General features: G+C 29.3%; 1 protein-coding gene across 1 annotated transcript; it reads left to right on the plus strand.

The window, feature by feature from the left end:
• Positions 1-3,015: 3,015 nt before the first annotated feature.
• On the plus strand, positions 3,016-3,847 carry LOC135961553 (uncharacterized). Its single transcript, XM_065513058.1, has 2 exons — positions 3,016-3,088; positions 3,150-3,847. The coding sequence occupies exons 1-2, from the start codon at positions 3,016-3,018 to the stop codon at positions 3,845-3,847; spliced, it is 771 nt and encodes a 256-aa protein (XP_065369130.1).
• The last annotated feature ends 68,242 nt before the right edge of the window (positions 3,848-72,089 follow it).

Raw genomic sequence — 72,089 nt, forward strand, 5'->3', positions numbered from 1 at the left:
TTTTGAATTTTTGGTGCATATTTTACTATTTTTATATGTATTTAGTTTTTTACATATGGGCAAATCCTGCGTGACGAAAATTTCATTCGTACACGTTTTCATATTTAAATATGAAATTTTTTTTTAATGATAGAGAATTCTAATATAGTAACTTATTTGCATGAACAAACATTTGCCGTTTTCATAAAAAGCTGAGAATATTTTGTGACGCACGTTACGTGACGCTCGTTACAAATTATCCAGATGCTTGAAAATTATCTCCTTTTCTGTGAGAAGTTGTGAAAAATTCCATTCAAAGTGAAATTACTCAAAATTAATTTGTATTTAAATTGAATGGTCAAAAATAAAGCTGTCAATCAAAGCTGTCTTGTTAACACTTAAGCAATGATAAAAACACATTAAAAAATTTATTTTTTTTTGTATAAAATTAAGATATTTGAGCTAGTGTTGGATTTGGTAATCATTTTTGTATGAATGACCATAGAAATATATTTTGTTTATATATAAAATATAAAAAACATATCTAGTCTAATATTACAATTAAAAATTTCAAGTTTGATTAATTTAAAATTTTTTTGTTGGTAGACGTTTCTGGGACTAGCCGATATTTAAAAAAAACTTTTTTACAAAATTTTTCCTATCAACATATTTTTCAGAAAAAAAAATGTTTGCTTAATCTTTATCTTAAAATATACACAAATCTTGTAGTGTCTAAATATCGCCCCCTAATAAAACAATAGTGTATAATTGAGTTTAAAATTGTTGTGTTAGTAGACATCTAGAACAAAAGTAATATTGCAATTGATCTTTTGACCCTCTTTGTGCAAGTAGAATTTCACCAAATTTTGACCACATATAGAATCAGTTATGTAGATTCTTATTATGCAATAAAATAATGGTGTATATGCTTATACACTATTGTTTTATTGAGGGGACGATATGTAAAAATCGTTATAGAAATTTCTAGGAAAATACGAATATGAATTTCAGTAGCGACCTCCAATAATATGTCAAATGTTATTTATTTTTTTTTTCAATTTGAAGCTATATTGGAAAAAACTAATCATTCGATAGTTTTTTTTTTTTAAATATTAGATTTAAATTTTAACAATAACTCTATATAACATTGGATAATGTGTACATTAACAAAAGATCTATAAATGTTTGGAATCTACAGCAAAGCACAAATTTAATTTTTTTTTTATTTATTTCTTGAAAACTGCAATTTTATAGATTTCGTTATTTTTCGGCTTTTGCAACATATTTACATAAAGCACATTTTTAGACAATATTTCCGGTTTCCCAGGTAATGACTGATTTATAAGCCGTTGTGGTAATTGCTTTCAGTGGCACCACCGCGGTGCACCGTGTTAAAATAATGATTTAAAATGTTATTTTGTAAGTAGTGAAGTCAGTCGGAATTTTAGCATTTTAACTCATTAATTCGTAATGAAAATTTTAGTTGAGATGCAAATTTATTTCAAAATATTGCACTCATTTTCTAAGTTGTGATAAATGAATGTAAACTGTTCAGTTACTCATTCAAACATACAAAAACAGATGCACAGTTTGGTGAAAAATATTCTATTCTATTGTTGTTAAATCAACCACAGTTGGTGGGATGAGGCAAATAATTTTTATTAAGTTGTAATTGACAATTTGGGCGTTTATGCCAACAGCCAATAATAATTTATATTTTGTTTTTTAATTACAACACCAACATTTATACTTCACTATGGTAGTGTGAACAATTAAAAATAATAACAATAATCATACAAATAATTAAAAAAAACAACCACAGAAATAAAACCATGAATTTTCAAATACAAAGTACATGACAGACACGATGATGATGATGGTGTTTGTGATGTTAAAACCAAAAGATTAACAAACAAATATTAAAAATTATCACAGGTAATAAAAGCTTATGATGGTGTGTGAGAGGTTTGTGTGTATGTATGTAAAATGTGACAGACAGAAACAACGTACGTCGTAGTTAGACACATGTATCAAATCCACTTTAATTTCCGTTTTCCGCTTGATGTGTCAACACAAAAACACACAATCCTATGTGAGTACAAGGACTAGTACAAATAAGTTAACGACAACAAGGATGAATGGAATATTTTTTGTTTATTTCGAGACGTGTTTTCACTTGTGGAATTTATATAAATAAATTGTGGCATTTGACGGCAGTGTCTTGTGCGGATCATCACAGTTCTTATGTTGTTTGCAGTATTAATTCAAATACATGCCCGTATGTTAACGAGCTGTCAAATTATGAAACACTAAATATTAAAATGCATGTATTGAAGTAGTCGCAAATAATCAATAATGTCGCATATTATGACATGTATTTATTAAATACGAAATAAACGAACAATATTTGATGACTCAGTGTCAGCAGGCTTTCTAATGACCACACACTAAACCGTTTTCATGATTTCTATATAAAATAAATCGTTTAGCAAATCAATCCACAAAATACTTAATAGAAAAACGATAATGTGTTGAGTATTTATGGTAATATGCAAATATTTTGACCTCTCTGAGTTGATTTTAAACATTTTGAAGTTCATTAAAGTCATAAAATACCACAGAAATGTGTGTGAGAGTTTATGTTCAACGCCCTGAGGTTGTCAATAATTTAAAAACGCAAACACAAGAGATAGAACGAGAGAACGAGCGACCAGACGAATGAAGGTGGAACACAAGAAACTGAAAATACTTTCATCGATTTGAAAAACCTGACCTGACTGACTGACTGACATAGACATCACTTTATAAATGATGAGATTCGTTTTTTGTGTTGTTGGTGTTGGTTTGAATTAATTAAAATTTATAGACATTTTTTGTTAATAAAAGCAGATGACGATCCAATATAAATTTCAGTTTGAATACTTGACATCTCACGTACGAGAGCTGGCATTTCTTTTTGGCCATTACGCAAAATACTTTGGCCCTACTTCTACTTCTGATTTAGGAGGATCTCCTCACCATTAGGAATAAATGAAAATGGAATTAAAGTCCATACTACGTTTAACTGTTATTCTAACAGTATTTGCTGCTGCAACGCTAAATGTCAATGGTAAGTGCTGGTAAAGCAAACTTTAATCGGTGTTAACTATATGAATATTTCTCATTATAAGCTGCTAGACGTGTGGTACTACGCCCATTATCCGCCAAGGAAGTTATAAAAATTCTTAAGACAGCTGGCCGTGAAGATGCCATACCAGAGGGTCGCGTGGTTACTCAAGGACTGGCTGCAATGACCGGTTTCGCTTTGGGCTTGACCAAAGGCATTGGCGGTACTATACTCTTTGACTTGGCTTCATCAAATGCTACCTCGCAGTTCATCAACAACTTCAATTACACTGCTATGATGGGCGATTTCCAGGGTATTAATATGACCGCTTTAACGCATATGTTTCCATGGGGTTCAGCTAATAATTCAAGTGGTATCAGGTACAAAACAACAGAGATCTGCTTTAACACTCGCATCGAAGATCCCGTCGTTGAGGAGGTGGCAAGGCAGGCACCTGCCACATCACCTGCTGACACTACTCCTACCGTATCCGATTCTCCAGCTACTGACGACGCCGCAACAGATGGGACAGGTACCGATACTGCTGACGCAAATGATACTGGGACCGGTGTTGCCGACGACACTGCAACCAACACTAACACTAACACTGGAACTGGTACGTCTATTGACACAGGCACTGAGACCAATACCAAAACGAACACGGTCACCCAAACTAGTACTGGTGACGGTCAGACATGTATAGTTTTGCAAAAGCCCATAGTGCGTAAACGACGTTCGTCGCATCGCAAACGCCGACGTTGATAGTGGCACAACATTTTTATAGTTTGTATTTTATAAATTCTATATGTAAAAATTTAAGTTATTTATTTATTTTATTTATTATTCTACCGTTTAATAAAAATTTGCAATAATCTTATTATAAAAACAGGCTAACTTTTGTTTGAGTCTTAGCAATTCTGCAATCTCATAGTTAAACCTTTTTAAAAATATAATTTTAGATCATAAATCAACCATTTAAGTGCTGATTTCAAAAACAAATCTTTCGCGCCCTTGTATTTTGATGTACAACACTATAGTGTGGTGGGTAACACCATTTTGTAGTCTAACACCCACCTTAAAGTATACCAATCGACTCAGAATCACTTTATAAGTTGTATATACAAATAAACACATCATGTATGATAGTCCATGGTATATGACTATGGACCAGAGTATGAAAACAAACAAAACATTTCGCAAACGTTTGCAAAATGTACAAAACAAATCAAAATTTTTATATTGTACTAGCTGACCCGGTGCGGTTGTAAATGTCTAATTTCATATTTCTGGGTCCATTATTATAGAAAATGCAAAATGTGTTCCTAATTTTAAATTTTTATGTTTATTATTATAAAATATTCAAAAAGTACCATTGCAATAAGGAAATAGTACCATTGATTATCACTTTTAAATTCGCATTCACTAAACCATAACCCGTCAAGCTTGAATTTTAGATTTGTATATCATTTCCTATATTATCAACTAATTTTGTTTCTATAATACTTAAGTTTTAATAAATTATCACAAAACCGAAACCGATCGGTTTTTAATTTTTTAAAACCGAAACCGCGGTTTTGAAATTCTTCGATTTTTTGGAAAGTCTAGGTCCATTATTATAGGAAATTCAATAAAAGTACCATTAGAATATATAAAAAGTACCAAAAATCCCCCACTTGTGGTTTCCCACTCACTCGGGTCCATATAAGCTTAATTTCATGGCTTTAGGTTCATTGGTGTAGAAATTACAAAAAGTACCATTCGAATAAAGAAAAAGTACCAAAAAGTCTCCCCTAGAATTCTAACTCACTTAGGACCATGTATGCTTAATTTCATGTTTTTTAAGTCCATTGCTATAGAAAATTAAAAAAAAGTACAATTCGAATAAACAAAAGGTACCATGAGGTATCCGCTTGAATTTTCAATCACTTAGGACCATATACGCTTAATTTCATATTTCTAGGTCCATTATGTTATAGAAAATTCAAAAAGTACCATTAGAATATAGAAAAAGTACCAAAAAGCACCCACTTGTAGTTACTCACCCACTCGGGTCCGTATAACCTTTATTTAATGTTTCTAGGTTCATTGGTGAAGAAATTACAAAAAGTACCATTTGAATAAAGAATAAGTACCAAAAATTCTCCCCCTAGACTTCTCACTCACTTAGGACCATATACATATGTTTAATTTCGTGTTTCTAAGTCCATTGTTATAGAAAATTCAAAAAAGTACCATTATAATATAGAAAAAGTACTAAAAAGTATACACTTGCGGATTCCCACTCACTCTGGTCCATATAACCTTTATTTTATATTTCAAGGTTCATTGATGAAGAAATTACAAAAAGTACCATTCGAATAAAGAAAAAGTACCAAAAAGTCTCCCCTAGAATTCTAACTCACTTAGGACCATGTATGCTTAATTTCATGTTTTTAAGTCCATTGCTATAGAAAATTAAAAAAAGTACCATTAGAATAAACAAAAGGTACCATGAGGTATCCGCTTGAATTTTCAATCACTTAGGACCATATACGCTTAGTTTCATATTTAGGTCCATTATATTATAGAAAATTCAAAAAGTACCATTAGAATATAGAAAAAGTACCAAAAACAACCCACTTGTAGTTTCCCACTCACTCGGTTCCATATAAGCTTTACTTCATGTTTCTAGGTTCATTGGTGAAGAAATTACAAAAAGTACCAATCGAATAAAGAAAAAGTACAACAAAGTCTCCCCATAGAATTCTCACTTACTTAGGACCATATATGCTTAATTTCATGTTTCTATGTTCATTGTTATAGAAAATTCAAAAAAGTACTATTAGAATAAACAAAAAGTACCAAAAAGTCTCCCCCTAGAATTCTCACTCACTTAGGACCATATATGCTTAACTTCATATTTCTATGTCCATTATTACAGAAAATTCAAAAAGTACCATTCGAATATAGAAAAAGTACCAAAAAGCAGTCACTTGTAGATTCCCACTCACTCCGGTCTTAATTTCATGTTTTTAGGTTCATTGGTGAAGAAATTACAAAAAGTACCATTCGAATAAAGAAAAAGTACCAAAAAGTCTCCCCCTAGAATTCTCACTCACTTAGGACCATATATGCTTAATTTCATGTCTCTAAGTCCATTGTTATAGAAAATTCAAAAAAGTACCATTAGAATATAGAAAAAGCACCAAAAAGCCCACACTTGTGGTTTCCCACTCACTCGGTTCCATATAAGCTTTATTTAATGTTTCTAGGTTCATTGGTGAAGAAATTACAAAAAGTACCAATCGAATAAAGAAAAAGTACCAAAAAGTCTCCCCCTAGAATTATCACTTACTTAGGACCATATATGCTTAATTTCATGTTTCTAAGTCCATAGTTATAGAAAATTCAAAAAGTACCATTAGAATAAAGAAAAAGTACCAAAAAGTCTCCCCCTAGAATTCTCACTCACTTATGACCATATATGCTTAATTTCATGTTTCTAAGTCCATAGTTATAGAAAATTCAAAAAAGTACCATTAGAATATAGAAAAAGTACCAAAAAACCCACACTTGTGGTTTTCCAGTCACTCGGTTTATATATAAGCTTTATTTCATGTTTCTAGGTTCATTGGTGAAGAAATTACAAAAAGTACCATTCCAATAAAGAAAAAGTACCAAAAAGTCCCCCGCTAGAATCTCACTCACTTAGGACCATATATGTTTAATTTCATGTTTCTAAGTCCATTATTATAGAAATTTCAAAAAAGTACCATTAGATGAACAAAAAAGTACCTATAGTTCAGTTCACACATTTTGGTACCTAAATATTATCCCCTATTCCTAACACTAACTTCACTCAAATAAATATCAGCTAACTTTAATGTCGATAACTGAAATAATTTAAAATTTTAAAAAAGTACCATTAGGAGAAAAGTACCAATTTCCCTTTTCTTACTTGAACACCCCTCAAGTTTGAAATTTAAAAATATTCCATTTTGCCAAAATTGTTTATGCTATAGGCATGTATCAAAATATTAAAATCTGTGTTAATGTGCCCAAGAATAAATATGTTTTAAAAAAAGTACCAAACTGTTTACCCGGATTTGGCCCAATATACACCTTGGTACTCGAGTTGCAAATAACACGCTGTTAGTTAATTTTTGTATGAATCCAGGAACCAACGTTAAAAAAATTATCAAAATTGGCTTAATAATTTCAAATATAATGTATTTTCCTGATTTTATCCCCTTTTTGGTACCTTTTTTATCCCCATTGAGGTGGTACAATTTCATTCAAATAAATTTCTGTAACGTGGTGGGAGCTGATAATAAAATATTCGTATGTCTATGTCAAATTATAGAAAAACATATTTTATGAAAAAGTACCAAAAATTAACACAATTTTTATCCCTTAAAGGTTCGAATTTCCAAAAAGTACCAAACTTATATTTTTTATTTTTTGTTAATTAAAGAATACGATTTAAAATTTGTTTCTATGTTTATTGGTTTAAAAGATACATAGGGTGCAAAAAAAGTACCAAAATACAGTTTTTACCCGTTTTCTCCCCTAAAAGTTTCGAATTTCCAAAAAGTACGAAACACCTGTCAGCTTATTTTTTAAATGGAGTAACATGCTATTTTAAGTTTTTTTGTATCATTATTAGTTTTGAAGATATAAGGTTACCGAATTTACCCGTTTTTACCCTTTTTTACCCCCTAAACGTTCGAATTTCCAAAAATCCCTTCTTATCGGATCGTTTTGGAGAGGGAGGAACCCACAGTTAAAATTTCGTGATTCTAGCTTCAGCCGTTTGGGCTGTGCGATGATGAATCAGTCAGTCAGTCAGTCAGTCAGTAACGTTACTCTTTTATATATATAGATTGTACATGAGCAAAAACAAAACAAAAACTTTTCAAGTGACAAAGAGAGAAAACGATTTAGCTTTTCACTCATCTGCATTATTTAATTTACCGTTACAATCGTACATTTGAGTACAAAACAGATAGAGAAACGTATTTTTTATTTGTTTTGTTTTTTTTTGTAATGTGTTCTCTATTATAATGAGTAAATCAATTACCAAACGTTTTTTATCAGAATGTTTCAATATTGTTCTTACTCTTTTCTTTTCTAGCTGTGTACGTTTATAATATTATTAATATAAACTTTATATTAATGTACAGTTTGCGCTCATGAGCAAAAACAATGCAAAACAAAATGGGACAATCATTCTCATTGTTTTTGTTTGGATTTTGTTTTATTCACTGCAAAGAACAAAACAAAACGATATCAAACGTTTCGATTTGTTTATTTCCGTACAAGCTCCTTTAGAAAATTACTTTAAAGAGCATCAAACTCTTAAAAATAATAATATCCACAAATATAGAAAGAAATCACACTATCTAATTTCATGGCGATCGGTCCATAATTGGTCATAGCTCCTAAATAACGTCCACTTCCGAGAATTTCTTTAACGAGCATACAACTCTTAAAAATTATGGTATGCAAATAAAATTCTGCAAAAAAAGCCCAATTCCGAAAATTATCTCTTTTTTTACTTGTTTTATATATTAAATTTGAGGTCGTATACTGATCTGCACTATCGATCCAAACCCGATACTCAAAATAATTGGTTTACAAAATAAAACTAAAGGATTTACAATATATTTATTTTACTTTATTTTATTACACTTTAAAATAATAATTATTTGAGCTTAGTTAAGTTTATAAATAATAATAATTTTCACATGGATTTATTACAAATAGTCCCTTAAAATAAATGAATAGAAAAAAAAATAAATATATTTTTCCAATTTTTCTTTATAAACTCGCTCATCCAAGTAAGTGCGTTTGTGTGTGTTTATGTGAGTGTATGCATGTGTGAGTGAATGGAGATGGGTTTGATTTCATGATTATATTTAGATTTAACTTTACGATTAATTTCACAGTAAAATTATACTTAATGATTGAATTCCATACGCTTGGTTGCACTCATTTCACTTCGAATTCTAAATGAAACACGTTCTCGTATCAAGACATAAGTACTGAGGAAAAACACAAAACTTTACCTCAAATACACTATTTTTCTACACACAACAACATTTTTTATTATGTAGACATGTGTGTATTCATGTGTTTATGTGAACTTCTGTGTTTTTGACTTAGATTGGAACAAATGAGGAGCCGCAGAACAAAAGGTACTTTTTCACATCTTATCAAAAATTGGTTTTTCGGTATTTTTATAAAATTTGGGTTGAAATCTTCTAGTCAGCAAAATTTTTATAATTTTTTTACTAAGTAAATGGGTTCTAAAAAAAATTTATACTTAATAAAACGTACAACACTAGTATAAAACGAAAAAAAAATTATTTAATTTCAATGTGTAATTTGTGTATAAAGTGGTTGACAAAACAATGGAACAAAATTAAAAAAAATATTCACTATTTCGCTACTGACAAAACAATGGAAACTTTTAAACTTCAGCAAGAAAGAAGTGTAAAACGAAAATAATATTTAAAAGAACGATGTAAAAAGCATGTTGTTTACTGTTATTTTATTTTTAAATTCTGGTAATTTTTCACAAAACATGGCTAAAGTTAAGATTTGTGAAGACTTAAAAAATAAAATAACGATTTTAAAGCTGGTTTAAAACAAAAAAGTATCTGTGACAAATATTCAATAAATAAATCAGCAGTTTCAAAAATTATAAAGAAATTTCTTGGGATCGGTTCTGTAAAAACTGAACATTTAGGTGGAAGTCCTCGTAAGACTACTCCTAGACAAGATAATTTAATAGCGAGAGAGTTCAAGAAATTCCCAAAAATAACTCTTCGAGAGGTTGTCGCAGGGCAAATGAGGCTGATCTTGGTTACTATCGTCCTGTGAAAAAACCATTTCTAAAAAGAACCGTTCTGCTCGTCTACAATTTTCCAGGGATCATTTAAACTGGTCGATACAAAATGGAATACTGTCCTCTTTTCCGACGAATCCAAATGCAATTTAAGAGGCAGTAATGGGAGAACATTTGTAAGACGACGAAAGAGAAAAATATTAGATCCAAAGTACATAAGACTGTAAAGTTTTGCGGTGGCAATATTATGGTATGGGGAAGTTTTTCAGGGTTAAGGTATTGGTCCAATTCATATTATAAAAGATATCATGACAGGTATAGGATACAGACCCATATTAAACGATGTTATGTATCCATACGCTGAGGAAAATATGCTCCTAGTTTGGAGATTCCAACACGACAACGACCCGAAACACACCTCTAGGGTTGTAACCGAGTGGTTACAATCCAACGAAGTACGTGTTTTGAAATGGCCTGCCCAATCGCCAGTTCTCAATCCCATAGAAAATCTATTGGAAATAGTAGATCGTAAAATAAGGACCCAAAATTACACCAGGAAGGAAGATTTATCGGAGGCGGTTATAAGGGAATTGCAAAATATTTCAAAGGAGACCATTGACTCTTTAATTGGTTCAATGCATCGTCGATGTGTAGCAGTTATAAAAAATAAGGGATACCCAACAAAATATGGAGATATTGCAAAGTTTAGACCATATTTGTTAAAATAATACCTAAGTTTCCATTGTTGGGTCAATGCCGTAATAAAGAAATCTTTTAATTTTGTTTTCTTATTTTTAGAATTTAATTAATTATGTCCTTTGTTTTTTTTTTTGTTAAATTAAGTTACTAAAAGTATAGAAATAAAATACTACAACAATGTTAAAATTTTTTAAAAATTTATTTCAGATTTTAGGCCACTAATGAAATATTTGGAAAAGTTTCCATTGTTTTGTCAACCACTGTATATTAGATCAGGATTCAAAAAAACATTCATTTAAAATATTATCGTTAAAAAAACGCATAAAAATATACTTTTTAATTTTGTTTTTAACAAAACGTACTTTTTTTCTTTATTTTTTAACAAAAGGTTATTTTTCCGATATTAAAATGGTTTTATATCAAACATCCTTAACAATTAATGTGGTGACTTATGGCAGTTAGATGTATCTATTGATAAGTAAGAAGCTTGTTACCATTTCCAGGTTCATGCAGTTTTTTAAGTGGTCGAAATAAATAAAACTCATTTTCCCAAAAATTTTAAATGTGTGAAAAAGTAAAATAGGTATGTTCAAATTAAAAGAAGTAGTGGTACCCAATATTTATAAAACTTAGTTCAATTTGATAGTCTAGAAATTTTAAATCCAATCGATATTCTAATGGTACGTACAACGGAAAGCAAAAATTAAAACACAATGAAAATGTTCATGATATGTTTCTATTATGATTTTGATTTTATTTTACATTGATCAAAATACAAAGTGGTTAAGATTAAAAAAAGTATATGGAATTAAAAAGCAGTTATATTGGCGATGATTTTATAACATAATTTTTGTTATTAAAATATTTTTAATTTTGTAAAAGTGAAAAGATGAAAAAAATTTTGAAATACATCATATTTTTAGTTACAAATTTCTTAACTGAGTTCACTCCTATTTTTATGAACACAACTGCACATATGAGTTTTTGAGTGTTTTGTTAATCTGTCATATTCCTAAGAATTTGCCCATATATTTTAATATAAATACATAATTCTTTAAGTGGCGCAAGCCAATATAGAAAAGATCAAACACAATACAAATTATAACACCAAATATGCAGTTACGAGTAAAAAAAATATGCTGAAAAGAGCAAAATATGCTCTAAAAAAATTCTTAAAAAACAATATGATCTTGTTGCCCTCAATCTGTGATTACTCATATTTTATACCAAAAATTAATACTAAAAATCTCAAATATGTATTTTAAATCGTTAATAAATTTGTAAATATGTACTGCGATTTTAGACAAAATAGGCTCAATATTTTATACCACAAATAAAAACTCAAATATCTTGTATACAAATTCGGGTAAACAATTTGGTACTTTTTTAAAATATTATTACACAGAGAAAACAAAAACAAATTTCAAAAATTTTTGAAATATTGTGTTTGCTTTCCATATAAATATCACTTTGGTGACGTGATTTACAAAATTAGGGCCTTAATAAGTCTTACTGGTTACGAAGTTTACATTTGACATACAAAAATTGGTTTAACTTTGCAGAAATAATTGATCTAAGTTATTTTTTTTAATAAGGTGCGTAAATATATATAAAAAAATACTTTAAAATTATGGTCCATGAATTGGTTATTTAAGGGCAACATGGTTCTGAAACATTTATTGATTGCACCAATATATACATATGTACATGTATATTTAGTAGGGTATTCAATCGATTAATTCCGGTCGATTTACTGTTCGAATAATTCAATTATTATTTGTTATTCAATTTTCAAATAACAAATAAACCGATTAATTTGTATCGATTAACCGAAATTTGTTCTTTTTAACTTTATATAGAAATATAGTTTTAAACACACATAATTTATTTCTCAACTCGTAAACATTCCCTTCTAGCAATAGTTTTTTGAAGCATAGTACGAAAACTGACACTAAGGAATTTGCAAATGACCCTTTTTGCTAGAATGTTCTATGATGAACTTTGTCCTAATGAGTCAGAGAACGATATGGTAATAGGCGAAACTGAAGACATTAATGAAACGAGTCTTTTATCACAGCTTAAAGAAACTATTAAAGTATTCCAAAAATGCAAAAAGGACTCATATGGTATGATGGAGAATTTCATAAAACTAAAAAATTAACTGAGAAACTGAATATTCTTTATCATGACTTACTATTGATTTCTCCATCATCTACAATCAGTGAGCGAGTTTTTTCAATTCAAATTTTATTAAAACTAAAAATAAATCGTTTAAACAGAAATCATTTAAATTATATTCTTTCTTTAAACGATTATTTCAGAAAATGTCCCTAAAATCATAAAAAAAACTCACATGATTATTTATTGTTTTGTTGAAATGTTATGTTTTGTTTTGTTTGTTTTTTATGTTTTTGTTCTTTTTATTAACAAAATGCTTATTTATATAAGTACACAAAATTCTTCTTTTTTTTTCTTTTCAATTTAAAATTAAAATGGAAATTATTCGGTTAATGGAATAATTTAAAATTAACCAATTATTAACCGATTAAATCTAAACCTCGATTAATTATTTGCTTGATTAACTAATTAAATCAGAAACCCGATTAATTGAATACCCTAATATTTAGTGTATATTGTATGCATACAGTGATGTCAAAAATAATAAGGACACTAATATGGCATAACAATATGTGACGATAAATTAAGTAAAATGAGAGAATTGCCGATTAATAACTGTACTTAGTTTTAGGTAATTTTTATTGCGTTTTTATTAAATCGTTGTTTTTATTTTGTTTATTTTAATAAATTAAACTTAAAATACAGATTCACCCTGTGAAAAAATAAGGACACTTCATGTTATCTGCAAACTAGTAATAAAAAAAAGTGAGTTGGCAAACCCTTGTGAGAAAGTGTTTATTTTCGGAAGCTCCGTATAATCAAATTTCATAAATTAATTTTGTCGGTTTATAATTTATCTTAATTTTTAAATACTTTATAAAACACTAAACAAACAAAACAATATTTGTATAAAGTGAAATATGGCTCCAACGAGTAGAAGAAGTATAAAAATTAATAAATTAATTTGTGCACAATGCAAAACAGAAATAGATGAGCAAAAAGAAGAAAACATCGCTTGTGACAAATGCAACAAAGTTTTTCATTCTCAATGTACTAAACTGGATAAGCGCCAATTTAATTGGTTATTGGAGAATGAGAGTGAGGAATTTAAATGTCATCTTTGCGAAGGAGGAGACAATGCAACAATTAAAGAAGAGTTGTCACTTATTAAAAATAAACTAAATCAGCTGGATCAGCTGACACATATTCATGAATCGATAACTTTTCTATCGAAACAATATGATGACATTTTAAAAGGAATGAATGGATGAAAGGATGAAAAGAAAGAAATCTAAAGATAAATTTATGGCCGTTAAACCAATTTTGAAAGAAGATGATGGTGAAAAAAAAGTCTTTGTAAATGATCTCCTTAGCAGGGAAAGATTATCATTGCTCAAATATGCAAAAAATTTAAAAACAGTTGGGTTTGCATCCGTTTTTCCAAATCATGGGCGTATTTTTGCCAGAAGAAGTGCTATATCTCAACCCCGTTTGATAAGAAATGAGGATGATGTTGATGAAATTTTACTTGAAGCCAGTACAAATAAACCGAGGATGCGAAGATCTATGAATAAAACAACTGCAACAGACTTGGTTAGCACTGATGATGAAGGGAAAGTTGATTTCATGTCACCTGTTAACAAATAATACCTATATAGCAAACAAACAAAAAAAAAACATTTTTATTTATTTATTTACTGTAACCATTTAAATAGTGTTACAAAATTTTTAACAATATTATAGTCACAGTAACTATTTACATGATTCTGGTAACCATAATATGGTTAATTTACGATTCACATGATTGTATCAACCATATATATGGTTACAGTAAACAAATATATGTATGTTTGTGGCAACCATATTTATGATGAATAATTTTATCATAATATGTTGTTCTCAGATTATGATAAGCTTTAAGCCGAGAGCAACATAATATGATAAGTCCTTCATCATATGAATGGTTGTCACAAACATATATTTGTTTACAGCAACCATATATATGGTTGACACAATCATGTGAATCTTAAATTAACCATATTATGGTTACCACAATCATGTAAATGGTTACTGTGACTATAATATAGTTAAAAAACTTGTAACAATATTGAAATGGTTACAGTAACCAAGCCCAATTATATTTTATCTCTGCGTGTATGTATAAAATTCCTCATTACAACAGCGTTCATTGTTGCGGAGGTGATGGGTATGGAGGTACTTCAATATATATTGCTAATAAATTCCAATTTACCGTGGATTGTTGTGAGAGTTTTAACTATGTTGATTTAATTCAAATACGGCTGAATAATATTAAAATAAATGGGAAGCAATTAGAGTTCATGACGTATTATAGGTCCCAAAAATGTAAAGTTGAAGACTTTTTGAACATATTAGAAAATAAATTAATAAAATTTGCTAATAATCCGTCAATTGTGGTAGGGGACTCAAATATTGATCTAATTGAAGTTGTACCATCAGAAGATATTATAAATTTATTTCATTGTTTTAGTTTACAAAATTGCCATTCACTAGTTACAAGGCCACAAAGCGGAACTTGCATTGATCATGTTTTTAGTAATCTAGCTAATCAAATTCATATTGACTCTGTTGAATGTAGTCTAACTGATCATAATCTTGATTGTTGTAAATTAATGTTGGAAATTGAAGAACAGAATTATATTGAGAATTTAAAAATTGTTTGTGATTATGCTAAAGTAAAGAAGTACATAGAACAAAATCTTTTAAGCACTAACAACTGCCAAAACGCATCAGATGCGACTGCTTGCTTACTGAATGTGGTGAATGATGCTATTTTAATTAACACAAGTGAATCTATAAATAAAAAATCTATAAAACGAGATATTTCCCCATGGATTAATAAAAACTTATGGTCTCTGTTTGAAATAAAAAAGAAGTTGTTGAAAAAGAGGAGAAATAATTTGAATGATATAGTTATTAATGAAAGTCTTAAGAGAATAAGCAAGGTTATTAGATAAGCAATAATTATTACGAGGATAATATTTTGTGTTGTGGTGGCGATTTGAAGAAATGTTGGAGATTTTTAAATGAAGTAACTGGTCGCAATCAGAATAAAAAACAGAATAAATATTGCGGATGCAAATGGAATAAGTGTTGTAGATAATGAAATAAAATCTACACTCTTAAATAATTACTTTATTGATGCTGTAGAGTCGTTAAGAGAAAGTATTGTAAAATATCCCAACGATAGTTGTAATTCATTGACATCATTAACCTGGCATAATAAACGTTTTTCGCTAAAAGCTGTCACATCAAGTGAAGTAGAAAACATTATATTGAATTTAAAGAAATCAAATAGTTCTGGTAATGATAACATTTCTTCAAAACTGCTAATATACTGTTGTAAAGTATTATCCCCACAATTAGCTAGAATTTTCAATGTCATGATTAGTACATCTGTTTATCCAGAAGTTCTTAAATTACATAATAAAGTCATTCCTATTCCGAAAGATTCACATGCAAATACGGTGGATAAATACCATCCTATTGCGTTACTTTGTAGTATTGATAAAGTATTTGAAAAAATAATTCACTCTCAGTTGAGGGATTTCCTTGATAAAGAATCGTTATTATACAAAAATCAATTTGGATTTGTACAGGGTAGTGGTACCGACGAGGCAGTGATAAGAGTTGTCAACACTATATGTGAAGGTCTAGATAAAGGCTATAGTGGAGTTGCTGGTATATTTTATGATTTCAGTAAAGCGTTCGACCTAGTAGATCACAACATTTTAATCGAAAAACTTCATTATTACGGTATTGTTGGTAATGAACTTAAATTAATTGAAAGTTTTTTAACAAACAGAAAACAATATGTTGATGTCTTAGGACAGAAAAGTTCTATTGCTTCTGTGAATTGCGGAGTGCCACAGGGTAGTGTCTTAGGACCTTTTTATGTTATATCTTAATGATATCAATAATATTGGCCTTTTTGGTAAAATTGTTATGTTTGCAGATGATGTTTCGATTTTTCATCCTTATAAATTTGACTTGGTACTCAAAACACAAATGGAACGAGATTCATCATTATTATTTGAATTTGCAAGACTAAATCGGCTTGTACTTAATGCTGATAAAACTAAATTGTTACGTTTTCGACCTCACTCACAAGTTTTGAATAATAATTTTTGTATCTACGTTAACGGTAAGATTGTAAATGAAGAACATGAAATGAAATATTTAGGTGTTATTTTGAAAAGCAGTTTGTCATGGGATACTCATATAGGATATTTGAAGTCTAAAATAGCTTCAGCTTCTGGAATGCTTTTTAAATTAAAGAGAAAATTAAGTACAAGAACAAAAATGTTAATTTATCAATCTATTATACATAGCCGCCTTGAGTACCTTGCAATAATCTATGCATATAAAAATAGCAATGAACTGAAATCATTACAGTCGGTTCAAAATAAAGCTCTTAAATGTGTATTTAATTTAACTCTTAGACATAGTACTATATCACTGTTTAGTGAATATTGTAAAAATATTTTACCTATACATGGTTTGTACGTAAAACAACTATTGTATTACGTATACAAATCTATCAACAACATTGGTCATCGTTCAGTTAAACTTACTACTAATCAAAATCAATTTAACACAAGAAATTCTGCAAATCTTAGAATAACACGGTGTAGATTGGAGAAAACCAAGCAAAGAATAGAATATTCGGGTTGTTTAAAATACAATGATTTGCCAGAAAGTTTAAAAACTTGTAATCGGTTATCTATTTTTAAAAATAATGTGAAAAAATATCTTCTTGAAAGAATAGAAATGCTTCTTGAATAATTTTTGTTTTATTTTATAAAAGACTCAGAAAGTGACAACATTGGTCATCGTTCAGTTAAACTTACTACTAATCAAAATCAATTTAACACAAGAAATTCTGCAAATCTTAGAATAACACGGTGTAGATTGGAGAAAACCAAGCAAAGAATAGAATATTCGGGTTGTTTAAAATACAATGATTTGCCAGAAAGTTTAAAAACTTGTAATCGGTTATCTATTTTTAAAAATAATGTGAAAAAATATCTTCTTGAAAGAATAGAAATGCTTCTTGAATAATTTTTGTTTTATTTTATAAAAGACTCAGAAAGTGATTCTAAGTCGATCGGTATACTTTAAGGTGGGTTTAGACTAATATTTTTGAGCGTTACAAACATCTGCACAAACGCATTATAAAAATAAATTCAAAATAGATTTGTACTAATTTCAGTTCAAATATACAGTGGGGAGCTCAAATGAGTACATGTTTCTAATTAGTGCACTTCTTATGGAATAAAAATAAAACTAATAAAGCAAATCCAAAAATGTTTTCTGTCATTTATTTTATTTTTAATATGTAACAAAATGAATTACAATTCAAAACAAAAAACATACAGTTCTAAATAAAAAAACAGACAAAACTAAAATAACTCGCATGTACTCAATTTTGCACCCCACAATAACTTTAGGGAAGAATTGCATTTTTTAAAAAAAATTTCAAAATCCTTTATTACGTAAATAAAATTTTACACGCATTGGCATATTTTCTATAAATTTTTCATTAACTTTTTTTGGAATACTCTCTCTCTCTCGTGCTCAATCCGCTGTTAAAGCTCGTACAAATTGGTAGGAGTTAATCGGTATTGTTTCAACCGCCAATTCACGATTCACTAAAAATTCTCAATAGGATTGAACTCAGGACATTGAGCTAATAACTGCATTAATAAGACATTTTTCTAGGAACACCATTCTTTACGATTTTTGACGTGTGTATTGGGTCACCATCCTATTGAAAAATTACTTCTTCTGCAGCATAAGCATTATAATCTACAAAGTCAAAAGATGAATGTGAAAAATACAAAGATATTTACGTATTCAGGTCGGTATATTGAACTGGACACTATTTCGGTAGAAATTTTGCTCACTAAACCATTTTTCAAAGTTTTTCATGAGTGCTTTAATTCGCCGTCCTGCTGTAAAATAACTTATTCGACATGATTGGCGCTCTTATCCACAAAATCGGAATGGCAAGTCTATAAATTCGGTATGATTAGTCTTCAATATACTCAGATAGTCTTCTTAACTCATTATTTCGCCGATTTTTTCAAAATTGGTGACACAGTAAGGAAACAGTAAAACACGGTAATGATATGGGGTTGTTTTATATGGTGCCACCTTGGACCCATGCAAAGAATCAATGAAATAATGGGAAAAGAAAACCATCTGCGTATTTTGCAGACTCACCATACCTATTTTGTAGTCTCATCATCACGTTTTTGTATATAAAAGAGGAAATCCTGCAGAAGAAATAATTTTTCAATAGGATGGTGACCCAATGCACACGTCAAAAATCGTAAAGAATGGTGTTCCTAGAAAAATGTCTTATTAATGCTGTTATTAGCTCAATGTCCTGAGTTCAATCCTATTGAGATTTTTTAGTGAATCGTGAATTGGAGGTTGAAACAATACCGATTAACTCCTACCAATTTGTACGAGCTTTAACAGCGGATTGAGCACGAGAGAGAGAGAGTATTCCAAAAAAAGTTAATGAAAAATTTATAGAAAATATGCCAATGCGTGTAAAATTTTATTTACTTAATAAAGGATTTTGCAAATTTTTTTAAAAAATGCAATTCTTCCCTAAAGTTATTGTGGGGTGCAAAATTGAGTACATGCGAGTTATTTTAGTTTTGTCTGTTTTTTTATTTATAACTGAATGTTTTTTGTTTTGAATTGTAATTCATTTCGTTACATATTGACATAAAATAAATGACAGAAAAAATGTTTGGATTTGCTTTATTAGTTTTATTTTTATTCCATAAGAAGTGCACAAAATAGAAACATGTACTCATTTGAGCTCCCCACTGTACATAGTTATAGAGTAGCTAATACTTTGTTGATGCGCCATTGTTGCTTAAAACTGCCTTGGCATCGTCTGGGCATAGAATCGAAAAGTTTTTGACAGGCTGATACCGGCATATCATTCCACGCAGCCTGAATTAATTCCCAGAGCTCATCGCAATTTGACTTTATTCCACAAATTCTCAATCGGATTTAGATCTGGAGACAGTGTGGGCCAGTCTAATAAAATGATTTTGTTGTTCTCAAACCACTTCTTAGTACACTTTGCGGTGTGTTTGGGGTCATTATCCTGTTGCAATACCCATCGAAGTGGCATATTTTCTTCGACATATGGACAAAAGAATATTTCGCCATTTCTCTCGAGACCAGCCAGAGTGGGATTCAGCTAAATTTAACCTTTGTTGCACGTTCTTTTTAGACAACATTGGTACGTTTCTAGCAATGTGTGCTTTAAGGTTCTCTTTGATAAGTGTTTTCCGAATTGTTGATGAGTCGATGTTAATGTTCAAATCATTTTGTATGCGATTTGAGAATTGTTGCCCTAAAGTTGAATTTTACATACAAAATAAGCATTTTTGAATGGGCCTGGTCCCCTCGGTATTAAAAATTTTCAAATTTTTTTCAATCTAAAATGTTTGGTGTAAAGTTAGCTTTTCAAAAAGTAAAAATTAGAAATTTTTTAGATAACTTAAAAAGAAAAAAGTTCACACAGTTACTAAAGTATACGTACGATCGACTTTTTGGACCTTTTTTAAAAAATCTATATATTTAAAAATACAAGGCCTAACTCATTCATTCACTCACTGATTCACTGACTCATCAGTCATTAGTGAGTGAGTGAGTGAGTGAGTGAAGGAATAAGTCAGGCCTTGTATTTTTAAATATATAGATTTTTAAAAAAAGGCCCAAAAAGTAAATCGTACGTATAATTTAGTAACTGTGTGTACTTTTTTCCCAAAAACCTTTTAAATTTTTTTTAAATTCAAATGCGTTTAACTTTGGACTCAGTTATAATTTTTAAACAATTCCTTCTTTACTTGATATATAAATTAGTTATTAGTCCTATAAAAGAAAAATGGAGAAAATCGGGAAATATTAGGTCCCGCGGCCTTAAAAAAACTGGTGCCACCCTACAACAATTTTAAAAATTTAATATTCAAATGTGGAATATCTCCTAAGCTATAAGAGATAATTGATAGTTTTATGTGGTACTCGAAAAGATTCTGTATATGTAATTTTTTTTTGAAATCGGAACACAAACGAAGAAATTTGATCGTTTTTAAAATTGAACATACCCGAGGTTTCCTACTTTGGGCACACCAAGCCACGCCACTGGTGGGCCCATGAGTTCCAAATTCAAAACTTAAACTCAACACAACACTTCCTCTTTGCGCATGTCAGATTTCATTCACATCAGACTAGCCGTTTAGAAGTTACAGATTTATTTCCAGATTTACAGATTTATTTTTTTTCTATACCACTGTACATCATCTTCATCATACCTAATCAATATACTGATTATGGATTATGGATGTTTCGAAATATGTATTTATACATACTATGTACGATACTTTTGCTTCTCTGACTTTGCCCTAGAAACCATAGGTCTAAAATGGATGTTGACCTTTGCATAGAATTCTTCGTAGAATCATTCCCCTTAAGACTTGTTTTGCATCCATATAATGTATGTATATAAAATGAATATATCAGTGAATGTATATAAAGATTTTAACGATTTTTTATACAACTATATACGATTTATTTTAAATATTCATTATGGGCCTTAAATTACCATATATACAGTGGTTGACAAAACAATGGAAACTTTTCCAAATATTTCATTAGTGGCCTAAAATCTGAAATAATTTTTTAAAAAATGTTAACATTTTTGTAGTATTTTATTTCTATACTTTTAGTAACTTAATTTAACAAAAAATTTTAATTAAATTCTAAAAATTAGAAAACAAAATTAAAAGATTTCTTTATTACGGCAATGACAAATCAATGGAAACTTAGGTATTATTTTAACAAATATCTAAACTTTGCAATATCTCAATATTTTGTTGGGTATCCCTTATTTTTTATAACTGCTACACATCGACGATGCATTGAACCAATTAAAGAGTCAATGGTCTCCTTTGAAATAACCGGGTCCTTATTTTACGATCTACAATTTCCCATAGATTTTCTATGGGATTGAAATCTGGCGATTGGGCAGGCCACTTCAAAACCCTCGGTTACAACCCTAGAGGTGTGTTTCGGGTCGTTGTCGTGTTGGAATCTCCAAACTAGGGGTATATTTTCCTCAGCGTATGGATACATAACATCGTTTAATATGGTTCTGTATCCTATACCTGTCATGGTATCTTTTATAATATGAATTGGGCCCATACCTTCCCCTGAAAAACATCCCCATACCATAATATTGCCACCGCCAAACAAATGTTCTCCCACTACTGCCTCTTAAATTGTATTTGGATTCGTCGGAAAAGAGGACAGTATTCCATTTTGTATCGACCAGTTTAAATGATCCCTGGCAAGTTGTAGACGAGCAGAACGGTTCTTTTTAGAAATGAGTGGTTTTTTCACAGGACGATAGTAACCAAGACCAGCCTCATTTGTCCTGCGACAACCTCTCGAGGAGTTATTTTTGGGAATTTCTTGAACTCTCTCGCTATTAAATTATCTTGTCTAGGAGTAGTCTTACGAGGACTTCCACCTAAATGTTCAGTTTTTACAGAACCTCTCGAGGAGTTATTTTTGGGAATTTCTTGAACTCTCTCGCTATTAAATTATCTTGTCTAGGAGTAGTCTTACGAGGACTACCACCTAAATGTTCAGTTTTTACAGAACCGATCCCAAGAAATTTCTTTATAATTTTTGAAACTGCTGATTTATTTATTGAATATTTGTCACAGATACTTTTTTTTTAAACCAGCTTTAAAATCGTTAATTATTTTATTTTTTAAGTCTTCACAAATCTTAACTTTAGCCATTTTCGTTAACTTTGAAAAGAGCCATTATGCGAAAAACTTAGAAAAAGAAATTGTGAAAATTACCAGAATTTAAAAATAAAATAACTGTAAACAGGATGCTTTTTACATCGTTCTTTTAAACATTATTTTCGTTTTACACTTCTTTCTTGCAGAAGTTTAAAAGTTTCCATTGTTTTGTCAGTAGCGAAATAGTGAATATTTTTTTAATTTTGTTCCCTTTTTTCAGAATATAAGTAATTATGTTGTTTGTTTTTCAGTTAATTTATATAAATAAAACTATACAAGTAAAATACTAAAAAAAAAAAATTTATTTTAAAAAAATATTTAAAATTTTGGGCTACATATGGAATATTTGGAAAAATGTCCATTGTTTTGTTAACCCTTGTATATACTAAGTTGGGTGATGGTAGAATCGTATTACAAAGTGTTAAAACAGGATTCGTACTAATATTAAGAAATTTGTACAATATTTGTACAATATTATCGAAAATAAATTGATTATAACTGTGTTGGTCTGTAGATATACATATATGTAAATTAATAGAGTGTCATTTAGTGTTTATGCAGGTGAAAATTTGCAATGTCAACTGGGTAATTTGAAACTTTTATTTAATATTTACAAATTACCTAAGAGTATAAATAGTTTTGACTTTTAAATAAAACACAATCGCTCTAGTTTCATTTTTTATTGGCTTTGTAATATTAGACATGATTTTCTTATTTGTGGCTACATAAACAATTTCTAATATTTCAACCATAAGTTGGTCTAAAGTTACAGACAACAACAACGGGAAAATAAAACATAAAGGCATAAGAACTTTACAATTGCCAATAATTTCAATTCAGCATCTGTTGCGATAAGTGTAAAAAATGAAAAACAAAACAGAAAAGTACTTTAACTACAAGTACTTGAAAAAGATAACAGAAACACACTTTAATAAATATGTGTGTACATTAGGGTTGCCTGAAAAAAGTATTTGAAGTTCCCCATTTAAATGAATAATAACATCTTTGAAAGATACTTTTTCTCAAAATCTTAAGCCGAATTACAGCATTTGTGATCGAGTAAAATTTAACGTAAGTAAAAAATTTACTCTTATATTTTCACAGAATAATCCTGGTTCGATGTCATGGGTTCTTCATTTTTTAAATCCACTCGAATTTTATTCAAATTTTTCGAAATCTAAACTCTTTTTTTACTGTTGGAAACCCCTTCACCATGAGTGGCAATAGTACACATATCACGAATTCCACAGAAAAGTCATCCGTATGGGTAAAAAATCAAATTGTAAAGAGAGAAGTGAAATTATGTTAAATATAATCTGTAAATTTACAATATCATTTGCAAAGTTGAATTTTTAAAAATAACGTTTTTTTTCCTAAGTTGGAATAAAGTTTTGCTGTTTTTTTAGCATAATTTGCAGTAGTGCGTGCGATCGTTGTTACAGAAAGTGAAAAAAAACTTCTTGCTAAAAATTTGTTTATAAATTGCTTATATTTATATAAATATCAACGAAATTCCAAGATAAGTCTCAGTCAGACAGTTTCTGATATTAGAATTTCTTTCCCGGAATATGGTATTATGTGTGGGTTTTGAGATGGTAAACCCGATTAAAAACATTTTGATATTATATATCCATTAAAAAAAATTCACGCGTTTCGCACATGTTACACTTTTTATACCCTACACCAACATAGTGGGGAGGGTATTATGCGTTTGTGCAGATGTTTGTAACGCCCAAAAATATTAGCCTAACACCCACCTTAAAGTATACCGATCGACACACGTCCGTCTGGTTGGCTGGCTGGCTGTCCATGTAAACCTTGTGCGCAGAGTACAGGTCGCAATTTTGAAGATATTTCGATCAAACTTGGTACATATTATTTTTTCGGCCCAAGGACTAAGCCTATTGAAACTGTCTGAAATCGGTCCATTATTTCACCTAGCCACCATACAAATGTCCTTCCGAAATTGGAATTTATCGGTCAATAATGTTTAATTTATATATGTATCTGCACAAATTGCGCTCCAAATAAGTTTTATATACACTAAATTCGTGTCACCAAATTTTGTTACGATCAGTCCATAATTAGTCATAGCTCCCATATAGACGAGCTTCCGAAAATCACTTTAACGTACATAAATCGCTTAAAAATGTTGGTATACACACAAAATTCAACATAGTAAACTTTCATATAGACATAAATCACACGACCTAATTTCATGGTGATCGGTCCGTAATTGGTCATAGCCCCCATATAACCCCACTTCCGAAAATCACTCAAAAAAATAAATTATTGAAATTTTAAAAGAAAAATGTTTTTGCTTTTTTACTTAGTGTAGGGTATTATATGGTCGGGCTTGACCGACCATACTTTCTTGTTTTTTCTTCAATACATACAACTTCTTGCATCTGGACACAAAATTAGACTCAGTCAATTTTGTTCTGCCCAAGGACGAAGCCTATTGAAACTGGCTGAAATCGGTCCATTTTTTCACCTAGCCCCCATACGAATGTCCTCCGAAATTGGACTTTATCGGTCATAAATATTTAATTTATGTAGGTATCTACACAAATTTCACTCCAAATAAGTTTTATATATACAAAAATCATGTCACCAACTTTTATTATGATCGGTCCATAACTAGTCATAGCTCCCATATAAGGCCTGCTTCCGAAAATCACTTCAACGAGCATAAATCTCTTAAAAATGTTGGAATACACATAAAATTCAACAGGAACAACTTTCATATAGACATAAATCACATGACTTAATTTCATGGCGATCGGTCCATAATTGGTCATAGCTCTCATATAAGGCCCTCTTCCGAAAATCATTCACGAAAATAAATGACTGAAATTGTAAAAGAAAAATTATTTTGTTCATTTACTTAGTGTAGGGTATTATATGGTCGGGCTTGACCGACCGTACTTTCTTACTTGTTTTGTATTGCATATTTATTATTAGGATGTTCGAAACAACCAAGTATGTATTATAAAAGTACGGTGTAATTGTGCGTGACAAATGTAACATGTGCGTGATGATGTTAAAAGTTAAAAAATATTAATATAAATATATTTTTTCCAGATAACATATGTATTTATTTATATAATCTAGGATAGCTACTTATAGCTGTAAACAAATATGTAAATTCTATCTGAAGTAATTTCGCAGAAATTTTTTATTGAAACTGACATTAAATTTTAAAGAGATAAATTTCGTAACCAACGAAACTAGAAAACCGATTAATAAATCCTTTACACATTTTGGAAAGAAAATGACAAATCTGCTTTAAAAAAAAATATTTTCTTAACAAAATTATTCGCATGCTGTAACAGTGCGTGACATGGAATTCATGATATATAAGTTTGTCATTCCGTTTTTTACATTTTTCATTTCCGACCTCACAAAGTACATAAATATATTCTGGATCGTTATAGATAACGGAGTCGATATCTTTATATTCTAAAATACTGGTGCTATTTGTTGGAGGTTTAAGACTCTTTATATATGGGTAAAAATATTTTTCTTTTAAAATCTAAGAAACCGACCTTAAAAGCACATTAATTCATTAGTGATTATGATTTTGACAAAATAGCTAATAATTTTGCGTCAATGACTCTACTCGCAACAAAATTTTGACACAGGGTTTAAGAATTATTTCAATAAATTTGTGTAAGCGGAAATCTGGACGCTTTTATCCCAACACATACAAGATTATTCGTGAAAGTTTTCAAAATTTAATGCAATACATTTTATGCTTATGATAAACTGTATTTGCAGATTTAATGGACAAAAATAAAAATCGTTGTAATAAAAGCATCTCTGTATAATTTCTTATAAAACATAAATCGTTTCATGAACCAATACTTTAGCTTGTATTTATTCAACTATATGAAGAAATAATTTTCGTTAATCTCTTCATTAAGTGGCATATCTTTTGTATTGAAAGAAAAAATCATTTTGAGAAATAATACACTATCAAACGGGTCACCCTAATGTACATGTGCATGTAGTAGTTGTAAAAGTTGCAGTATTACAAGTGGCAATGGCAACCAGTACAGTAGGAGTAACAGTTACTCTAATACATACAGACCACCTCTCAAACAGACACAGACAACCAAATTCGAACAACTTTATGCAGCTGGAAAGTTCTGTCAACCATATCGAGAGGAGTTTCTGTTGCAAATTTAAAATAAAAAGAAAACGTAGCAGCACTTTTGCAAACTTAACTTTCATTTTCGGAATATAAAATAAAAACTGCAGCAACAACAAATAAAATGAAGAAATAAAAACTAAGAAATACTTAAAACAGGCATTCCAGATTATAAGCCGTTCGTGCTGAACCCAGAAACAGCATGACATTCGGCTTTTCTTCCTTGAGTTGTTTAGTTGAATACATTTGTGCAATTTGGTCTTCTCCGTCTCCATCCTCTGGCTCTTCTGCTGTTCTTTCATTGTATTTGCAAAATACACACAGAAAAATTAAACATATAACGAAATGTAAATCAGCTTTACTCAGATATCGTCCAAGTTTTACCCCAAACAAAATATGATGGAAGTCCTTGGATGTAAGTAATCTCTCGATTTACAATGTACGATTAACGTCCCGGAAAAAGACGACATAAATTGAAATAAATGCATTTTGAGCCGCTGTTAGTCGCCTAATAATTTTTATTTTTGTTTTAATAGTAAATACATTTCGTTTTATTTAAATAAAATAGCTACACAGAAATACATAAAACAATCAAGTATATATGAATATTTAAAATAGTGATTCCTCCGATTTTTTTATAAATAACAGAGGCGACGTAACGTAAATCGAAGTAGACAGATAATCTTTTTCACATTAGGAATGTTACGAAAGTAAGTTTATCGAATGAGTTTAACTTTTCATACTAAATAAAATATTTCTAAACAATTTCATTTATTTGTATTTTATTATTCGCTGAAACATTCAAATATTTTACCAAATCCTAAAAGTAGCACAGCATACAGTTTCCTAATTTAGAGTTCTAATCCCATTATCTAGGATATTGCTTTTAATGCTTTTTATGGGTGTTCCGATAGACCAGTCGATAGTGTGCTGAACTATTAATCTGAGGGTTGCGGGTTCGATTCCCGCCAGAGACTCTTGGTGTATCTGCAGTAGGGTTGACAGCCGGGCTGGACTTGGCTGGATTGTCCAGCTTTTTTGATGCCTGTCCAGTTACAAGCTAAAATTTCATTTGTCCAGCTAAATAGAAATTTTCGACAATAATATCTATATTATTAGTTACTTTAAATTTACTTACTACTAATTAGTACACAGTAATAACTTATGCTAAAAAGTGTATGGTTTTTTTGAAGAAAGAAAAAAATAAATACCAAAAAGTTGTATGGGAATTAGGGTATTCAATTAATCGGGTTTCTGGTTTAATCGGTTAATCGAGCAAATAATTAATCGGGGTTAAGATTTAATCGGTTAATAATAGGTTAATTTTAAATTAATCGATTAACCGAATAATTTCTTTTTAAATTTTAAACTGAAAATATATAAATATTAGTTTTAATAAAACTCGACTTGGAAAAAACACTCTCGCTGCTTGTAGATGTTAGTGAAATCGAAAGTAAGGCATGGTAAAGAATATCCAATATCTCAGTTATTTTTCTAAGCATATAAAATCTCCATTATACCATTGAAGTCCTTTTTGGATTTTTTAGAAATACTTTTACTAATTTCGATAATTTCTGATAAAAACTTATTTCCGTAGTGTCTCCAGTTTCGTCTATTATCATGTTCTCAACCGACAAATACATGTAAATTAAATATGTCAGTTTTTATACTCATTAAGGTATTTATAGACGGCAATACTGAGTATTAACACTTTTCAAATTGAAAATGAAAAAAATGTGAAATTTAAAATAGTTGTTGATCAAGTGCAATATCCGATACATATGAAAATAAAAACTTTTTTAAACAAATTTTGATACCGACAGTAAATCAAAAAAATCATTTGTATTTTTTGAAAATCTAATCAAATTTTGTTTTGACGATCAAATTGTAGTATGATACTTGAGTTATCGACAAATATTAATACTCAGTATTGCCGTACTTTGACATTTGAATTAAAATTGAAAAATAAATACAAAAAAGTACAAAAATAATAAATTTCGGTTAATCGGTTAATCGACACAAATTAATCGGTTTATTTGTTATTTGAAAATCGCCAATTTTGAATTATTCGAACAGTTAACCGACAAAAATTAATCGGTTAACCGATTGAATACCCTAATGGGAATACGTGTCATATGGAATTTCTGATAATGATGTCAACGAAGAATGTAAAAGTGCAGGATTATCGGAAGCAAATTTATACATATTTTATGCAAAACATAATGCAGGAATTTCATACAACCATTTTAGCTCTTGAGAATGACACTTGTACAGTTTTAGAGTTGCACTATATAATGACCGTACTTAGGAATAGATAGCTTCAAATGTAGAATAAATGAAAAAATTTCGACTAATGAACAAACAACTTTTAAGACTGAAGTAGACAACTTTTTATTCAAAGCACTATAGTTCAAAGTATCAATTTCTTCGTCTGTGTTTTCTATCATCTGCTTCGAATGTATTAATACCTTGTGTACTTTGGATGTCATTGGTAACCAAAGATATAAATCTGAAAGCATATATGACCATTAAGCCATATAGTGTTTTAATTTCGAAAATTATCTTCCGCATTTTTGACATTTTACTTTTGAGTAATTGTAGACAAAAAGGCGGACTTTTTCAACCAATAATTTCTTACAACCCTTAGGAATAACAGGAGCACTAATTTTCTTCACAATATACTTGATAATAGCATCCTACTTTGTGTCTTTTGGGCGTTCTTTTAGCCAAATTTCAAAAAGTTAATTTTTTTTATAGCACAGTAACGCAGAAAAAATTAAATTACTCAGAAAGTGCAAAAATGCGCAGTATGAAATAAAGTGAAATGAATTCACAACATTTAAATATATTTATTTTTTTTATTTCAAGTTTAACAAACGTTAACATTTTTTTAAAACCTTCTATAAAGTTAAAGTTTTGTAATCAAAAGAAATTACTTTAAGGTTCTGTTTAAAAATTGTAATTTTTAATATAAAGGGAAATAGTTTCCAAATATTTAGGAAAAAAAATTAAGTACTTACACGTCTCGTTGTTTTCCATTTTAAACATTATTTGAATTATTCACAAACTTTTCACAATTAACGGTTAAAAGATACAATATAATATTGATACTATTCACAAATTTTTAAAAATGCATCGAAACTTTGACTTTGAAGGCGTGCTGTCAAGCCGTATTTTGTATTTTACAAAAACCAATTGCGAATTTGATTGCATTGGAGTTTTAGTAACAGGTTGACAACAAAAAATAATGAATAATGACAACTTCTAAATTTGAATTTCGCACGGAAAATTGATACTTTGAACTATAGTGCAAAGGCGAAAGGAATGAATTCAAGAAAAGTTGTATGTTTTGTATTTTCTATACCAGTAAATTTCACATGCGCAAAGAGGAAGTGTTGTAGAGTTTAAGTTTTGAAGTTGGACCTCAAGAGCCCACCAGGAGCAGGGCCTGGGGTCCCCAAAGTAGGACACCTCGGGTATGGTCAATTTTAAAAATGATCCTATTTATTCGTTTATGTTCCGATTTCAAAAATTACATATATAGAATCTTTTTATCGAGCACTACATAAAACCTCGTCGTAGCTATCAATTATCTCTTATAGCTTAGGAGATATTCGCATTTGAAAATAAAATTTTCATCATTTTTACCCACCCTACTCCAGTTTTATGATGACCGAGGTTCCAAATATTTCCCGATTTTCTACATTTTTTTTCATAGGATTAACAACAGATGTATATATCAAACATATAAAGAATTGTTTAAAAATCATGACTGAGTCCAAAGTTACATGCATTTGATTTTAAAAAAATTAAAAAAAAATTTTGGGAAAAAAGTACTTTTATTCTTTTTAAGTTATCTAAAAAATTGGCCCAAAATGTTCTTAATTATTTTGTAAAGGGTTCCGAAAACCCCGCCCCTAGTAGGGATATTATAGACAAAAAACGATAAAATCCCATATTTGGGATTTTCCAGACTTTTTTGGGAATTGCGGAATACTTGATAACAAATTTCAAAATTTGTTTTTATTTTTCCATTTTAAATAGAAAAATATATATAACTGTGTAATATATAGTTTTATATAAACTGAATTAATGTCACCTAATTTTATAATGATCGGTCCATTATTAGTCACTTTAACGAGCATAAATCTCTTAAAAATTCAATAGAATTAACTTCCATATAGACATAAATCACACGACCTAATTTCATGGCGATAGGTCCATAATTAGTTATAGCTCCCATATAATGCCCTCTTCCGAAAATCATTCACGAAAATAAATTATAGTGTAGGGTATTATATAGTCGAGCTTGGCCGAACATACTTCCTTACTTGTTTTTATCTGCTGATAACTTTTTTAATAAGTATAGCTGATTCAAAAAACAAAAAATTTGCATTTTAATTTTTGTATAGCATTTAGTATGAATGCTATACAAAAATTAAAAGTATTAAAAGTGGAGAAAAATTCAAGAAGTTATCTGTTATCATCAAAAAAAAATTTCTAAAGTATCTCTATAGGTTCAAAAGTTACAGAGTTTTGGCCGATGAAAAACGAAAATGAGCCACTTTGCGACGCTGAAGTTTTGAGGTGCATTCACAAGGGGAAAAAAATACAATTTTTTCAGTTTTTGATAAATTGAGAAATCGAAAAGTGTACGTTATTGTCGTTCCAATAAGACATAAAATACAAAAATTGGTTAAAAAATGTTAAAGTTATTAAAAATTCGCAAGGCCATTAACGTTTCACAGGCCACTAGAACATGAAATGTAGAAACAGAATTAACATATTTTGAGAAATATTAAAATAAACGCATATTTTTACTTAAAATACATCCATATTTACTTGTGTATGAGTTTTTGTCTTCGTAGGATACCGTTAACCTATTCGCAGGTATGATCAAAAAATTTTATTTTTTAAGTTTAATTTCAAATTTTTAAAAATTTTGTTAAACAAATTTCAGAATTTTTTGATCATCACATTGGGATTTATTGAGAACAGAATAGGGAATAAAAATATGAAAAAAGTATGATAATACCTCCTATAGTTGTTCCGTAGCTGCGATTTTAGAGAAAAACTATTGATAAATTTTGTTTTTTTTTAGGTATTCTTAACAAAAACAATACTTATAAGTAGGGGGCGGATTTATATGCAAATGCATGTTTTTTCTCGAACGTCCAAATACAATGTAGACCAATTATCTATCCGAATCTCATATTTTGCTGCAAAATGGCATCGATTTGTTAGTGCATATTTTTGCATATTTTATTGATAATGCATATTTTGTTATATTTTACTTCAAAATGCATATTTATATGCATATTATGCCAATTTTTAATAAAAATATAATTTTTTGTCATTAATGGGCAGTAGATAACATTTACTAACTTCTTTCGACATCGAGAAACTGGCATTAAGTTCTTCATTGCTTTAACAGTAATTGCAAATTATCATTTCAAAACATTTTTCTTCAAAAAAGTTTAGTTTTTTTAAGTATCAAAAATTCATTAAATGTATCGAAAAACATTCATATTTGTTTTAATTGCAAATTCGATTTATAAGAGATTTCGTTATCGAAAGATTCACATACACAGTTACCGCTCCTGACAGTCATTTCTACGAGACTGTCGTAAACTGGTGATTTTGGAAAACTTAGAGACACTATAGTTTACATAGAGACACTTAAATTATAATTGTCTTTATGCTAGATTCCATGGGATGTATAAAGTAACCAATTGACTTCTCTCTGCATTACAAATAGCACGTCAAATGACCCAAAATATATAAATTGGAGTCAGCCAAGTGATCAGATATTATTTCCCTCTATAAGGGATACATTTACTAATTGCTTAATTGCTTGGTTATTACGAGATAAAAATTAAGGTTGGATGCTACTTTACAGCACGATCAAAATAGAGAAGCTCTAAAGATTATGGCTTTAAACAAGTATTCATACCTAGATATTACAATTAATATATCGTCCATCGTTTTTTCAGAAGAAAAATTATTTTAAAAATAGTTTTAGAACTTTAATTGTTTAATTCCTGGTATAATTTAAAGAGTTCTAACTGCTGGCAACAGTGTTGTGTATTTTTTTGGACATTTGGAATTCCATACTTAATTATTTTATGTTTCTGCACAAAAATATAAGTGCATATTTTTTAAATTTTTAGGTCATATTTTGATTTTTTTGAAGCATATTTTAGGCGCATATTTTTCAATAATAAATGCATGAAAATTCGCCCCCTACTTATAAGTTACAAATGAATCACAAAATGCACGTCATTTTAAAGCGTAATCAGTGTCCCGGTAAAAAAAATAAAATCGGACAAAAACTGACTGAGTTACTGGTCGATAAGTTGACGAACATCATTGAAATCGGATGTTAGAATAACTGCTGAATTTGTGTGTTTCTGAAATTTTTTCACTGTAGCATCGTGTAGTACGGTGATATATGTTGATTACAATGGATAAAAATATATTTTAATAAAAATTATTTACCCAAAACCGAAATTAACATTTTCTGAGTCAATTTTTAAATGTCCCGTTTTTTTTTGGTTTGTCCAGCTTATTAAACCCCTATGTCCACCTTTTTGCGAATCTAAATCTGGCAACCCTAATCTGCAGACAAGCAAAACGCTTCGCAGTTCGTGTTTGTTTTAAAAAAAATCGGTTTTCTCCTTTTTTGAGTGTATTTAATAGAAATACTTAAAACTTCTTTTATAGTTTGTTTTATTTATTTGGTTTTTTTTATTATTCTGGCCATTTGGGAAAATTTACAAAGAATTATATATCACATCGCAGAAGTTGTTGTCGCTTTAAATTTTCTTTTTTATTACTTTTAAACAAGTTTCCGCTTTGTCCAAAGTTGCATTTTATCATTTGAATGGAAATTTTTTCAATGTCACTTTCCTTTAAGTGCGATAGACTCAAGTATTTAAGTTGCTCGATGCAAAGACTGTTGTTCTCATATTGACAGTTGCATTAACTTTTAAACTTTTATTGTTTAGAATTGTAAACTTTTGTTGAATCTGTCGAAATTTATATTGAATTGAAATGAAATACATCGTGCCATAACAAAGAACAAGCTAGAAAGTTTACTCATTGGTAATTTATTACTGATATCGATAACCACCTTATCCAAATTACTTTATACCCATAAAATCCTCAAGATATTTTAAAATATCCCCAGTCCCCAAACGAAATTTTCTGTCCCCAAAAGTCTTTCAAAATCCCAATCTTTGTGGACAAATCCCCAAGACAGAATATTCTGAAAAGACAAGTGTACAAGACATGTATCGCGAATATTGTATTCAAACATTTGATCATGTTTTGCCTTGCGTTTGCCATTTTTTGTGTTGTCGCAATACACTACTGCTCAAAAATATAGCGCACTTTAGTAAAATATTTTTAAATGTTTATTATATGATCACTTTACATTTTACCAATTTGTTTACATATTTTTTATAATCTTTACTCACTTATAAAAACATGGACGATATACAAGAATATAAAAAAACTGAGATAATGGAGTAATAATGATGCATTGCTCTTAAGTCTCAAATCTATGTGCCATAATTATAGCGCACTCTCTTTAAATATTTAATCTCTGACCTAACAGTATTTTTTTTCTGAAATTTGAACTCATTAAAATAATTAATAATAATAATCAAAAAAAGGTAAAAAGTATGCAAATTGGATTGAAGTTGAATGGAATAAGGTTATTTTTAGTGATGAGTCGCACTTTAAGCTGATGAATCGAAAGAATCGATCGTTAGTACGACTTTCATTATATTATGATCAACCGAAACGATGCAGTCTTTTTTCAGCAAGGTAATGGACCATGCCATAAGGCAAAATTTTCAATGGATTGGTTTAAAAATATTAATATACCTCTATTATATTGGCCACCAACTTCTCCAGACATTAACCCTATTGAAAATATTTGGTCTATTATTGATCGCGATCTTCAATCCTACAAAATAACAACAACAAATGAATTAAAGAGTGCTATAAAAGACATTTGGTCTAAAATTACCATTAATGACTGCTCTAAATTGGTTAAATCAATTCCACATCGAATAGAATGTGTTTTTATTTTATGAATTAAATTTTTCATTTCAGTTAGAGGTGCGCTGTAAATTTAACTTCAATATTTAAGACATATTTTATAAAATAAATTCTATTATTTTTATTTTGATAATTTGAAATAAATTTTGTAATTAAATAAATAAACGTAAATAAATCTGATAATATGACATACAAATTTTTGTTCTATTTGAATGTTAAAAAAGTTATATAAAGTGCGCTATATTTTTAAGCAGTAATGTATGTACGTTTTGCATTTCTTTTAATATTATGATTAGAGTATTCAAAATCGAAACCGGAATTTAAAACTCACCTCAGAATATGACTTGAACATTCATAATTGACCTATGTATAATATCAGAAAAATATTTTATTGCGACATATTGATGGTGGGATATGCAATACTCTTACTTTTTTCAATTAAAATTTTTCTACATAAACGAAAAATATTAAAATTGAAAAATTCCAAATTTATTTAAAAAAAAAAAAACAACACAATAAATAGCAAATCGAAAACTAAAAAATTTGCTAATTCTTTGTAAAACAAATTTTAAGTTATGTTAGTTGAATTTTTCTTGTCGAAAAACTTAATTATTGTTTGTTTTTTATATAACAGTGTTTGTAAGTAGTACATTCTAACTCATTATTGATATACAAAATTAAAAAATTTTAAAATCGCTGACTTTTTTCCCGGAAAAAATAAAAGTTCCTGACAATTATTTTCCAAACCCCAAACCTTAAATACGCTACATACATTATGAAATACGAAGTAAAATATACTATGACGTATTTAAAGTAAATCACAAGCGAGATAGTCTAACATTTTCGGGAAAAATTTTGAAAAATCTACTTATTACGTTATCCCACAAAAATCAAAAAGTAGACTATTTTTGTGTAAAAATTCAAAAATTGTTGCATATTTTGGAATAATACAAGGGTCGACTCTTTTTCATACTCGAGGTGGTCAACTTTGGGCCACTGCAAAATTTATAACTTCGAAAGTTAAACTCCTCCTCTATTGATGTTCCAAGTTTTAAAATAAATGTGACCGGCAGTTTATAAGTTACAAACTGATTATCAATTTATTTCATGATTGGCTACACTGCTACTGTTTTTTATTGTTTGGCAAGAGTGACTCTTTATTCGATAATAATGTTGTTAAAATTATCCAATCTACACACATTTAAATGTTTAAGCTATAGAAGTTTTGTTGATTTTATCCCAGCAAACACTTAACGCCTTATTCATAAACTATTTTTAAATTTAAACAACGTTTTAAAATCAAATTTTGTATGGAAATTTTCCCTACAGACACTGATTTAGAATTATTTATAAACTATTGTAATACATTAGAAAGTAGTAATTTCAAATTAGTTTCTGTTGTTTACAATTCTAAATAGGATTTGGATTCTCTTTTGAGACTCTAGTCAAAGTACCGTTTAGATGTTTAGTATCAAATAATCTATCTCATATTGGAGGTACATAAAAAGTAAAATAGAATGTAAAACTCTTCGATATTTCAGAGTTATATCTGATATCAATAATATGAAATAGAAACCCTTGTTTAGATTCGACAAAACTTTATCTATTAGGTTTAATATCAAACCAAAAACCATAATTGTTCATACAATTGATACACAAATTGTGTGCGTTGGTCGCATTTAGTAAGTATTAGGGTATTCATTCGAATAATGATAGTTCGATTAATCGAATAATTTCTTAAGAATAATTATTCGAACAATTTAAAAATGACCATTTTGGAATAACGAATAATTCGAACAATTTTATGTAGAATAATCGAATAAAACGAATAAATGTACATACATATACATATATTTCAATTTATTAAATGACTTAACATTTTTCATAATTCCAAATAAATAATAAATAAATAATAATGACTTACAAAAATTGTATTGTTTGAGAAATTAGACAAATAAGTAAATATAAAAGGAGTCGTTCGATCACTGTAGAAGAGTGGTCCGATAGCACCTTCTAAAAATATATAAATATTACTGCAATTCTAAAAACAAATCTTGAACCAATGAAAATAAAAGGTACGGAATAAAATATTTGTTGTTTAGTAAAAAAAGAAAATATCTGAATGATTTTAGAATTGATTTCGAAACAGAAATTTCTCGGTCTAAATATTACGTTGCGGCCTTGGTGTGAACATATGGCGAAATATTAGCAGAATCGCAATTAATAATCCAAATATTAACTTAGATTAAAGTGGTATTGAAGTGATGCCGAATGTAATTTTGAAACGGTCATCGAAAGTGATATTGAGGATTAAAGTGATATTGATAATTATAATGATTACGTTGAAATAGACGGAGATCTTTAAATATGCGGGCGCAAGTGTTGCAAAATATTAAATAAATCTAACTATAAACACAAAACATTGCAAACTTACATTTTTGTCTAACATGGTAATAAACTTTTTGCGTATTTATAAATGCGTCAATCATGCTTTGTCTAACTTCAAATTAGCCACGTTCACTGACAATTGGTAAAAAATATCCATAACTTTATTTTAGACAGTAAACATAAATTACTCTCATTCTGAAAAATAATAAATAACCAAAAAGTACGCGAACAACAATTTGTAAAAATAAGTTGTATGTTTTTTAACATTATCAATACTTGAATTGTTAACTTTAATGTTTTTTTGTTTTTCGTTAACAATAAAATATTAAAACTATGTAAGTGTTTTAGTATTTTATTGATAAATTCATTCTTTAATTTTTTAAAAAAAACTTAAATTATTCGAATAATTCGATTAATTTAAAACGTGTGATCGAATTATTCGAATAAGTTAAAATCTCTTATTCGAATTACTCGTTTTATTCGAACAAGAGAAAAATCGATTAATTTGAATACCCTAGCAAGTATTTTGGCAGTTTTTTGTAATAAATTCCCTGTATGCATTTTGTCAGTCAACAAGCCGGTTTGAAGTATCTGTCTGTCTCTCTATTTATTTATCTATCTATCTGTGCATCCATCAGCATGTACGAGTATGAGTTGTTGTGTATCTTAATGGCGACAAGGGAATATATATATTAGAGTGCTCCAAGATTGTATGGACGAAAAAAATTTTCTAGGTAGAGGCCGCCCCCCCCTTTAGAATGGTTCTATGTATTGTAAAAACTCGTGTAAAATATTAGGATGATAGGATAACGCTAACTGGTGCCGCAACGACGTTGAAGTTTTGAGGTGCATTTAAAGGGTGAAAAAAGTTTTTCAGTTTTTGTAAAAATATTGGCATTAAATAATTACTTTTGCAATTTAATTTAAAAGAATCGAAATGTACACTAATTGTCGTTCTAATAAGATATAAAAGACAAAAATTGGTTTAAAAAATGTTAAAGTTATTAAAAAATCTCCAGACCATTAACGTGTCTCAGGCCACTAGAACAAGAAATGTAGAAACAAAATTAACATATTTTGATAAATATTATAATAAAAGTACATTTTTACTTAAAATATATCCATATTTACTTGTATATGAGTTTTTGTCTAGTATTTACAAAAACTGCAGAAAAATTAAAATTAACCCTTATAGCACTTGGGGTTAAAATTAACCTCAACTTTTAAAATCACGAAAAACACAGTCAATATGAATGGTGCTAACTTTAATGTTTTTCAGAATTAAATATACTGAATTCGAGTTATTTTTTAAATCTAATAAATCAAAAGTGCACTAAAGGGTTATAATCAATTTTATTATTCAAAAAAACTCAATAAAATATTAAATACGTTATTAAAGCAAAAATCAGGTATAAATACAATATTTTGCCTTTTGAAAAATGTGTGGTCAAAATTGAACAAAAATGTGAACATTTTTCAAAGTCGCTTAGTAGTACTATTTTCTAATACACAATACAATATTTTTAAGTTTGTTTCCTATAAAAAACAATTTTTGATCAGCACTATTGAAATTGACAATTTTGTTTGTGGTTTTAGAAGTTTGGGTTCATTTTAAGCCCAAATGCTATTAATGGTTAATTTTAATTGTTCTGCTGTTTTTGTAAATACTAGACTTTGTGTTATATTTTTCATAAGTTTCACTAAAATCGGCCGAAAAATAAATAACATTTCGCTATGTTTCCATGAGAAATTCCAAATATTAAAAAAATTGACCTTTGACCTTCACGATTTAAGAGTTAACGTTTTCCGATTTTAGAAAAACTTTCAGACTATATTTAAAATTACCTGGAATATAATATTCTGAATAGCTTTTGCTTAAAAATCATAACAGTAAAGAAATTCGGCTCATTCGTCAAAATATGGCCAAAAAATTAGTTTTTTTTTCGAAAATCTCAAAATTTAAATAACTATAGGAGGTATTTTCATACTTTTTCCATATTTTTATTACCAATTATATAAATCCCAATGTGATGATCAAAAAATTTTGAAATTTGTTTAACAAAATTTTTAAAAATTTGAAATTGGAGTTTTGAAACTGCCTTTAAAAAAAATAAAATTTTTTTGGTCATACATGCGAATAGGTTAACGCTATCCTACGAAGACAAAAACTCATATACAAGTAAATATGGATATATTTTAAGTAAAAATGTACTTTTATTTTAATATTTCTCAAAATATGTTAATTTTGTTTCTACATTTCTTGTTCTAGTGGCCTGAGACACGTTAATGGCCTGACGATTTTTTAACAACTTTAACATTTTTCAACCAATTTTTGTCTTTTATATCTTATTAGAACGACCATTTCGATTCTTTTAAATTAAATTGCAAATTAATGCCAAAAATTTTACAAAAACTAAAAAAATTGCATTTTTCCCTTGTAAATGCACCTCAAAACTCCAACGTCGCGACGTTGCGGCACCAGTTAGCGTTATCATATCATCCTAATATTTTACACAACGTGTTTCTACAATACATAGAACCATTCTAGAGGGGGGGGGGACGATCAAAATTCGCAATTTTATTTTTTGAAGCACTCTAATATACATACATCTATATATAAATTCGAGTTCAAGTTGAAAAGTACTTTCGAAATCGTATAATTATGAAATCAAAAGTTGTGATATTAGACATTCCAAAATAACTCTCTGAGTGAATTTAGGATCCAAGATCAAATGAATAATTGACATAAAACACTTCTGTGAAAAGATACTTTTCAGTCTACCTTCGTGCAACAAATTCTTTTAAAACGGGAAATTTTTTTAAACTCGAAATAAAAATATGCGATTAAAATTTGTTTAATTTATTTGCGACAACTGGTTGTTATAGTCGAATCAGGGCAGCATGTGCAACAACGGCGAGGATGATAATGTGGATGCCACTGCTGGTCGATGATGTGTATAAATACCTCGTATTTCACTCATTTACTATGTGCATGAGGTGTGAGAAATGTACCAAGAATAGCAGCAACACCAAAGAGAATCATGATCATTTGTCGAAATATTTCTTGGTAGGCTTGTATGAATGCCATGGGCCAACACACACAGCTTACAAACTACAACAGCCGCTGCAAAAACTGTTGAAAGGCAATAAATTTCGCAAAGGATATAAACTTAAATGAAAGATATATGAGGTATGTTAACACAACAAAAACACCAACAGCCGCAGCAACAGCAACAGCAACAACAATAACAACAACAAAACTTTACGTGGCATTAATATTCTGCTTGTTGTAATATTATTTGAACTCTCTCATGAATTTATCTAGTGTAAACGAAGGCAACAACAGCAGTAGCAACATGTGTATCTTGCAGAAATAGAATTTTCTTATCGCCAAAAAACATAAAGACTGAATTTTCACAAAAAAAAACAACAAAAAAACTCACTTCAAAAGCTGCAAAAACAACAAGTAACCACATCATGAAAGAAATTAAACACACAACCCAACAAGCACAAAGACAAATGTTTGAAAATGAATAATTTTACTTATTTGTATTCGATATCAAACATAATCATCAATGGCTTATCAAGCATAAACCGACGTTTTAACTTTAGAACTGAATTACAAAATGCTTTTTATAACGTTATAAAATATTATTTATATTCCAAGTACTGACTAAAGAAACTATTTGCATCAGTTTAAAAAAAAAAAAAAAAATCCAAACACGATATTGCAGTCGACATTTTAAATATACATACATGTGAATAAGATTTGATAGAAAATATAATTTTCAACAGTATTTATCAAATCATTATCAAACGCTTTGAGAATTGGACTTCAAATCATTTTTAATTTTATGTTAAACCTGAATGTTTGCGGACATAATATTTTGAAAGGATGCGCCAAATGCTGGTTTGCAACATACTATATACATATATATTTATATATAAGGAAAAAAATATACAATAATAATATTTGCAAAAATTGAGAGGCTTATTGACAGCTTCCTGCATGCTGCATTTCACGATCGAAACCAAATGAGATTAAACTTTGTAATTTACTGAGTATTTGAATATTCCACTACATTATTTTTTGTAAAACGCTCTACTATCTGGTAGATACAACAGTAATCTTCAAAAAAAAAAAAAAACAAAAACTTAAAATATTATTTTGTTGAAACAAACTAATCAGTATTATTTAAAAGCTAGTAAAAAAGCAAGGCCATGCCCGACGATATGATACTCTACACTGAATAAATGAGCGAAAACCTTTGTTCTCTAAAAATTTCAATAGTTTATAGAACGATTTCCGAAAGTGTGCCTTATATGGGAGCTATGACCAATTATTTACCGATAGTCGTCAAATTAGGTCGTGTAATTTATTTCTATATTAAAGCTCTTTCTTGTAAATTTTATTTAAATACTAACATTTCTAAGAGATGTATCTTCGTTAAAGTGATTTTCGGCAGTGGGCCATGCATGGGAGCTACGACTGATTTACCAACATTTTTAAGAGCTGTATGCTCGATAAAGTAATTTTCAGAAGTGGGCCTCACATGAAGCAATGGTCAATTAAGTATCGATAGGATCAACATTTTTAGGTGTGCCTTATTTGTATATCAAATGTATTTGTGGAAAAATTTGTATGAATGTCTCTATAAATCAAACATTTATGGCCGTAAAAGTCCTAATTTGGGAGGACATTTGTATGGGGACTAGGTGAAATAATAGACCGATACATGTGCCAAATTTTATTCAACTATTGTGACCTGTACTTTGCGCACAAGTTTACAGGGACAGCCAGTCAGCCACATCGGATATCGTTAAATCGACTCAGAAAGTGATTCTGAGTCGATCAGAAGACTTTAAGGTGGGTCTTAGACTAACATATTTGTACGTTAGAAACAGCAGCACAAAATCATTATACCTTCATAACTATAGAGGTGTATGGTACAAATACATCAAAATTAGGACTATCCTATATTAGGACTATAACAAATAAAGTTTTGCGCCTTTATGACGATTTCAATTTTAATGATTTCGTTTTTGTCTTCATCCCCTACTTACCACTAATACAAACACAAATAAAAGAATTTCTTATTATTTCCCAGCAGTTCTAGGAGACGGTACCGAACTAGTGATTTCACCCATCATTTAGGGTGGGACCTAGTTACTTCAATAGCCACGTGACTAGTTATTTTAACACGGGCATGTATTAAGCAGGTGGTCAATTGTCTCCTTTTGATTACAATGGAACTGTCTAATAGCTGATCGAAAGTAGGCAACGCATTGGATTCACATACTGGTTACATAGCGTCAGTTACCTTACTATCTTTGTAACTTGTTACTTGATCAGCTACTTGATTAGTTATTTTAACACGTGCATGTCCTAAGCGTGCATTGACCCTTTTGATTTCAATGTGACTATCTGATAGCTGATCGAAAGTAGTCAACGCTTCTGGTGGGTAAAATAAAGTACAGAACCAAAAAAGTTTGAAGTGACTTCACCATAGGTTACTAAGAGACACTAAATTGACTACTGACGTCATGCATTGTTACATGGGATATCAGTATACTAAAGCAAAAATAAAAACAAACTGTATGAGAATTATACCAACACAATTTGTATAAAACCAGTTTGTACGAATTACTCACAAATCGTTTGAAGTGACTACACTCCAGATTACTTAGAGACACTTAAGTGTCAATTGTCTTCACGCTAGATTACTTGGGATGTATAAAATAACCAATGGCCTTCTCTCTGCACTACAAAGCGCACACACGTGTCAAATGACCAAATATATAAATTGGAGTCAGCCAAGTGATAAGACATTTGTGACAATTACTGCCTTTAAGCGATACATTGACTACTTGCTTAACTGCTGGTTTTTTTTATTTTTTGCACCATGATGCTACAGTTTCATGCATTTCATTAATTTGTTTGTTTTCTTCATTTATTTGGCGATGAGATGAAACGGAAGAAGAAAGAGTGAGAAAAAGAGAGGAAGTGCGTGATGATGCACTTTTTAAAAAATAATCACATTCGTTTGTACTCGCACTCTTCTATATTCATATTTGAGAGTTGCCGAAATCGAGACACATTTTATCCCTCAAAATTTCAAAGATTACACAACAAACTAATATTAAATATTATCAGATGTCCCACAATCTGTTTAATTATTTTCTTACAGAAGTGAAAGTTCGATGAATCGAACAATTTCTTACGAATAATTATTCGAAGAATTTATAAAAAATAATGTGAAAATATAATAGTGAAATATTGATAGTATCACAATTGGTCCTACAAAAAGTTGGCCAAACAATCAAAGATCTTCCGTCAAACTGATTCCAATGTCATTAAACAGGATCGGGAGATTAAACAGTACCGTTAATAGAAAACCTGTTTCATGTAGAAGGAATGGTCCACATGATGTTTCTAAAGCCCATAACTAGAAAACATTTTCAAAAGAGCTCTCAACACATCCGGCAGGAAAGCAGTCCGGTTAGCTCAGTATTCGGACTATTTGGTACGAAAAGTTAAAGCGAATGCAGGTTTAAAAAAAAAACAAGGCTCAAAAAGTTCCTAATAGGAACTATGCTAAAAATTTAGTGTCCAAAGATAGAGCACGGAATTGAAGTAAAATTTTATAAAAAAATATACCTGCTGCATAAAGGATGACGAAACGCATGTTGTGGAAAATTTTTCGCAGCTTCCGGACCAATATTTTTATGCTGCTGATGCTCGAAAAGTTTAGGACCCAAAAGCAGAACATTTTCCCAAAAAGTCCTTGGTATGGCAAGCAATATGCAGTTGCTGCAAAAGAAGGCTCTATAAATACCCTAATTTACATCAAGGAATGTTTACAGAAGAGGATGCTTTCACTCATAAGACTGCACTTATTTGTACCAAGAGAGGCAAATCCTCCAAAGTGCCTGGTGCTAAGGCCAGTGGAGAGATATTGGGCTCTTGTTAAAAGAGAATTAAAAGCACAAAAAGGGTGTCCAAAATTGTGGTATATAATAACGATACGAAAATTCCAATTGATCCCTCCACAAATGAGATTTCATTTCCGGACTTCTGCCAAATGCAAATGAATATTCAAGACGTTGTCGACAAAGTATTCCCAAGTCTTACAACGAACTACAACAATTCGGATTGTCTGTGGGAACAATTTTGGCACCAACAAATTATGATAACAAGATCAATAAGGAAATGCAATTGAAACTGCCTGGCAAAACAATAAAATACAAATAGATTGACACAGTAATGAACGAAGAACAAGCCTTTGATTATCCTACTGAATTTTTGAATTCATTGGATCACCGACTTTGTCCGAAACTGAATATTAAAATCGAGATGCAATATAAAACAGATGTTTTCTAAGGGCCAGCAACGCGGACCGGGTTCAGCTAGTCAATAAATAAAATTGCAAAAAATTTAGTTTGCACTATTTTTCAGCAACTTTAGTGATGATGATTATTTCTTCACTAGCACTAAAAATAGTAGTGATAGTGAAAATTTTTCACTATCACTAAACGCAAACCTGCACTTCATTCAATTCGTGCAAAATTTTAACTTGCAATCAACAAAAAGCTGCATCAAACTCTCACTAAATTTACAAAAATGAAATTATTGAATTCGAATAATAAAAATTTTAAATCTTTTTTGTTATTGTTAATGAAGTATTGATCTTAGTTTTGAATTAGTGCACAAAAATAAAGTTACTCAAAACTTAGTGCAAAATATAAAGTTGCACGAAAATAACGTGTTCAATTTCATTTCATTGGTAAATTCTCATTCGCAGACATTTTAAAATAATTATTTCTGTTATATCACTGAGTGAGTGATTTATTAGAGAACATTATAGGTTTGGGGTTGAGAGAAACAGAAAAGAAACAAACACAAATAATCTAGATGTGTGATTTATAATTTATTTTTTTCGTAAAGGTCAGCTTGTGACTTTTATTTGCGAAAATGAAAAATAAGTCGCAAAAATTCATTTGATGCAAATCAACGCTTAAATATATTAAATTTATAAATCATTGAAATTGCATTATTTCCTATTCCTCATATTTTTTCTAAAATTTGTTAAAAATTACTAAAAATATGTTATTGCAAATAAAACAGAAGTGACAGGTATTAAGATCAAGAACAATTGAATTGATTGTGTCACATCAAGCCATTAAAAAAGAACAAAAACTAATAAAGGTCATACGAAACTGTGTAAATAAAAATCATTTCATAACTGTTCTCTCGAGTTATAAGTCACAAGTTGAGGTTTTTGGTATATGAGCAAATTATTTTCGATCTCTGCAATAAACTGATGATTGCTTTTTTTTAATCAAATAATTTAATTTTGTGTGCAACGTTTTAGTTAGGAGGCTGCTAATTTTCAAGTCAGCACTGAACATCAACAAAATGATTGCAATCATTTTTCACTATCACTAAGTATTAGTGCAAACTGTAAAATTAGTGCACTACTCCCATCTATAATTACAACCATCACCATGATGATAATAGTAAAATATTTATTTAAGTTTTTCACATTTCCGCAATATTCTTTCAATTTCATAAAAATATTTTTTTTTTCATAAAAAATTGTTTTTTCCAAAATACTCGTAATGTTACCCATTTTTTCAGTAGCATGCAAAAGTTAATACGTGAGCATATGGGGTTGAACGTGAATGTTCAAGTGCCTTGAGTGAATGGGTTAACATTCAGACCACACAGAACCCATATGTAAACGATTTTTTCCATTCTACATTTTTCTCAAACAGACTACAACTTATAAATAAGAAATGCAACCAAAAACTGCAACACGAAGAGTAAAAACTGCAGATTCACATCACTAATGTAAACGGTATGGCTCATTTTGTAATGCCAGCAGAACAAGAAAAAAAGAAAAAAAAAACAGGATAAAAAGAAATACGAAACAAAAATATGTTTAGCAATATACATCTAACAGGGGTTGCAAGCTATAATTAGCACCAACATTGGCGTTAAAGTAAAGCTTAATAATTGCACGATAAGAAACCCACTCTATAATGGATCTACACATTATAATTATACCCTACACCACAATAGTGGGGAGGGTATAATGCGTTTGTGCAGATGTTTGTAACGGCCAAAAATATTACTACCGATCCACTTATAATAACTTTCTGAGTCGATTAAACGATGTCCGTTCATCCGTCCGTCCGTCTGGCTGGCTGGCTGGATGGTTGTCTGTCCACGTAAACCTTGTGCGCAAAGTACAGGTCGCAATTTTGAAGATATTTCGATAAAATTTGGTACATATCGTTTTTTCAGCCCAAGGACCAAGCCTATTGAAACTGTTTGAAATCGGTTCATTATTTCACCTAGCCCCCATACAAATGTCCTCCCGAAATTGGACTTTATCGGTCATAAATGTTTAATTTATATAAGTATCTACACAAATTTCACTCCAAATATGTTTTATGTATACGAAATTCATGTCACCAAATTTTATTATGATCGGCCCATAATTAGTCATAGCTCCCATATAGACCCGTTTCCGAAAATCACTTTAACGTGCATAGATCTCTTAAAAATGTTGGTATACACACAAAATTCAACATAAATAACTTCCATATAGCCATAAATCACACGACCTAATTTCATGGTGATCGGTGATCGATAATTGATCATAGCTCCCATATAAGGCCCACTTCCGTAAATCAGTCACGAATATAAATTATTGATATTTTAAAAGAAAAATGTTTTTGCACATTTACTTAGTGTAGGGTATACTTTCTTACTTGTTTTTATTTTCTAGCTCGTAGTTTTTTTAGTCTCAATTAAGTTGGCCACACAATGAATGCAAAAAAGCACAATTTATAATGCTTTGTAAATTTCAACATTGCGAAATTATATTCGCTTAAGAAAAAATATTTCATTCGTTTAGTCTTTCTTCTCTTTCTACGTGGGTTTTCCTTCAGCAACAGCAGCACTTATGATTTTATAACATTAAGACGAACTCGCGGGTACGGCATAAAAACTGTTTACATCGTTTCCGTTTGATATGAGTAGATGATAATGTCAGGAATGGGACTACCTACATATTGTCCAATGAAAAATATCGCACTCGTTCAACAATACTGTAATAACTCAAAATTTTTAAAAATTCACTTTTTGCAAGAAATCAACTAACAACATCAATATCCATCTACTGTAAACATTTCAACGTATTCCGATTACTCTTTCATCTCGAAAACCACATTTGATAATTAGTGACTTAAGAAAAAATATTGTTGATAAAATGTATCAACAAAAAGGTATTATTTTGAGTTAACACAAAAATTTAAATAGAAATACATCGAATATTTTCATAAAAAAATTTATTATTTTGAATTAAGCCTTTATTCAAGTTAAAAATAATCAAATTGTTTTATTTAAATTTGGTTGTATTTTGAGTTGATACTGTTTTGTTGATAAAATAATACAAAAAAATATCGAGAAGTTTCAGAAAAATGGTATTAACTCAAAAAATAGATTTATTTTGCAATAATTGCAATAATTTTAAAGAAAATGTTAAATTTAAGTTATTATATAAGTTTGTCATTCCGTTTGTAATTTCTACATTTTTCATTTGCGACCCCACAAAGTATATATATTCTGGATCGTTATAAATAGCGAAGTCGATATTGCCATGTCCGTCTGTATGTTAAAATCAACTTTCCGTAGCCCCAAATAACTTAAATACATAATTCATACAACAATATGTCGGGAATTCTTCCGGTTCGGTTGCTATTTAAAATCGACAAAATCGGTCCATAAATGGCTGAGATATAAGGAAAAAACCGGGACAACCTCGATTTTTGCCCTATTTTTGATTTACATATATCTGGATTACTAAGTGATTAATATAGACAATATGGATATCTAATGATAGATATTTCAAAGTCCATTGCAACGATGTATATAATGCTATAGTAGGTTGGACCTACAATGGGTAAAAATCGAGAAAAATATTTCTTAACTCGAATTTTTTATCAAAAATTTTTTTTTTGTCATAAATTATTTTACGTTAACTTTGACCCGTGCCGCTCATCGCTCAAAGTTTTGAGGTGCATTTAAAGGGTAAAAAAATGCAATTTTTTCAGTTTTTGTAAAAATTTTGCAATTAAAAAAATACTTTTGCAATTTAACCCTTAAATGCATGACATTTACTTTTATTTTTCTATAAATTATCAAATATTTAGTTGATTTTTATTTATTATATTTAGTTTAGCTTTAGTTTGATTTAGAATTTCTTTAACTGAAACGTTTCGTACTCCATTTGATTTTTCTGAATTAGTATCAAGGTTATATTAGTCTAAAATTAATTGGAACTGGAATGTAGACAATTGGCAACAATATGCATTAAAGGGTTAATTCAAAAGAATAGACATGTACACGCATTTGTCGTTCTAATGAGATATAAAACACTAAAATGTTTACAAAAACTGAAAAAATTGCATTTTTTTACCCTTTAAATGCACCTCAAAACTTTGTGCCACGTGCGGCACGGGTTAGCGTCGTTTAATCGAGCTCAAATTCCGGATATCTCAATATCTTGAAAGTGGAATCGTTTTGTGGGGTCCAAACGAACAAAATTCCGCCATCGATTTTTTGTGGTCAGGTAGATTTAATTCAATTTTATTTAGAATAATAAATTCATATGAAATCAAATAAAATAAATTGATCAAATGTCCCTAGTGGCGGTTGCATTAAAAACACTTGAGAATTGCTAGTTCTTATTCCCACACCTGTACAGTAGTTAAAAAACTGCAATGGCAAGAATGTTTATTTTATTACGAGTGTTCTTCTTTCTGTGCATATCAGTGTTGCCACCAAGACAATTATAAACTACACATGCCTTATGCCTAAATAACACACACGAGAAAAAATTACACATGTAAATAAATTTTCGTGATTTCAATAGTAGAAATTGTCTAAAATTGTCACGAATATAAAAGGTATGTTTGGACCAAATACGATCACTTTATTGTCAATGGACAGTTTTCACTTGCGGTGATTTTAATTTATACAGGAATTGGATATATGAGGGGTATCAAAGCAAGGTTAGCAATCTCTTTTTTTTAGTGAACTTTTCTAATTTAATGAATTCTTGAGATCTGTCAAATATGACAATCCCAAATACGCTTTTAACAAATATTAATCAATGTCCATTCGGACATTGTTCCATTGGAACAACAAACACAAATTCATACATTTAAAAAATTATATTTATTTATTTATTTATTTCGATTTCAAACGTAATTTTCATGTCTTTTTCGAACTATAATAACGAATTTAACTAAAAATTTTAATTTATATCAAAGTGTTACCACTGTTTTGTACAAAAATTACAGGATGATTCCTATATTTGAAATCATTTCCGACGTGATTTTAATATTATCAAGATAATTTTACTCGATTTAGTTTGAAAAAATGTATGGGAAATCACTTGATAATTATATGATTTGTAGATTATAGAGTCGATTTTCAAAATCGAGTGTATGTGAATGGGCTATAAAACAAACGAGTACAATATAATAAATATGAATACATTTAGAGATACTGGATTTTTATTTATCAACTAAAATAGAGGTTATAGCTACTTTCCCTCATATAAATGTACATATTTATTTCAGTCGGTTTTGAAATCTGAACAATCCATAATTCATTCATTCAATTGAAATCCAAAATATAGATAAAAGACATACATTGACAATATATTTTGGATATAATTGGAATTTAAAATTACACATGAATTGCACATTCACTCAATTACACATGGGCTACACATCCAAGTTAAAGTTACACACAATATGTGTGGCAACACTGGTGCATATACAAATGTGGATAAGAATATGTTTTTTGTTTTTTTTTTACAAAAATTTGGTTTATTTTTCTTCTGTGTTGTACTCTTTTTTAATGTCTGCGTCTACGCTAAATTAATGTTATAAAATGAACCAAATGACCAGGAATTGTTAACATGCTCATAGAAACGCATTATTATCATGTTTTGTTCCTCGGTTTCATAAACCTTAAATGTGTAAATTATATTTATACAAAATATGGACGACATAGAAGATTTTCTAGAAATTTATAACACCTATTCGTACATTGCACAGTGGGAGAAATGAAAAAATATAATTTAATGACCTTTCTTATGTATATGGATTATAAAATTTACGAGAATACAAGGGAACAAAGCTTCTTATATTCTTCTGATTAAATTTTTTTAATTTATTTATTTAAGTTATTCAAAAATAATCAATACATTCTGATTACGATCCTCTTATTGATGATTTCATTCAGTATGATTTAGCAGCATAGAGACCTCAAACATTTTTCTTGTTACTCAATGTTCAAGAATGCACAAATACGGTTTAAAAAAACTTTAAAGTTAAATAAACATTAACAGATAAACAGAAATAATAAAATTTCAACAATGTTGATGATGATTATTATTTTCTTGTTGTCATCACAACGTATGAAACTATAAATAAACAAAACTCTTTCTTTATGGCAACTTTTTCCACGAAACTTTTTATAGCATATACAATTTGTTACGAAATATGAAATAAAATGAAGCATACTTTAAGGATATTATCTCTTCCCACTGCATTCATACTAGGGTTCCTAATCGCGAAAAATATCCCTGGAATATTTTTTTTTTAGAAATTTTCCGGAATTTCTTTATAATTTAGCTTCTTAAAATTACAGTGTCATTTCCGCACATATAAAAAATACTCGTTGTGATTTGTTGTAAATCTCATGATTCGATTATAATTATAGAGTTTTTTATACTAGCTACAGAAAGTCAGTCAATCATAACAGCAAAATTTCCCACATTTAGACTGAATCATTTGGTTTGCGATAAAACTGTAAAGTAGATACTACACTAAAACTATTTTCTGTGCAAGACAAATCTAGAGAAATGTTTATTCAAAACAGAAAAATTAACATTTCTAGTAAGTCGAGAATTATTGAGGTGCTTTATATTAAAACTTCTAAGGATACTCATATTTAGAGTCAATAATGATTCAAATTTGTTTGTATACATTCTGATTTGAAAAAGTTCTCTTTCGATACGAATTACGCATTTTTTCTAAAAAGTATAAGTTATTTATATTGACCTATTATTTTAGAAATTTGCCTGGTTGTATTAATTCAGCCGATATTGAACAGAATTTTTGTGGTATTTCTCGGCAATGGAAAAAGTCCGGGAAATTAGAAACCCTAATTTATAAATATAACAAGATAAAAGCACAATAATAACATTTATAAAACATTTTCATCCGTTTGCAATAATCCCAATTTAAATACCACCACATTTAAATACAGTCCATTAAACTGTAGTTTTCAAACAAAATAACAAAATATTATGTATAATGATTATATTCAATTACTTATTAGTATTATGTATGCTAAATGTATGTATTTCATACCAGAGTGTATGAAAAAAATATCATGTAATTAATTATATTAGATAATATTTAATATAATTGCTCACTTACGCCATGCCTAGTAAATGAACGTAAAAATGGTTATAAAAATAAAATACCAAAAACATATTTGAGAAAATGTAGTATTAGAACATGTTAAATGCCAGAAACATTTACTACTTATATACTTATAACGCTCGTAATCAAAGCCAAAGAAAGGGCAACAAACAAAAAATTAACTGTCTAATTTTAGGCTTAACAAACTCATTCATTTTTAAGACTTGTTTTCATTTTTTGAAAAACATTTTAACATCTCACAGTGCCCCACCCAAACCCAGTTCCAGTTTAGTGCGAAAAAGAGTTCACACAAAAGTAGATTATTTAAATTTTGTTCATGTTTATTTATCTCATCAAAAGCAAGTGTGTAAAAAATGAATGAAAAAGAAGAATGAAACAACACATTATCATCAGATTTAATTATCTGTGAAACACAGAAAAGAAATAATCGTTTTAGACATTAAAATGTTTCGCTTGCATTTATTCGCACTTACGCAAAACCCCAAACTTTAGATTTTAATTTAAAATTTGTATTTAAATATGTTTTAGAAAGTATTTGTTCAAGTCAGTAATGATGTGTGAGTTCTTTATTACTCTGAAAAATATCAATCAAATAAGTTGAACTTTATAAAGCATAAATATTTTCAGAAGCTTCATTTTGCTTTGCATGTGTATGTGTTTGTGTATGATATATATATATGTCTTTTGTTTCATTCCCAGCAGTTCTGGGTGACTGTCCGGAAGTAGAAATTTTACATATTGTTACGTTTTAACCTTTTCAAAACGTTTGTTTATTTCCTCTAAATAAACTGGATACTTTTGATAGCAAACAAAAGCTCTTTATTAATTTAATATGTACAACAACAGAATTAAATAGTCACTCAGTGTTTTTTATACACGTTTATAAATTCGCAGAAATGTACACGAATTCACTTGAAAAATACAGCACTCTTTAAGGCACTCAGTTGATGGTTATTCGAATAGCGTCTCTGATAAACTCACTAACGACTGCAACCTCTGCCACTATTTATAACACTGCCATTTGCACTCTAGATTGTTCTTTAACTGTCAAAGCTCGTATTTTCGAAGCCTAGAGCATACGCCATCTCTGGTGATTTTTCTACAATGTTCTGGAACTGTCAAAGCTAGCAAACATTCAGCGTTGCCATACTTACGATCAATGATCAACTAAAAGCTTTTATTTAATGTCAATAATGCCCACAGATATGTTACAGTTTGAGAGGCACTGCTTTCAAATAGCATTAGTTGCATAATCAGCCGTTAAAATCGTTATATTTGCCTTATTTGTATTTAAAAATACATACCCGATACATATGAAAATAAGAAGTTTTTGAATTGTTTTAATTAAATTTTGAATACCGACCGTATATCAAAAAAATCGTTTGTTTTTATTGAAAATCCAATACAAATTTAGTTTAGACAATGAAAATGTATTATGATACTTGAATTTTTGGCAAATATTAATACTCAGTATTGCTGTCTATAAATACCTTTAGGGTGATCAGTTATTTTAACATGTGCGTACCCTAAGCATGACCCCTGACCGCACATGTATTACGAATTGACTGTCTAATAACTATACATTGGATTCCGTTTGTTATTTTAACATTTCCAGGTGATAAGCGGAATGTAATTGACATCAAATGTCAGTTAAAAAGGCATTGCTTGTAAATAAACCTTCTTCAGATTACTCTTCAATAGATTACTTTTGGTAAGTAAAATAACTACTTTAATTGACTACACTCTAGATTACCTAGAGATACTTAAGTGGCAATTGACTTCACGCCAGATTGAATTGACTTCTCTCTCCACTACAAACACAAACTTGTCAAATGACCCAAAATATATAAAGTCAGCCCGTGATCAGACATTAGTGAGAATTACTGCCTCTAAGACTTGACTACTTGTAAACTGCTGGGTTCTCATGAAAGTCTATAAATCTTGTTTTTTTTAGTTTTTCGTTTCTATGCAGCAAACGTGTGAGTGTTTGGTTCATATATAGTTAAGTCTCCTGCGTATGTGAGAATTATTTATTTTGTGTTGTTGTTGCAGAGCTTTAGTTTTTTTACTTTCATTATTTTCCCTTTGCTTTCTATTCAAGCTGTGAACCCAATTAGTGTTGATTTATATGTGTCCATAATGTATTGTACCTTCTTAGTTTCCTAAAAGTTTTTTGCTATTTTTTTGTTCCCTTTTTTCATTTTCATTATTTGTTCTCAGATTCAAGATTTCATTTAAGCTATTTGCCAAAAAAAAGATACATACACAATGCCAACATACACTAAGCAAAATACTACAGGACAACAAAATCAATCGTAAATCTGTAAGCTACGGTTAGTTAGATTATACAAAACTGGTTCTTTAACCCCCATTTTCTCAATCTCTGGTTATTTTTAATTGGAGGTTTATCGTTACGAAAAACGATACCCAAATATTGAGAAAATGTGGGTAAGGCTTAAAAAATATAATAATTATATTGGTTTACAGTTGTTTGTAACATGCAGTCAAATTATTAACAATCTGGGTTCATATAACCAAACTTATTGTTAATCAAATGATTCAGTACACATTTTTCTGTTGTTTTAGTTTTGCTGACAAAAATTAGGTTTTCGAAATTTTATTTCTTCAGTGTCGTCTGGATTTTTTGGGATTTTTATATTTAATGGAAAAATTTTCCGGAATAGGGACCATAATATTTTTTATTCCTAATGTCTTACAAACCAACATAATAGCTAAATTCAAGATATTTACTAAGAAATTTCTTTATATGCAGATATCACATTTCTACCACATGAACATATCGGTGAAGAAACACGGAATAAGAACAACAGGATTAATTCAGTTTATGAATAAAATATGTGGCTTAAAAGGCAATATAATAATATATTTTAAATGACATGATTCTATTAGAATAGTAATTGAATATTTATGAGTTTATAAAATAAAAGTTTCCGTTTCATCTTCTACAGAACTATCTGCTGAATCTTCGAACTCCTCCAGATGTCTGTAATTCCAGACTATCCAAACAAAATCCAATAACAAAAATTTACAATACACCCTGTATGAGGTAACAAAAGTTTTTGGTTTATTTTTCATTCTCTTTTATTGCCGTCCATTTCTTACACTTTCGTTGAAGCAAAACAAATTTAGTTACTTTTTTATTTCTATTTTTAAATTAATCATGATAATCACACTTGGATTTTTCAAATATTTTTTTTTTGTTTTGCTTTGTTTTTCATACAATTAGAACAACAATAATTCATGCATCATGTAGTTTTTGTATGTTCCTAAAATCGATTACTTTGGAAACTGGTGGGTGATATTATTTCTTCTTCATAAAAAATAGGTCATGTATGAATATTTTATGTGTCTAGACAATATTCATAAAAAATCGGAAAAACTTCAAATTTCGGAGAAATTAAACTACCAGCCAATATATCTTTTATGTCTGAACAAAATTTTAAGACATTCTGCTTAAAATTAACTTTGTAACAAGATATTAAAGACCTTAATCTAATTTATATGCTTTGATGAAATATACATACAAAAATCCGAAGAGCAAATATTACAAAACATCCAAAATATCCAATTTCACAAACACTCTACGAACATTTTTAAATTAATGAGGAATATAAAAAAAGAACTACAGTAATCAGTAGAACTAAATAATTTAATATTAACTTTTCCATACTGCCATATTAGAATTCTGTCATTTCGCACTAAAATAGAATTTTAGAGAAAATATCAAAAACAAATGACAATTCTTAATAGAAATAAACAGAAATAAAACGAAAGGAAGTATGAGAAAAAAGCATTTACTTTTCAATTCATGTTGACAACCGAATTCTACATATTACTGAATTAATTATGAGCTCACAATCGAAAACAGTTTGTGATACTACGAATATTTTCATACCCATATCAAGAAAAAGCTAAAAAAAAAATACACATAAAAGTTCTATATTTGGTTATGACGAATCGGATATACCCTTCGCCAATTAGACCATTCTAAGACAACGTTTCTCAATATTTTTGTCCTGGCGTCAATATTTGGTGAGCAGGATCCAAGGATAAAAATCTTTTAAAGCTTTTATTCATATTTCTCGCAAAGGAAACATTTGAGATATTGGTATCACCTGAAAGACCTTTGAAAGGCTCGTTTAATGCCATACCTGAAATATTCGCACTTTTGTAATTATTTCCACAAATTTTAAGTTGTAATTATTTAAAATAATTAGTTTAAATTAATACGTATAAACCTCATATAATATCGCCTAAACGAATTTTATTTGAATTTTTCGAACCCTATTTTCCTCCAGATCTGATGTTAGCTATATTTTGAAGACTCAAAATTTCTACCTAAAATATATATTTTCGTCGTAAAATAATAAACTTTATATTATGTTATAACCAGTGTTTAAAAAGCTACGATAACTAACAAATTTGTAACTGTTGCTACAACTACTGCTTCAAAAAAGTGTATGTAGCGGTAGTAGTAGCATTTGTCTTTTTTCGTTTTCTTGTTTTTTTAAAACTACTGCTACCTTCAAAATATAAAACTCTTAACAGAGCAGTAGTAATAAAACATGAATTGTAAATGGAGTAGTAGCATAAAAATACAAATCATTGCTACTGCTATATATCGAGTTTTAATTTTTAAGGTAGCAGTAAAGTAGCTGATGATGCAGCAGTTAAGGTAGCAATAAAAGTAGTCAAAAAAGAAAATCTTCAGTCATAACACCAAAATTGACAGAATTAAACACTGTGTGTTGTTTTTGTTTTGAGAGAGTTTGAAAGAATTATTCGATTTTATTCGTCTCAGATGTTCGTGTTGCTAACAGAAAGATCGTGTTTTCTGTGTGTATAACAAAAAAGCCGAACTTTTGTTTACAACACGACCAACATACACAAATATACATTCACAACAACAACACATAATATAATTTTTTGGCTGAAGATTTTTATTTTTGACTTATTTTATTGCTACCTCAACTGCTACTTAGCTGCTACTTCAACTGCTACTTCTTCTACTACCTCAACTGCTACTTCTATTAGTACTAAATTTTAAAAGTAGCAGAATTAATAAAAAACTACCCAGTATGCAACATTTCGAGTCAGTTCTTTTTATCGAATTTATTTCGAATTAAAATCGAAAATATGAATTTATTATGATGCTCTATCCAATCTACATTTTTAAGAATATCGTATTTTAATATTTTATAGAAATGGCGAATAATGTTCGATTTTTTTTTTTAATGTCAAATTTTATTTTTTCACAAATTGACAAATTCATATACATACATATTATTCTTTTGTCAATTTGTGAGAAAAATAAATTTTATTTCTTATCCTATCAATAACATATTCATAAAAATATAGTTTAACGCGAAAAATGGATCGAAGACGTCTTAAAAGAAAAGCTCAGCCAATTATTGATGTTGTTTTTGACAATTCGAATCTTCAAAATCAGCAAACATCAGAAATAAGTGCAGAGTTTATTGCATTTGAAAATGAAAACACATCTAACGCAACATTATTGGATAATAATAAAGGTATTGAATATGCATTATTTCAAGAAGAAATTGTTCGATGGTATAAAGTATACGAAATTGTTCATATATTTAATCGAAATCGAATCATTTTAGAACATTTTTAATACCGAAAAAGGTATAGTATATCGATAAAAATTAGAATCAGAATAATAAACGATTTTCGACTCTTTATCGCTCTGCACTCTACTTAGGAAAACACGCACATTCTCGACATTATATCGATAAAATTTTACGAAAAAATTATTCATTTTCGATATAACTTCGAATCATTTTGCATACTGGGTAATTACTGCTACATCAAAACTTTTTCTTTTTTAAGGTAGCAATAGAAAATAAATTACTCTGCTACTTTTAAATTTTTCTTTTATTAGTACTACTACAACTACTGCTACCAAAATGTGAAGGTAGCAGTAGTAGTAGTAATTATTGACTCCGAGTTTTTATTAATTTTTTAACTAGACTACTTGTATTTTTTCGTTGCTACTGCTACTTGTAGTCTAGTTTTTTAAACACTGGATCGTATAAAATAAAAACATTAAAATCTACGTAGTATAAAAAAAAAATATTGCAATATGATGCGAAATTTAAATTTCTAAAAATCTTTTAAAATTCTCTAGGCCAGAAAGATATATTTCAAATATTATTGAATTCAGAAGAGATAAGGTTCGAAAATCGATTTATGCGTTTTTATTCTATATGCATTTCTGAACCATAGGCACATATTCCGAGTAGACATTTGTATGAGGTTAGGGGAAATCATGAACCATTTTCAACAGAGCTTTTTTATTTTATCATAAAATGGACATGTAGAAAATTTAATAGTATTATCTGCAATATACATAGTTGTAGAAAATAGCAAAACTTTTTTTTGGAAAATATAAACTGCTTTGGAGGTTGTCCCACATTTTGCCCATTTTCAGTACCAAAAACCGTGCGACAGATGAACGGGCATTGCTTAATCGTCTTAGAATTTTATAAGGACCCGGAATATATAAACTTTTTTGGTTCTACGACCAATATTTCGATATGTTACAAACAGAATGACAAAATCAATATAACTACCATATTTTTTGGTGATGGGTATAAAAATATAGAGTAAGTAGGAAAAAATGTTACAAAAACAAAATAAATGTTTGTTTACAGTGCGGTTTTACTCGTACATAAATAAGCCAATGGAAAGGTTGTCATTTTTGTGAGTTGCTCAGTTTTAGCAATGGATTTTTCCTACTACATACATATGTACGTATCAGAGCTGTAAATGAATCGCTCATTTTTGAATTAATTCGCGAATCATTCACACAAAAAAATTAATTCAATGAAATTTGAGTCAATCCAAATAAATTTGGTAAAAATGAATTGCAATTCGCTTCCAATTCAAATGAATTGAATTGATTTTGAATTATTTCAAATGAATTAGAAGAAAGAATTAGCAATTCATTTCCAAGCTATTGTTGTTTAAGGTAATTGATGCATTCTAATTAAATCTAATTAGCCTTATTTTAATTAGTTGATGCAATTAATTCCTATTATATGTAGCTCATTTAATATGCATATATATAATATATTATGCATATTATGTTTAGCATATTTATGAAACATAATTTTGGTTTGAACTACATACACAGAAAAAAGTTTCAACATAAATATTATGATTTTTCTCATATTTTATGTTTTCAAACAAAATTTAGAAGGCTTGGAAAATATAATTTCAATTTCATTTCCATACATATGTATGCATATTTTTATGTTGTTCAAAAATGTTTGAAAATTTCCTTGGAAATTTTTTTATTTGCTTTATTTTTATGAATGTTTCATCATGTTTAATGATATTTTTAAAATTTCAGATATTGTTGATTCATCATGAAATATTGGCCAATATATGGCTATAATGCAAACATCTTTGAACTAGTTCATTACACAATGCAATTATAATGAAATTTATTATAAAATATTATTAAAGTCATGTAAAAAAAGCAAAAATTTTAAAAATTGCGTCATGTACATACAAATCTACATACATACATATACATATAAATAAAAATCACCGTTGGAAATTGCATCAGTAGAGAACGGCCGGACCGATTAGACAATTTTTTTTTAAATGTTGGTCATAGCACAACTTAGGTTTTTACGGAATGAAAAATTGACCACACCCACTTTTACGCCCACTTTTTTCTATTTATCAAAAATCGGAAAACGGCTACATCGATTTGGCTAAATTTTTGTTTAAATGATCATAGTAATCCAATTTAAGTTTTTGCTGAAAGAAGAATTGACCACGCCAATTTTTTTTTCGATATATCTAAAATCGCAAGACGTCTGGACCGATTTAACTAATTTTTTTTTAATGTTCGCAATACATAGTCCGCAAAAATTTTTACATAAATAAAAATTGTCCCCGTCCACTAATACGCCCACTTATTAAATACATCTGCAAAATACATCGGTCTGTGATCACTCATATTTCTGACCAAAATTCGATTTTTTATATAAAAATTCAAAATATCTAAATTCGCTAATAACTTGGCCAATAAGCGTTTAATCAAGAAAAGGATCTAGATCTGTGATCACTCATTTTTCAGACCAAAATTCGATTAATTATATAAAATCTCGAAATATGTACATTGATGTATTCTGTTGTTGCAAGACTTAGGTTTTTGACAACAAAATTAGGTTCTTTGTCTCTAAGTAGCGTTTCTACACACAAAAAAATATTCGAGGTAATATTACCTTAGCTGCCATAGTTAAATTATTTTTATATGAAACTAAATAAATAAGTTATATTACCTATGCCAATAGTTAATTTACACAATACATTTTAATCTTCTTCGAATATTTTGTGTGTATTGTTTTTCAACATATTGTCATTTTAAAAACATTTATGAAGAAAAGAGGTTTGTACAAATTACATATATTTTCAGCAAAATATATTAATCCTGTTTGTATAGATTTCTTAAGGTAATTAATTACATAAATATTCATATTTACATTAACATATTAACTTTATAACACAAATTTTATTTTATGCAAATCACAAAATAAATCAATGCAAGTTTTGTAACATATTATGTTGTGTGGATGCTTTGTAATCAGTATCCTTTTGAATATTTTTCGTCTTTCCATCTTCTTCAACATCGCTATAAACCAACCGCTGTTTTTCTAATAAATTATTTTAATTATTTAGATAATAATTCATATCCAACCCTATGAATGTAAATGGTACTATGTGGAATGTCCATCTCTATATCTGGATCTGCTCCAGTATTAGTCAGTTGCAATCAAAATTTACCTAAAATAAAAGTATAAATTAGCTTTGCTATCATTTATAATTTTGAAAAGTTTATAAGCTAGTTTAACAAAAATTTTTGTTGATTATTCGAACAAGGAAATCAACTAAAATTTTAGGCATATTTACTAAATAACTTTGTAAATGCCATTCTACCCTTGCTCTTAGTTGAATTTATACTATATTTTTAGGCAATGTAACCTATAGAATTTTTTGTGTGTATGAATAAAAATTATAATTCAATAATACGTTTTTTTTCTTTGTTTTTAACTATTTTTACCCTTTTCAAACCGCTTCTCACAAATCGAACACAAGCCTTCTTTTAACTAGGACAGGACAACGTCTGTCGGGTCAGCCAGTTAATAATATTTATGAACATGTTCCTAATCTGAATGAAAAAGGTTGGGAAAAAAGTCATGTTCGATTAATAATATTTAGTACAAAATTCATTCCAATTATGAATTTCTTTTTTCTGTGTATGTACATTGTTGTTTTTCCTGATTTTTGATTAATTGTGGAAGATAGTTTTATTTTTTTGAAATAAATATAACAAAAAGTTTGTCGATTTGATTTAAAATCAATTCAATTCAAATGAATTGTAAATGAATTGCAACTGATTTTTACAAATTTATTTGAATTGAAATTCATTTATGCCTAATTCGTTTGAATTGATTCAAATTGTTCATTCAATTATTTTTTTCAATTCAATGAATTAATTGAAAATTTAGCTAATTCATAATGAATTAAAATCAAAAAAGAATGATTCATTTATAGCTCTGATATTTAGAAAGGAAAAAAGCTAAAAAACCAAAATGTGGAAGGTTTTTTGTTGCCCATATTAACATATGTTGACATTTTCTAAGTAAACGCTAATTGGAAAAGAGTGTTTTCTATGTCAGCATGCCAACAGAACGTAAAAAACAAATATAAAACCACATACAAACATTCACTGACACACACACTCACATAGTCAAAGGTAAAAAGCAACCTGAATTTAGAAAAATGTTTGTTTTTCCTCTATGAATGTGTGTGAATATCGTACTTTCTAATACATACACATTAGGGAGGTTAAATTTTTGTGCGACAAAGGCGCATTCCTGTTCAATAGGTCATTTCTAGAAACTTTGCAGAAGAAATCATGTGGGGGTTTTATTTTTGAGTGACGCCGGAGGTCACTTTAGAATATTTATTTTTATTCTATTGTCTTTTTGGGGAAAATTTACGAAATTGTAGTGAAAATTTATGAATATTTGACTTTCTCCTAATGAAATCTGGGGGCCCAAAAATAATTTTTCAACTATGGTTTATTCAGCAAAGTTGCTGGGAATGACCCATAGATCAAGAATAGTGATGCGCCTTTGTACATTTATTCGGCCCCCTAAAATTTGAGCCATCCAAATACACATCCATACACTCGTCGATGCTGCATTCTACAGTGACATGTAACATTATAGCAGTAGAGGGCCAGTTAAAGATATTAATAGACAGAAAGAGTGTGAAATGTCGCTTGAACTTGTTGGTTTTGAAGTTTGAGGACATTTTCTTGAAATTTGTTTGGCAGTCTAATGTGGGTAAGCACTTGGAATTAGTACCCTTAAATCTTTATATTTAGAGCACTGCTATTAAAATATACATATTCCAGTAAGTGTATTTTCTAGGTAATGTTCATGGGTATGTTGTGATTTTGTTTTTGTTTACAACTACTGTTGTTGCAAATATTCCCAGCAAAAACTTCACTTACTTGCTTTATTTTGTAACCAAATATAAAACGGGAGGAAACACAATTTTTCCACAAGGCATCGGACGTTACCCGATCATGCCGCATTGGATATTCTGCGCAAGCGATTTGAGGGCATGGTGATCTTACGTGGATGTGAACTGGTCACCGAGATCGTGCGATTTGACCCCGTTAGACTTTTTCTTGTGGAGTTTTCTTAATTCACTGGTCTATACGAATAAGCCACAAACTCCATCGTTCCTCAAAGCTATCGTTCAAATTCAGCCTGATTTATGAGCCAGAGTCGCGACGGACAATTGCACGATGTTATATTTCATACATAATGGCATCAATAGACATTTAAAGATATGAAGCACTTACTGAAATACCCTTTACAATTAAAAAGGTCGCAAATGAATATTGTAAAACTTACTGAATGACTGACTGACTGACTCATTTATATAAACCTTAACCGCTCATTGTGAAATGGTAACGCGAGCTTCTGCAGAATTAGTGCAATGTGAAGGCGTCTGTCTGTTGTCAATATTAGAATTTGTTGGAAACACAATAAATCAAAATGATTAAAGGCTATTTAGGAGATTACTCATACAAGTGAGTATTTTTTTATTTTAATTAGAGCTGGTAAAATCAAGTGCATTTCTGTAGAGTAATTCTAAAAGGTCTTATTGTCATTACGATGACATGACAATGTATATCTAAAGATACATCCATCCATTTATGCTGAACCTTTATATTATTGTTGTCACTAATTAAAAACTTTTATACTTCAATGGTCTCAAGTGTTATTTTTGTATCATTTTTCATTTTATATAGTTAGTTGCCTGTAGATGTGTAATTTTCGTAAGTGTGCAGCAACTATTTCCTGTTAATTTTTCCCCAACAAAGTTAGAATCTTTTTATTTTATTTTGTTGTTCTTCGAACAGTACACAGTGGTTTAGGAACTTTACATATTTTTAAACTTTAAATTTTGTTTTTAAATTTTTAAAATTCGAACGGATTAATTTATCGTAATAAAATTTGGAACTTTTATACATCGAAACGTCTTCTAATCAAATGATTTATAACTTTTGCTATTGTATTATATTACTTTTTGATGTTTAAAATCTACAAATTATGAGATTTTACACAAGCATTTCAACAATTAATAACAAATTGGCTTGAAGTTTAGGATGAAAAATTGGGTATGAAAACCTTTGATAAAACCTTTGCTATTGTTATCAATCCTCTGATTTTATTACCATGTGATATTTTATTAAGTTTTGGTGTATTTAAATAACATATAGGGCCTAGGTCCAAAATAAATATTTTTTATAATATGTTCTTTATTTAGAAACCTTTAGATACATTTGATGTTGTAGGTTCGAGGGGTGCGACCACTAGAGCCTATTCCAACTACGAGCCCATGTAAATACGCATAAACTCTGAAATATCTCAGCTATTTGAAATGTTAGTGAAGCTACCGAATGTTTCTAAACTACTGTACAGCATGTTTTTGAAAATGTACGAATATGAATGAGTATTTTGTGAAAACAAAAGCTTTTCCGAGTTTTGTCTGCACTTCATTTATACTGCTCGTACTCGTATTATGTATTAATGAGAAAAATATCTAAAGAATTTTATTTTATTTGGGGATTGTTGTTGTTTTGGTTTTTATTATTTCTCACTAAACACAACACATTACAGATTTCATTCCCTAATTAGTCTGTAAAATTATTGTACGAGCATTAAATAGAATAGATGGCACATACGAAGCTTATTCTATGGAACAAATTCCAAAAGTTTTAATCAGTAAGAATTTAAAATAAATACATACATACATATTAGAGTGTCCCAAATGTTTTTCTGTTTGGAATTTTGGTTCGCATACCCTCTATTTATGGTTCGCATACCCTCTATTTATAAACTATAGTTAAATAAGAAATTTTGTCTTTATATCATGATTGCAACTCGTGCAGACTTGCGATTTAGTGTTGAGGTGCATTTACAAGGGGAAAAATGCATTTTTTTCAGTTTTTGTAAAAATGTTGCCATTAAATAATTACTTTTGCAATTTAATTTTAAATAATCGAAATGTGTACGTAATTGTCGTTCTAATAAGATATAAAAAACAAAAATTGGTTAAAAATTTTTAAAATTATTAAAAAATCGCCAAGCCATTAACGTGTCTCACGCCACTAGAACAAGAAATGTAGGAACAAAATTAACATATTTTGAGAAATATTAAAATAAAAGCACATTTTTACCTAAAGTATATCCATATTTACATGTATATTAGTTTTTGTATTCGGGGGATACCGTTAACCTATTCGCAGGTATAACCAAAAAAAAAATATTTTTTTAACGGCAGTTTCAAAAGTCCATTTTCAAATTTTTTAAAATTTTGTTAAACAAATATCAGAATTTTTTAATCATCACATGGGATTTATTGAGAACATAATAGGGAATGAAAATATGAAAAAGTATGCCAATACCTCCTATAGTTTTTCCGTAACTGCGATTTAAATTTTGCGATTTTCGAGAAAAACAAATTTTTGGCCATATTTTGGCGAATGAGCCGAATTTCCTTACAGTTATGATTTTTAAGTAAAAGCTATTCAGAATATTATATTCCAGGTAATTTTAAATATAGTTTGAAAGTTTTACTAATATCGGAAAACGCTAACCCTTAAATCGTGAAGGTCAAAGGTACATTTTTTCAATATTTGGTATTTCTAATGGAAAGATAGCGTAATGTTATATATTTTTGGGCCGATTTTGATGAAACTTAAGAAAAATATAACATGATGTATTGTATTCATAATAACAGCACAAAAATTAAAATTAACCCCTAATATATTTTAAATTTAATAAATCAAAAGTATACTAAAGGCTTAAAATCAATTTTATTATTCAAAAATCCTCAATGAAATATTAATTACGTTTTTAAAAGAAAAATCAGGTATAAATACAATATTTTGCCTTTTGAAAAATGTGGAGTCAAAATTGAACAAAAATGTGGCAATATGTACTATTTTCCAATACACAATACAATATTTTAAAGTTTGTTTCCTATAAAAATCAAATTTTCATCAGCACTATTGAAATTGACTATTTTTTAATGGTTTTAGAAATTTGGGGTCATTTTAACCCCAAGTGCTATTATGGGTTAATTTTAATTTTTCTACAGTTTTTGTAAATACTAGACATCATGTTATATTTTTCTTAAGTTTCATCAAAATCGGCCCAAAAATATATAACATTTCGCTATTTTTCCATGAGAAATTCGAAATATTGAAAAATTTGACCTTTGACGTTATCGATTTAAGGTTTGACGTTTTTCGATTTTTGTGAAACTTTCAGACAATATATTTAATTGCATGGACTATAATATTCTGAATAGGTTTTACTTAAAATATATAACAATAAGGAAATTCGGCTCATTTGGCAAAATATGGCCAAAAAATTTTTTTTTTTTTGGCTATACCTGCTATAGGTTAACGGTATCCTAAGAAGACAAAAACTGATATGCAAGTAAATATGGATATATTTTAAGTAAAAATAAGCGTTTATTTTAATACTAGCTGACTCGACAGACGTTGTCCTGTTCTAGTTAAAAAATGCTTGTGTTCGATTTGTGAATTTGTGAGAAGCGGTTTAAAAAGGGTAAAAATAGTTAAAAAGAAAAAAAAACGTATTATTGAATGATCTTTTTATACATATAGGACATAGAATAAAATATACATAGAAGCGCAACTGAGAGGCAAAGAACCTAAGTTTGTTGTCAAAAACCTAAGTCTTGCAACAACAGAATACATGTAAATCAATGTACATATTTTGAGTCACATATCGAGCTCTTTTTCTTGATTAAACGCTTATTGGCCAAGTTATTAGCGAATTTAGATATTTTGAGTTTTTATATAAAAATTCGATTATTGTTAAGAAATATGTGTGATCACAGATCGAGCTCCTTTTCTTGATTAAACGCTTATTGGCCGGGTTATTATCGATTTAAGCTATTGTGAGTTTTTATATATAAGTAATCGAATTTTGCTCTGAAATATGATTGATCACAGACCGATGTATTTTGCAGATGTATTTAATAAGTGGGCGTATTAGTGGACGGGGACAATTTTAAAAAAAAATTAGTTAAATCGGTCCAGGCGTCCTGCGATTTTAGATATATCGAAAAAAAATTGGCATGGTGAATTCTTCTTTCAGTAAAAACTTAAATTGGATTACTATGATCATTTAAACAAAAAATTAGCCAAATAGATATAGCCGTTCTCTACTGATGCAATTACCAACGAACGACATTTGATTTTTATTTATATACAGTAGCCCAATAAAGTCTACATACAGGAATTCAAATTAAATTTCTTTCGTTGAAAGCTGTATTTGTAAGTTAAAAGTAGTGAAATATATGTGTTAAAAAAATAAATTCACACTAAAAAAAATTAAAACAACATCACTTAAGTCGCGTTTAGCAACATTTCCTATCACTTCCAAAATTTCACCGTTATTAAATTTTTTGATTCTGAGTCAAATAACGAAATTTTTTTTTTGTTTTTTTTTTGGCTTTAATGTCAAAATATTGTGAAACTTAATAGTCCCGCCCACACAAAAGTAGGCGTGACCGAGAATAAATTTTTCGTTATTTTACTCAGAATCAATAACTCTAATAACGGTGAACTTTAGGGCGTTATTTGAATTTTTTTTTGCTAAAATCGACATAAGACATTTATTATTATATATCTCATAAAAAAAACTAAAAAAACTGCTTTAAATTAAAGTAACATAATAATTTTTCCTGTATGTAGACTTTCTTGGGCTACTGTAGATAGATAGATTTCTCAAAATACAGGTAAGCCTCCATTTACGCGGTACTTTATTTACGCGAATTTGATATAACGCGAACTCAAATTAGCAACCATTTTTTCAAATACGCGACTTTTTTACATGATTTTTATATAAAGCTAGGTACTCTGTTCAAAATTTCGTGCGAAATGCTGTCAAACTACATATAAAATATTTGGAATGAAATATATGCGAAATAATTTCGCAAAAGCAGTATTCTGTTTTTATTGTGGTAAACATGTGAAATAAATCTGGCAACCTTATTTTTCCACATGAAATAACATACGCAGCACTTCTTTCGCACGAAATTAAAACCAACAGCTAGCTGTCAAACAGCATGTACAATTTTTCGCATGAAAAAACCATAATTTTTCGCAAATATGAACAGAGTACTAGGCTTTACGCGGCAACAAACAACAAGAATCGAAAAAAACACAAGCGAATAAAAGATTTTTTTTTGAAAACTTCGTTAATTTTTATGAATTTTTTGTTATGTTTTGATCTCTTTTATTAATTTTCGATAAGAAATAATATTTTTTTTTACTTTACTTTTGTTTTAAGTAAGTTTTTAAAAGTACAAATAAAATAAGTTTATTTAAAGTATATATATATCGTCGCCTTAAATGCAAACGGACGTAACTACATTTTTATTGTTTTTACAGGATACGTTATAAAATCAATAATAGAGTATTCTTGGCAATTGTTCAATCAATCAAAAACTCGATTTTGAATTGTTGTGTAGTAACGTCCGCTTTCATTTAAGGTGACGATATGTGTTTTCTATTTATATATATAAATAATAAGGCTCTACGTTCCAAAATTCCAAACAAATTTTGGACACCCTAATCTATATATATAAAAGAGTAACGTTACTGACTGACTGAATGACTGACTGACTGATCAGTATAAAAGAGTAACGTTACAGACTGACTGACTGAATGACTGACTGATTCATCATCGCACAGCCCAAACGGCTGAAGCTAGAATCACGAAATTTTAACTGTGGGTTCCTCCCTCCCCAAAACGATCCGATAAGAAGGGATTCGAACGTTTAGGGGGTAAAAAAGGGTAAATTCGGTAACCTTATATCTTCAAAACTAATAAAGATACAAAAAAACTTAAAATAGCATGTTACTCCATTTAAAAAATGAACTGATAGGTCTTTCCTACTTTTTGGAAATTCAAAACTTTTAGGGGAGAAAACGGGTAAAAACTGTATTTTGGTACTTTTTTTGCACCCTATGTATCTTTTAAACCAATAAACATAGAAACAAATTTTAAATCGTATTCTTTAACTAACAAAAAATAAAAAATATAAGTTTGGTACTTTTTGGAAATTCGAACCCTTAAGGGATAAAAATTGTGTTTATTTTTGGTACTTTTTCATAAAATATGTTTTTCTATAATTTGACAGACATTTATTATGAGCTCCCACCACGATACACAAATTTATTTGAATTAAATTTTACCAAAGCAATGGGGATAAAAAAGGTACCAAAAAGGGGATAAAATCGGGAAAATACATTTTATTGAAATTATTAAGCAAATTGGTTCCTGGATTCGTACAAAAATTAACTAACAGGGTGTTATTTGGAACTCGAGTGCCAAGGTGTATATTGGGCCAAATCCGGGTAAACAGTTTGGTACTTTTTTTAAAACATATTTTTTCTTGGGCATAATCAATTCTGTAGCATAACCAATTTTGACAAAATGGAATATTTTTAAAGTTCGAACTTGATTGTTTCAGGGAAGAAAAGGGAAATTGGTACTTTTCTCCTAATGGTACTTTTTTTTTAATATTTTAAATTATTTCACTTATCGACATTAAAGTTAGCTGATATGTATCTGAGTGAAGTTTGTGTTAGGAGTGTGAGAACTGAACTATAGGTACTTTTTTTATTCATCTAATGGTAATTTTTGAATTTTATATGTCTATGGACATAGAAACATGAAATTAAGCATATAAGGTTCTAAGTGAGTGTGAATTTTAGGGGTAGACTTTTTGGTACTTTTTCTTTAATCGAATGGTACTTTTTGTAATTTCTTCAACAATGAACCTAGAAACATGAAATAAAGCTTACATGGGCCAGAGTGGGTGGGAATCCACAAGTGTCTGCTTTTTGGTACTTTTTCTATATTATAATGGTACTTTTTGAATTTTCTACAATAATGGACCTAGAAACATGAAATTAAGCGTATATGGTGAGTGAAAATTCAAACGGATACTTCATGGTACTTTTATTTTATTATAATGGTACTTTTTTTAATTTTCTAGAACAATGGACTTAGACACATGAAATTAAGCATACACGGCCCTATGTCAGTGAGAATTCTAGGGGGAGACTTTTTCGTACTTTTTCTTTAATCGAATGGTACTTTTTGTAATTTCTTCACCAATGAACCTAGAAATATGAAATAAAGCTTACATGGGCCAGAGTTGGTGGGCATCTACAAGTGACTGCTTTTTGGTACTTTTTCTATATTATAATGGTACTTTTTGAATTTTCTGCAATAATGGACATAGAAATATGAAATTAGGCATCAATGGTCCCAAGTGAGTGAAAATTCAAGGCCATACTTCTTGGTACTTTTTCTTTGTTCTCATAGGTACTTCTATGAATTTACTATTATAACGGACCTAGAGTTTCCAAAAAACCGAAGAATTTCAAAACCGCTGTTAGGTTTTTTTTTCGGTTTTGTGATAATTTTTATTAATTGTTATATAAACAAAATTAGTTGATAATATAGGAAAGGCTATACAAATTTAAAATTCAAACTTGACGGGTTATGGTTTAGTAAGTGCGAATTCAAAAGTGATAATCAATGGTACTATTTGTTTATTGCAATGGTACTTTTTGAATATTTTATAATAATAAACCTAAAAATTTAAAATTAGGCACACATGATTCTGAATGAATTTGAATTCACAAAAGGTGACTTTAGTGGTAACTTTCTTTTGCAGTTTCTATAATAATGGATCCAGAAATATGAAATTAGACATTTACAATCAGATTCACAAAGGGAGACTTAATAGTACCATTTCACTCTTCTAATTGGGGTGGCGAAGCGCACCGGGTCAGCTAGTACATATATATTATTGAAATTAAAAAGTTAGAGACGGGAAATTGCATTAAAAATAGTCTCAAGTTGATGTAGAGTATTTTTGCTAAATATAAATTGTTTTCATTAATTCAAAAAAATCTAAATTATTCAATATCACAGTATTAAACCATCAAATTTAAATACAAACTTTCAAAAACTAATCAAAAATGTTACGTTTGACTATTTATTGATTACCAAGATTCAAACACACAAAACTATTTGTGAATAGATGAAAATATGAATGTTTGTATGTGTGTATGTATGTATGTATGTATGGCTGTGTAGTGTATAGATTTTATCCAATTTATTTAAAACAAAAGCCGTAAAACAATTTATTTAGACTTGAAGCCATAACAGACAGTTAATATTTTATTTTCATATTTATTTTCTCAGTTGTTTTATGATTTTTATGTCACAGATGTCACAAAATATAAAAAATAAAAGCAAATTGCTTTGTTTAAATCCTTTTTAATACACTACATCAGCACAATGGAAAGGGTATATGTATTTTATTTGTGCTGATGCTTGTAACGCCCAAAAATATGGTCTCAGCCCCACTTCCTAAGATGATTTAATAGAAACTGCTGGAAATCAAAGCATTTTTACATTTAACCTCGTACAAATGTCCTCCCGAAATAGAACTTCATTGGTCATAAATGTCTGATATCTATACATACAGTGACTCAAACGCAAAATCGGACAAGAGTTTGTCTGATATAAATGTGCTCTAAACATAAAAGGATGTACCAAAAAAATTGTTTTTTGCGCTTCTGTTTGCACTCCACATACCTATGTATATCTCTAAAAAATAACAAAAACTAAAATTTGCATAATTAAAACTGTAAATTTTTGCATAAAAACCAAAATAACTTAATTTCTTGTGCCAAACACAAAATCGGACAGAGTAAAATAGGTATTCAAAAGTGTGGGATAAATATTTAGTTGCATATCCTTGTTGCCTCGAATGACCTGTAATCGCTTTTGAATCGATTGATCGATGCATACTCCGGCACTCAAGAAACCGTAGGTCTAAAATCAAATCCTATCTTGCGCATTTCGTCTTTTAACCAATAAAAAAAAAACTATTAAAAAAAATTTATATTGAAATATCATTGGATAAAAGACGAAATGCGCAAGAAAGGATTTGATTTTAGACCTATGGTTTCTTGGGAAAATTTCTTAGAATTTTCCATAGAATGCGTTTCTGATATACGATTTTTCGTAAAAAAAAACGACCCACCCTACTACATACATATTTAGGTATTCATACGAATTTCTCCACAGATAAGTTTTACTATATTCATTGTATGCGGAAATTATGCGACCTAATTTTATGACGATCAGTTCATAATTAGCCATTGCCGCCATATACAAAGTCCCACTTTTTTTGCTCGTATACTTAGTGTAGGGCATTGTATGGTCGGGCTTGACCGACTTTATTTTTTATTTATCATCACGTTTATAAATATAAATTACGTAAACTAATCAAATGATAAGTTTTATTTACTAATAATGATTTTTAACTTTTTTATTTGTTAATTAAATTTTAATTAGTATGGTTAGAAAGAAGTATTAAGCAATAAGTTTCAAAATACAGTGAAAGATACTTGTAACGAACATTGCACAGTGTGCTCCTTCTAAAATTATATATTGTTAAGCAAACATTTGCAGATACATACTGTAGAATGTAATGGTAGCGAATCTGTGTCTCGAGACTTTTGCGATGGTTCAATGCAATATTTGGAGCTGTCATAATTATTTAACCATCTAATGGTCAAGCATACCCAAGGCACTCGTCGCAAAAATGTCAATGAATGCAAAT

The sequence above is a fragment of the Calliphora vicina genome, chromosome 5 (assembly GCF_958450345.1).
Source record: "Calliphora vicina chromosome 5, idCalVici1.1, whole genome shotgun sequence".
NCBI lineage: Eukaryota > Metazoa > Arthropoda > Insecta > Diptera > Calliphoridae > Calliphora > Calliphora vicina.

What these genes read in the sequence shown, in the direction of transcription:
- LOC135961553 (XM_065513058.1), top strand. Translation starts at nt 3,016, where the DNA reads ATGGAATTAAAGTCCATACTACGTTTAACTGTTATTCTAACAGTATTT. An exon ending in TGCAACGCTAAATGTCAATG is followed by an intron (nt 3,089 to 3,149) that starts GTAAGTGCTGGT and finishes TCTCATTATAAG; the next exon opens with CTGCTAGACGTGTGGTACTA.